Genomic DNA, 71,012 nt, shown 5'->3' with positions numbered 1-71,012 from the left:
AGGAGAATCTCTCTCGGCCCATTTTTCTCATCAGAAACCCTGCTCCATTCTCAAACTGCTTCATCAGCGCAAAGCCATCCGCCGAGGACTGGATGAATGCAGTCTGAAAGAAGGTCCTGCAGATCCAAGCCTGACTGCCAAATGGAAAGCACCCAGTCCCAAGAACGCGTGTGTCCTAATGTGTCTGGAGGCTGGGATGCGGTCGCAGGCATCTGCATCCCAGATGCAGTCTGGATCTGGATCAGTCTGGATCTGGATCAGTCTGGATCTGGAAGCAGTCACATCTCCCCAGCTCTCTGAAGCCCGCAGGAAGCAGGCGGGATGGCAGAGGGTGTGCCCTGTGGCTGCAGCACCTATTCCGACAGATGTCACTGTGGTTGGATTCTCGAGTCACCCTGGTCTCTGAAGTCTGGGAAAGAACGGCGCTGCACAAGGACTCTGCTCTCCTGAATGGTATCTACTCTGAGGACATCAGGGATGGGCCGCAGATGCTCTGAATCCGAGCCCTCCGTGGTCCAGTCCACGCCCATTTGCTGCACTTCTCCCAACACCCAGCCCAACCCCGCCTCCTCCAGCAGTAGGGGTGGATGCCTTGGAACCAAATCTAGAATTTCACGACAATTGGAACCTGGATCTCATTTGAAAGACAAAAAGATATCATAATTCCACATGCTTATGACTTCTTCCTTTCCCCAAATCCAATGTCATGAACACAAAATTGGGGGGAAAAAAAAAATACACAGTCGCCAGAAGGAAAACACTGATTCTTGCCACCTTGTGGTAGTTCAAGTGCAGAAAGACAGCAAGGGAAGGGACTTGGAGCAAAGGTCATCTTTCAGTTCAGTTCAGTCGCTCAGTCGTGTCCAACTCTTTGCGACCCCACGGACTGCAGCACCCCAGGCTTCCCTGTCCATCGCCAACTCCCGGAGTTTACCCAAACTCATGTCCATTGAGTCGGTGATGCCATCCAACCATCTCATCCTCTATCGTCCCCTTCTCCTCTTGCCTTCAATCTTTCCCAGCATCAGGGTCTTTTCAAATGAGTAAGTTCTTAGCATTAGGTGGCCAAAGTATTGGAGTTTCAGCTTCACCATCCGTCCTTCCAATGAATATTCAGGACTGATTTCCTTCAGGATGGACGGGTTGGATCTCCTTAGAGTCCAAGGGACTCTCAAGAGTCTTCTCCAACACCACAGTTCAGAAGCATCATCAGTCATCTTAGAGGGAGGAAAAACGCAGTCTTGCGTTTTCAGAATCTTGCCACCAGGTGGCGTGTGGCGAGCTTTTGAAAAAAGAAAAATCAACGATTTTGCATAAGCGGCATGTATTTTCTTCCAAGTGCAAATAGGAACTTTGCTTTCTAGGAATGTGAGACTAAGCCCAGAAGAAAGGAATTTGAATTCAGGTCCAAGATTATGGAAGCTTTTTTTTTTTTTTTGGCCAGACTTCTGCCTTCTGTTTGCTCTCTGGAACTGTCAGCGCTGAATGGTAATCTGTGGTTATACCTGATCCTTCCTGATCAATAAATGGTTACATTTTTCAGTGATAAGTCACCTGTGTTCTCCATGACCTTGAATGTGGGTAATGGAAACTACTGTCCACTCTTAAGAGATGAAAGGGTACTGCTTTTCATGTGTCCAGAATATTCATGCTTCAAACAGAAAGCTTTGGCCAGAACTGTGACTTGTACCCTGCCATGTAAAAAAAGCATTAAGGTTGCCTTGCATTGTAAGATGTTTAAAAATTTACAGAACAAGAAGGGACACTGGAGTCAGAAGTCCTGAATATCCTTTCAGGTTCTAACTCTTAAAACTGTGCAACTTTGGTCAAGTCACAAGATATAAAAGCCTCAGTTTCAATAGGAATTTGCTTATTCTAGGCACCTAATACGATGGAATGATGATACTCATTTTTGTTTGGTAAACCAGGTGAGAAAATGTTTGTGAATCCCCAAGATCTAAGATGCTCAACTTCACTAGTCATCAGGGAATGCCAATCAGAATCTCAGTAAGATACTGCTTTACACTTATTGAAAGTGAAAGTGAAAGTTGCTCAGTCGTGTCCGACTCTTTGCGACCCCGTGGACCATACAGCCCATGGAATTCTCCAGGCCAGAATACTGGAGTGGGTAGCCGTTCCCTTTTCCAGGGCATCTTCCCAAGCCAGGGATAGAACCCAGGCCTCCTACATTGCAGGTGGACTCTTTACCAGCTGAGCCACAAGGGAAGCCAATCAAAATCACAGTAAGATACTGCTTGACACCTACTGACACCTATTAGGATGGCAATTTTATATATATATATACATATATAAAACAGAAAAATAACAAATGTTGGTGAGGATGGAGAGAAATTTTAATCTTTGGGCATTGCTGGTGGGAGTGTAGAATTGGGTGACTGTTGTGGAAAACACTCTGGCAGTTCCTCAGAAAGCAAGACATAGAATTATCATTTAATTCAGTCATTTCTACTCCTCAAAGAAATTGAAAGCAGGAATTCAAAGAGACACTTGCACATGAATGTTCACCAGCATTATTCACAATCAGCAAAAGATGGAGGCAACCCAAGTGTCCACCAGCAGGTGAATGGATAAACAGAATGTGGTGAATTCCTACAATGGAATATTATTCAGCCATTAAAAAGGAATGGAGTTGGGTTGTGTCATAGCAGAAATGAACTTTGAAAACATTATGTTGGGTGAAACAAGCCAGTCAGGCACAAAAGGACAAATATTGTATGGTTCCATTATATGAGGTGCCCAGAATAAGCAAATCCCTGGAGACAGAAGGTAGATTAGAGGTTACCAGAGGCTGAGGAAGGAGAAACGGGAAATTATCGCTTGATTATTACAGAGTTTCTATTTGAGGGTAACAAAAAAGTTTTGGAAATAGATACTGGTGATGGCTGCATAACATTGAATGTAATTAATGCCACTCAATTTTACACTTAAAATGGTAAAATTTTACATGAAAAATTGTTTATATATATTATATATATATATATATTTACCACAATAAAGAAAGTTTTAAAACAATAATTGGGTGAACTTGGGCCAATTTAGCATTCAAAATCAAGAAAAGAGTTGGGGATGGGAACTGGTTACCCTAAAGCAAGTTTTCTGAGAGAGAAGCTGCCGTTCCCTTTATGACCTAGCCTCAGAAGTCATACACAGTCACTTTTACTGCATTCTTTTCTGAAAAGTTGGTAAATACAGACCACATCCAAGGAGAGGATAAATATCAAAAAATAAACAAAAAACAAAAGGAAAAATATCAAAAATGTTTATGGATAGCTAAAAAAATGTTTGGCTATATTTTAGTACCACCGCACCTATCAACTCAAGAAAGAATTAATTTAAAAACACAAACCGCTTTCTTCCACTTGGTGAGGATCTTTCCTTTCTCAGTGAAGTGCTCCGAGCAGTCCTAGGTCCTGAGACACTCCCAACATCAGTTATGCTTGACTTTAACAACGTTTATGATCGGCGTGAGCCCTTTCTCAGCTAGAGGGAAGTGCAAACAGCATTCCTGGCTCAGATGGCCCCGAGTTGAATGTAAGTGGGAAATAAGTAACCGGGTATTACAATGCAGTGTGATGGGTACCATGATAGAACTGTGCTTCTGGGGGCTACAAAAGCACATAAAAGAGATAACTACACCAGACTGGATAGTAAGAAGACAGAGAAAAATACTTACTGAGTGAGCTCACCTTGGAGTCAGGTTTTAAATGATGAGTAGCTACTGCCAAGTAAAAAAGCAGGGAAAATAGGCTAAGAGATCCCAGACTCTGTCAATGGTATGAAGATGGGGGGCGGCGGGGAACAGATATTTTGGAACTTGCACATGATTCCTTGGAACTGGCATACAATAGGATTCAGAGTGTAAAACATTTGGATAGACAGGGGCTGGTTTTTTATTTGTTTGTTTGTAGATTTTTCACTAAAGCTGGTGGGAAATGAGAAACCACTTTAAGCAAGGGAGACAAATTAAATGTGCACTTAAAGTCACTCCCGGGCAGTCCAGTAGTTAAGCCTCCACACTTCCACTGCAGGGGGCACAGGTTCGATCCCTGGTTAGGGAACTAAGATCTTTTATATGGCGTGGTGTAGCCAAAAAAAAAAGGTGGGGGACACTACTCAATTAGCAATGTAGAAATATATTTGAAGTTACAGGGAAGGAAAATTTGCCACTCAACTTGCCTCTTCAGCATGTAGATTAATTCAAGCTGAAAACAATCAAGGCCCTCAACAACAACAACAAAAAATTAATCAATAGAAAGAAAGAAATGGGAAATTTTAATCAAACCCACCTGAGGATTGTAACCAGGGAGACAGTCTTTCAGAAAGCTCTGAGGACTGTTTCATCCATCGGAGGTCAAAGCACAGTTTTGGAGACAAAGGGCTCTGTGTCAAATGGCACAGTGACGGTTTACACGACCCATAGCTGGAGGTGCAAGGCAAGAGTGTGTCATCACAGCCTCTCACAAGATTCAGGAAGGCTGTTATCTCCTAAGGAGGTCTGATCGATGCAGGGAGGAGGCCCCAACAAGCAGAGAAAATGTTTATGTTTAAAGTTTTCTTACCTTGCCATAAAATATGAACTTTATTTCATCAGCCCAAATGACTCAGGAATAAACTTTGACCTTCCCTCTTAGCTGCTTAAAGAATTTAAATAGAGGGTCTGTTCCTGGACTAAAGTGATCACCAGAGACATCGGCAAAGAATATGGACCAAGCGTGGTGGGGTAAACCCCTAGAGATCAGAGTCCACTCTGGGTCTCACCATCACTACAAGCCCAGCAAACATTTATTTACCAAACATCAGCTTTCCCATCTCCATGTGAATCACCTTCCTCCCTTTTGAAGTCCCAAACCACTACCCCCAACAGCCTCTTTTGACTTTGGTTGTAGATGGTATTTAAGGTGAGAGCTTGGGCCATTTTACTGAGTTACTCAGTTTCCCTGGATCTCTCACATACATACATGTTACTCAGCTTTTGTGTGACCTTCTCCTGTTTGCCTCATGTCCATTTAATTCTTGGACCAGTCAGAGCATCTGGAAGAGTGGAGAAAAGTTTCTTCCTCCCCAACAGGATAAAGTAGAAGGCATTAGAGCTGTGTGGGGGCTGTTGGAGTCCAAGTAAGAAATAAGGGGGACCCACCCACAGAGTGACTGTGATGGCAGAGAGCAGAGGCGATTTGAAAGATTAACAATACAGAAGTGATGTAATTTGGTGACCCGTTGAGTCAGGTGGGGATGGGACAAGAACCAAGACAGCCTGCTGCTAAGTCGCTTCAGTCGTGTCCGACTCTGTGCAACCTCATAGACGGCAGCCCACCAGGCTGCCCCGTCCCTGGGATTCTCCAGGCAAGAACGCTGGAGTGGGTTGCCATTTCCTTCTCCAATGCATGAAAGTGAAAAGTGAAAGTGAAGTCGCTCAGTCGTGTCCGACTCTAGCAACCCCATGGACTGCATGCAGCCTACCAGGCTCCTCCATCCATGGGATTTTCCAGGCAAAAGTACTGGAGTGGGGTGCCATTGCCTTTTAGGATTAGGGACCAAAAGGTAGCCTCATACTAATAAGACAGGAAATAGAGCAGGAAGAGAGGGAAAAAGGAAGAAATTAGTTTGGTTTGGAGTATATCGGGTTTGATTGCTTCTAAGATAAACACTAATTTGAAAAAGTCCCTCATTAGTTTGGGCTCACTGGGCAGAGACTAATTTGGTTTAATAGAAAACTAAATTATGGACTTTATGTGAAAAGTTATGATTGTGTTTTCATCGGTTTTGCTTTATTTTCTTATGATGATGATTTTTTAATTTTGCTTTATTTTGTTTTTATTTCAACTATCTCCAATTTGACCTGCCCTATGGAATCTTCTTTTGTAAACATGTAAGAATTTTAGAATTGTTTGGATTGAAATGGTAATTTCCAAAATGCTCGAAGGTAGTAGAAAACTTCTTTTCCTGCATATTTCTTAAAATGTCTCTTTCTAATTGGTTACACAATGATGCATCCACATAGTAAAGTACTGTGCAGCCATTTTAAATGATTTGTATTTTTAAAAAATATTTAATGAATGAAGAAATAATCATGAAAACACCCTCAAGAAAAAAAGAGCCATTTACAAAATAATAGATGTGATATGATTCTACTTTTCATAAAAATATCTGTGTACCTATACACAGGGAGAACGTGGAATGCAAACCAGTAAAATTATTCAGCCTATCTCTGAGAGTTGGGATTTTGGACTGATTTTTTATTTTATTATTGTGCCTTTATGAATTTGCCAAATTCAAGGTGATAAATATTTACTATACTAGAGTTTAAAAATTAATATAATTTCCCAAATGTTTGGTCTTATAAATTTATTCTATCCTTACAGTGGCAAACCTTAGAACAAAATAAATTCACTTAATCAGCAGAAGTTACCTTTGGATGACAGGAATAAAAATAATACATTTTATTTATAGTCTTTTGCACTTATTTCCCCATAATGAAAAAGTTAATAATTGCAAACAAGTTTTTTAGAGGAAATAGTTCTATTTCCTTTCTGTCTCACAAAAGCTTGTTGTCAGGAAAGAATCTGATGTTGTTCGGTGTGAATTTGACACTTCTGCCCCAGAGATATTTGCGTTCCCATTATGTTCTCTAATCAAGAAGAAATCCAGAGTTTTATAAAGTTTAGATGTCATGTAGCTGTGCTAACCTACCTCCCCACCAGATTTTCAAAAAACCGTTTTATCCTCAAAGGAGATCTTCTCTTCACAAAGTGGCCCTCTGCTTTGAGGGACTAATAGTTCTGTGTCCGTGGCTTTCCCTTTTGTTCACAGTTCCTTTCTATGTTGACTCTTTTGTGTTCAGTCTGCGATTCCTTGGCTGGTAAAGCCTGTTGGCTGCATGGAGCTACTTATAAGAAAAACCAGAGCAGCCTCCAGTGGTTGAAGAGGTGAATTCCTCCCAGATCTTTTTTCTTTCTCCCAACCCCAAACCCTGCTTTTTGCTTTTTTTTAGTCCCAGTTTCTTTACCCTCTCCCAGATTTTCTGAGGCAACCCAACTACAAGTCTCCTGATCTGTGATGCCCTAGGTCACACATGCTTTGTCAGATCATACATTCTGATTCTTGGTTCAGAAAATGTGGTCCCCATGGAAGACCTCCTTCAGTGATTCCTAAATCTGTTTGTGCTTCTTTGTGCCCACTTAAATGAGAGAAGACACACACACACATACACATGAAACATAAATAAAGGAATTAATGAACCGATCAATTCTCTACAGGTTCAATGCCTGGATGGGAGGGGAGTTTGGGGGAGAATAGATACATGTATGGGCCTGGCTCAGTCCCTTTGCTCTCCACCTGAAACTATCCCAACATTGTTTATTGGCTATACTCAATATAAAATGAAAAGTTAATTTTAAAATAAATTAGTTCTGTATGGGGGACGGGCAAGTACCTGCTTACTCAGGGTGGAATAATAATGATGTCTACTTGCTGAGCGCTTACTGTGAACGGATGCTAAGTAAGTGCTTTGCTGAGCTTTATCTCATTCAATCCTTACAACCAGCAAGTTGCAGTATAAATGAGCAAACTGAGACTTAGAAACTTTGAACTTGTCCACATCCCTGAGGCAGAAAGCCAGGATGCACCCTGGGTGTCTGAGGCCAACGGAAGCCCCTGGTCTCCCTTTGTAAATATGCTTTTGGCCCTGGTGGGATGATTGTGGGGGAGTCTGGAAAAGGCTTCTTGTGCCTCACGATTCAACTTGAAAATAACCCCTTCAAAACCTGAGGGCAGAGACCAACTTTGGTCCAGGGAGAATATATGGGGTTAAGGGGACTCGGACAGTTTTAGTCAAAAACATTGCTTTAAAACATTAAGATTAAAAAAAAACAACTTTTAAAACACCTGTTAAGTCTTTGGTTCTTTGTTAATCTATTACATTCAGAGGGGTAAATCGTTATTTCATATATATGTTTGAAATAATGCTGAGTGGCATCTTTAAAAAAAGAACCCCTTCGATTTGCATCTGTGTGTGTATGTGTTTGTCTGTGGGTGGTATCTGTGTGGTATCTGTGAGCCTCACAATAGCTCTATGAGGTCAACAGAGATTGAAGGCGATATTCACCTGCACCTACAGGTCAGGAACTAAGGCTTCACAGGATTAAGTGATTTGCACAGACAGCAGGAAAAGCCCTTCGAATTGGAACCAGTATTCAAACCCTGCATCCCTTTATTTACTCCTGCTCGACTATGCTCTGAAAGGCCCCACTGGACACAGAACATTTCCTTCCGTCATGAGGAACAAGTCCTTGATGCCAGCTGAACCAGAAGGAAGTGACTCAGTGTGAATTGCTGAGCTTTCTAGAGGGCCAAAGGCCAGTCTACTTCCCTCTCACCGATTTTCACACCTTCCTCTTTTTGCTAACCCCCTTTTCCTTCTCTGTTCCCCCCAATTGCCCCAATTGCTTTTAAACCATTTGGGAGAGTTCATATATGGCTGCCTTCCAAGGTCTACACAGAAGCTGTAGCCACCTGGGCACGTTCCCAAGCAGAATATTCTACGTACATAAGTTATACCAGTGTAGGTGTGGGGAGAAGAGAAAAACCGGGTTCATTTTTCTCAACCGCCTAAGGGAAGCGCTGAGGTTTCATGACCTCCTTCAGCTGTTCATCCAACACAGTCTATTGCAAAATGTCTTGTCTTCCTAGAAATAACAGCTGAATTTTCCCTTTGAGTGACAACACAAGAATACCGTTATCCATCTAACAATAGCTAACATTTATTCAAAGCTTGCCACACGCCAGATACTATTTTAATTTATTTACAGACATAAATTCGTTCATCATTATCAACTCATCCCCTCAGTTATTTTGCAATGCTGTGAAACAGCCATGCCCAAGAGGCTGTTGAAGTATGGGGGACAATTTGTTTCTGCCTTTTAATTCTCAGATTTGTCCCTTTTCCTGTATCTCTGTTTAAGTTATTAAGTAGCACCACTCTAGATTTCTGATTTACTTTTTTTAATTCCCTGTGGATTTAGAAATATATACCAATCATATTGGAATTATATCCAGAGAAAGGTAAACTTGTTTTCAGTTCAGTTCAGTTCAGTCGCTCAGTCGTGTCCGACTCTTTGCGACCCCATGAACTGCAGCACGTCAGGCCTCCCTGTCCATCACCAACTCCCAGAGTCCACCCAAACTCACGTCCATAGAGTCAGTGATGCCATCCAGCCATCTCATCCTCTGTCATCCCCTTCTCCTCCTGCCCCCAATCCCTCCCAGCATCAGAGTCTTTTCCAATGAGTCAACTCTTTGCATGAAGTGGCCAAAGTACTGGAGTTTCAGCTTTAGCATCAGTCCCTCCAATGAACACCCAGGGCTGATCTCCTTCAGAATGGACTGGTTGGATCTCCTTACAGTCCAAGGGACTCTCAAGAGTCTTCTCCAACACCACAGTTCAAAAGCATCAATTCTTCGGCGCTCAGCCTTCTTCACAGTCCAACTCTCACATCCATACATGACTACTGGAAAAACCATAGCCTTGACCAGACAGAACTTTGTTGGCAAAGTAATGTCTCTGCTTTTGAATATGCTATCTAGGTTGGTCATAACTTTCCTTCCAAGGAGTAAGCATCTTTTAATTTCATGGCTGCAATCACCATCTGCAGTGATCTTGGAGCCCAAAAATTAAAGTCTGACACTGTTTCCACTGTTTCCCCATCTATTTCCCATGAAGTGATGGGACCAGATGCCATGATCTTAGTTTTCTGAATGTTGAGCTTTAAGCCAACTTTTTCACTCTCCTCTTTCACTTTCATCAAGAGGTACGTAGACAAAAATATACTCAGTATAACTATTTCATTCATTTTAGGCACCACAGCCCTTATTTTTAACTTTTTTTGTAAAAATAATTTCAAATTTATAGAAAACTCACAAGAATAGTATAAAAAAATTTTATGCATGCTTCATCAAGTTTTCACTAATTCTAGCTGGAATTCCCAGTGAATTCACTGAATATAATTTCTCAGGATCACTGGTAAAGACTGTGGCATTATAAGTGTGTAGTCTGTCATACAGTAAACCTCCCAACTTTCCTCCCCTCATGGATAATTAAGATTCAGCTAAATTAATTTCTGTTATCTTTCCTGAACCTGCCATCAGAAGTACAGAAATCATTAAAAATGTCACTGAGATGATCAACGTGATGTACTATAGAATTTAACTTTTAGGCCATTTTAGGTGGAAGAAAATTAATCCTGGCTTAAAACTATACTATTCACTTATTCATTACAAGTATTTATTGCTGGCAACATTTGGTAACAGACACACATGATTAGAAGTCCCTTTTTACCTACTTGTACGGTACTCTTGCCTGGAGAATCCCAGGGACGGGGCAGCCTGATGGGCTGCCGTCTATGGGGTCGCACAGAGTCGGACACGACTGAAGTGACTTAGCAGCAGCAGCAGCATGCTGTAATATGGAAGCACATATTAAGCACATCCTTGACCTCATCAAGGATGGAGGATTCTTCAATAAAGTGAAAGAAAAAAAACCTCTGAATTTCCCTCCAATCTTCCCTCCTGCAGCCAAATTACAGATCATTTAAGATTTTTTTTTTCAGTGATTATACTTCATCTCTGGAATTTGTGTTGCTAAAATGAGTAAAGAAGATTGACAGGTAAGCATTGTACCCTGCACACAAGAGACTTTCAATGTTCAAGCTAATACTGAATTAAACACCAGGCTGATCTAAATTAAATGCTGACTTAAACACCAGGAGGGTTTGACCACTGGTGAGAAAAATGTCAAGATGATCCTCCTCATTGTGTCTCTCAACCACATTCCCCTTCATTCAGCCCAGCACTGGGCATAGCTTTTAAATTTGTATGTATTCATTTATTCATTCAATATTTAGATTGCCAGTCCATTTTCAGAGTGTGGGACTAACAGATACAAACTACTCTACATAAAATAGATAAGCAATAAGGATTTACTATGTAGCACAGGAAATTATACCCAATATCTTATAATAACCTATAATAGAATATAATCTGCAAAAAACATTTTTTTAATTTTAAATTGAAACAGAAAAAAACCCACTGTGTTGTGACAATAAATGATGATTTGAGTACATACTAAAATCATTTTCACCTATCCAGCTGAAAAAACATTAAAATGTTTAATAAAATTATACTGGAAAAGTATAGTGTCATTCCTAATGTTATGATTTACCCAGGGCCATGTATGAATGTTCTCGTCAAAATGTTTAAAGACTACCTGCAGCTTCTGACAGAATTCTAAGTTTATAGAAAATATAGGAATAAAGGAAAAATTCGAATGATACTATGATAAAAGCAAGTCTAGTATGTGGGACATCCTTTAAGACAATTGTGACCCTATGGACCGTAGCCCACCAGGCTCCTCTGTCCATGGGATTTCCCAGGCAAGAATACTGGAATGGGCTGCCACCCACTCCTCCAGGGGATCTTTCTGTCCCAGGGATCAAACCCTCCTCCCCTGCATTGCAGGCAGATTCTTTACTGCTGAGCCAAAGGGAAGTCCAAAGAGCATAATAAACAAAAGGAATCCATGAACCTTAGTTGGGCCACTGGTTAAACAAATACACTATTAAAATTTCTCCTCAGTTGGAGAAAATTGAATACAGACTGTGTATTAAGAAATATTAAAATAGCATCAAACTCACCAGGTCTCATAATAGCACTGTGGTTATATGTGAGAGTGTCCTTACTTTTAGGGGATATATGCTAAAGTATCTGAGTTGAAAGTATTTTGCAGGTCCATACATTAGCGATATAAATGTAAACATATGATTATCCATAAATACTTTATATATTATCTACATAACTATATATAATAGGAACAGGAAATAAAACACATACATATTTATATAAATATATGTTTATAATATATACATACAAAAACAAGTAGAAAAGGTAGAAGTGGCAATATGTTCACAATTGTTCAATTTAAATGGTGGATGAATAGTATTATTTCATTGTAGTTCTCTTTCTTTCTTGTTTTTAATGAGTAAGTTGCCCAAGACCACAACTGATAACAGACAGACTGCTGCTGCTGCTAAGTCACTGGGATTGAAATTAAGACAGCACGCTTCCTTTTTCTTTATTTTTTAACAATACTATTTTATTTAATTTATTTTTTGGCCATGACATGTGGCATGTGGGATATTAGTTCCCCCACCAGGGATCGAACCCATGTCCCCTGAAGTGGAAGTGTGGAGTCTTAACCACTGGACTGCCAGGGAAGTCCCTTATTTTCAAATTTTCTGTAAGTCTGCAGTTTTTTCAGCATAAAATGTTGATGAGAAAAATAAAAAAGGAAACCTTGACCTACCAGAAACTAGAAGGGTGGCACAAAGTAGCTGAAACAGAAGCTCCCATGGGGTACCGAGACGAGATTTGGACCCCACGAGCTGAGTTTTCAGCATCTGAGCAGAGACAAGAGCTGAGAGAGAGGCGTGGTAGAGAGCCAGGAGCGGGGAGTAAACTTCCTACCAATAAACAGAACCCACCACCTCACGTCTGAAGCCAGAGTGATCCCCTGACCCCTGGCTGTTGCCATCAACAGGAGGATCCACACGAGACAAGAGCCCTGAGTTCTCATAACACGTTGGTCCTGGACTCAGATGTGAACTGTCTTCTGAAAACAAAACCCTGAGACAGGGTTTTGACTCAACTGAACTAAGCTACCATTCCACAGTTCGATGAGCTAAAACCCACTGTCCAGGATTTGTAATAATGTCAGGAGAATATTCATTGCAGCACTATTTATGGTAAAAAAGAGATTGAAAACCAACCATATGTCCATCAACAGACCGTTGGTTGAATATCCTGTGGTATCACTACACAGTAAAATGAGGAGGTTATATTTTAAAAGGGAGCCATAATATAACCTAATATTAGAAGAGATATTCCATCACTTCTGCTGTATTCTATGTACTTTGGAGAGATGTACTAAGTACATCTATGTACTAAGTCCAGTCTACACTGAATGGCTCAGGAAGATCTCCTGGAAAAAGGAATGTCAACCCACTCCAGTATTCTTGCCTGGAGAATCCCATGGACAGAAGAGCCTGAAGGGCTACCGTCCATGGGGTTGCAAAGAGTCAGACACGACTGAACAACTAACAGTTACTCTAATAAGCAATAAACTCAGTTTTGGGAAACCAAGAAGTTATTTGGATACTAATTTGGAAGCCAGCAGTCTATAAGGACAAAGAGAAAAAGTTAAAGCCAACAAAGAGAAAGGGCAGATTACAATAAAGGAATGGCAAGAACACTGGAGAAAAAAGACTTTTCATCAGCAAAAATAAATGCTGAAAGACAACAAAGTAATATCTTTAATGTGCTGAAGAAACATAATTGGGAACCTAAATTTCTAAAGTCAAGCAAAATATCATTTACAAATCAAGGCAAATTAGAAATTTTTTGACATTCAAGCACTTAGAAATTTACTACTAACCATCTCTTACAAAAAGAACTACTAAATGAGAAACAACAACAAAAAAAGAATCTAGAAAAGATGAACAGGTAAAGAAGCAAGAGTTGGCAAAAGAATTAAATATGCTGGTAAATCTAGATAAATATTGCATGTGAAAAAAACGAGAATATCAATCATTTTTTGTGTGTTTTCAAAAGCCAGCTGGTATTCCCAGTTAAAGATAGCATATTAAAAACAAGCATTTAATTCTGCTTCTTCCTGAAACCCTGCAAAATTGACGGTTGAAAGATTTCTTTAAAGAAAAAAAAAAAACATAAAACCCACCAGAATGAAAAGAACAGGAACTATTTCAGCAGTGACAAAATATTGGATGCTGAAGAGCAGAAGGCAAGTCTGTTGGGGAATATTGGTGATCAATCTGATTTACACATCAGAGCAACCAAAAGGCCAAGGAACAGCAACTCCATATATCTCTGGAAGATGAATTAAAAGCATAGAATGGATTGGAAGTCTTTTTAAGTTAAACTCCACAGACCTCATATCACTGAAGTCCAGGCAACTGTGCCTTCCCAGAAGAAGTCAAGCTTATTCTTTAAAGTAAAACAGAGGGTCTCTTGACTACGCAGGTATCAGGCACATTTGAGCATGGCGGTAGCATACTAAGAACAGATGATGCCCAGGAAACATCGGATCCAGTTCCCAGCATGAGAGTAAAGGAGATCAGTCCCAGAGGAACAGCCCTTCCCTAGTGTTGAGAGCAGCCTAACCAGATGGGGATCCACCAGAAGTCTCCAGAAGACACTTATAGGACTTCCTGGGGGCACAGTGGTTAAGGATCCACCTGCCAATGCAGGGGGGACAGAGGTTTGATCCCTGGTCCGGGAAGATCCCACATGCTGCAGAGCAGCTAAGCCCCTGAGCCACAGTTACTGAAGCCCAAGTGCCTAGAGCCTGTGTTCTCCAACAAGAGAAGCCTCCGCAATGAGAAGCCCTCACACCACACTGCTCTGCCACATCTAGAGGAAGCCTGCAGGCAGCAACAAAGACCCAGCATGGTCAAAAATAAAATTAAATAAATAAATGATTTTAAAAAGAAGAAAAGACTTATGGAAACAAATAATACTGAGAAAATAACTGATATGCTTACTGACAAGAAATTTAGGCACTTGGAGAAAAGTATGAAGCCAAATTAGTGAGATATCCATTGAAAATTAAGCAACAAAACAAAAAAATAATTATTAACTGAAGGGAAAACAAAGTGATGCAAGAAAAAAAAGCAATCATAGCAGACAACGTGGTTCAACTGTGAATAATAATTATTTAGTTCTAATATCTTAAATACTGATTATTTATATAACAAAATTATGATATAGCTGTATATATAAAAGTGCATAAAGAGGGAGTGTGTGTGTGTGTGTGTGTATATATGTATATATATATATATATAGGGGGAATGAAATAGCAGAGAAATAAACCCTCAACATACATAGTAAGAAATTAATAGATAATGCCTAAAACTGGAAAATCAATAAATAGCAATATAAACATAATGAGAGATACAAAAAATTTAATACTTGAAATTGTTCAGGGTGTTTTCCTTAGGATATGGATGGCGGACAATAAGCAGGAGGTTGCTATTTTTGTATAAGTATTGCAGAGTGTGTTGATTCTTTAAATTATGTGCCTTATGTGATTGATGACTAAAACAAACAAATGTTTTAAAGCTGTATTCAAAGTAGTGGATAATAATAATAAAGAAGATAGGAGAGAAAATGTTTCTAAGGGAAATTAAAATCAAAATCCTTGTGTTATTCAGGGAGGGCATAAAAGTACCAATTAAATTTAGACATTAACTTTCAAATCCACTGAGCTCAATAACGTGGATAATGAACACTAGATAAATTTGCCCAAAGAAAGAAAAGGGGTAAAGAAGAAAGAGAAAGCACAAGAGTTAGAAAACACAAAATAAGATGGTGGAAATCATTTTTTAAATACTATAAATATATAAACAAACAAAAAATTAAAAATAATACAAAACACAATAAATATAAAAAGAGTCATTGATTAAAATACAGTTTAATTTTTAATCTAGCTAAAGACAATTTATGAGTTAAATTCAAACAGAAGAATTATATGTAAAGATACATTATTCCAAAAAAGATAGATTTTTTTTAACTCTTAGAGAAACTGCTTATTGACTAAAACATTTTAAAAATAACAATGAATTTTTAAAACCTTGTGAACTGTGTGTAGCTAATAATACAGACTGATACTATACCCCCATAAAACTGACAGAATTGGAAAAAGAAATTAAGAAACCCACAAACACGTGGCGGAAAATAATAGTAAACGATTTTTTTACTAAAAATTCCCTCCCTCAAAAGCTGGTAAAGGGGCTTCCCTGATGGTCCAGTGGTTAAGACTCTTGCCTTCCAATACAGGGAGCATGGGTTCAATCCCTAGTGGGGGAAGTAAGGTCCCACATGTCTTGGGGTGGGGCCAAAAATTAAAAAAACAAAGCAGCTGGTAAAAACAAGAGAGGAAATTAAGAATTTAGAATATTTAAAAGCTTATATAGAAAGGAAATAAAGAAACCTGTGATCCCAAGCAGAGATTGAATATTCTCTTCAAGCACTAGCGGGACATTCATTTCCAGTAAGGAAGTCTGGACTGATTTCACAGAACTGACACTTTAATTCACACTGATGGTAGAAAACGCAGGAAATGTAGACAGTTTAAAGTGCAAGACAAAAGTTATCTATAGTCTCACTCTGAGTTCAACTCTTTCACTCTTCGGCATATTTCCTTTCAGTCTTTTTCGAAATGTGCTTTCATACATGCTTTTCTTTTTCTGTTTTCTTCTTTTCTTGGTAATAGTGATGTTTACTGTGTATTCCTTTTATATCGTTTTGTTCGCAACTAACTTTTCACTTTCATGCATTGGAGAAGGAAATGGCAACCCACTCCAGTGTTCTTGCCTGGAGAATCCCAGGGACGGGGAAGCCTGATGGGCTTCCGTGTATGGGGTCGCACAGAGTCGGACACGACTGAAGTGACTTAGCAGTAGCAGTAATGATGCCGTAATTTACCGCTCTAGGACCTACCAGTCTCCCCAGAGTTTCTTTTCATCACAAAATCAGGCTAATGGAAAGCACATCCACTCTACGGGATAAATGTGTGGTTCTTAGAAAAAGGGACTATTCATACTGATAAGATGTGTCCACCTCTAGGTAAGTCAGCGAACCGGGCTACAGAACACTTTGGAGGACCGACGGAGAAGGAAGGTTTTAGAGTTGAAGCAAAAACCAGATTCTCAGGACCCCTAAAGGACCTACTTACTAGCCCTCCTCCCCAGTTCAGAGCCAGCAGCAGCCCCGGGGCGGGGGAAACCAGCCGGTTCATCCCTGGTTGACGCCTGGGAGAACCGACACGCAGATCACACGCAGGGACCTGGGGAAGACGGGGTGCCAGATGGGGGCGGAGGAAGATGCCAAAGCATGAAGGGGGCTGGGAGGATGGAGATCTGGAAGGATAAGCCAGCATCATCCGTACGGGGCATCCTCAAAGCCAGCATCCATACGGGGCATCTTTCCTCCATTCCGTTCTTTGCCCCGCCTCCCCTCACCACACCCCCATCGCTAAATGCAGTCATACCTGTCGGTGCTCTGTGGCCTGAATCTGTCCACGAAAGGGGCCGTTTAAACCTGCAGCCGAGCTCGGGGTGGACCAGCCGGGGCCCGACAGGCGTGGCAGTGCGGAGGGCGTGATTGGGGGAAGCCAGGTCCGTCTCGACCTGCATTTCTCTACTTACGGCAAAGGATTACAGGGCGTCGGGTGACCCCCCGGGGGACTAAAGGCCGCCTCCCCCACCCTCCAAAGCCTGCAGAGCCTGCCACCAGGGAGCCACGCCCTCTGAGGGACCAGTGGGGGTGGGGTGCTTGAGAATGCCTTGCTCTGGCTTCCAGCGGGTAATTGCTGTAAGTTCTGCTACATTCTTGGCACAAAATAGGGCTTGATACACTAACTATTGGGCTTCCCAGATGGCCCTAGTGGTAAAGAACCTGCCCGCAAAGCGGGAGACTTGCTCTCTGTCCCTAAGTAGGGAAGATCCCCTGGAGGAAGGCATGGCAACCCACTCCAATCGTCTTGCCTGGAAAATCCCATGGACAGAGGAGCCTGGTGGGTTTCACAGTCCACGGGGTCGCAAAGAGTCAGACACGACTGAAGTGACAGCACGCACGCACGCTATTACCATGATTTTTCCTTATGCTACAGTGTTCTGGGGCCCAGGTTTTGGTTTTAAGCAGTTCTAGGTTTAAAACCATGCCCAGATCCCAATGATTAGTTATTTGGCTGCTTCGGAATGGGTTTACCACCACAGAACCTATTTCCTCAACTAGGAAATGGAATTAATAATATCTACTTTATGGGATTAAATTAGCTAACAGATGGAAAGCATTTATCCCAGTAGCACAGAGTACATAGTTAAACCGTAGCAGTTAGAACTACCGTTTAACGTGTATTTCCTAGTCTTGCCTGTTTTTCCTCCTCTTTGCTCATACTGAACTCTTTCTCCCTCTTTCTATGTAACTTTTTTTAGAAGAAGTATTTCTTTAGAAACCACTTGGAAATCTATTCCTATCTGCCTTTTTTTTTAAATCATCTCTGTTCTTTTCATTGCAGTGTGGTGAATCCTTTCATAACTTCTAATAATGGGAACAGGCATTTAAATAAATGTAGCAAATCACGAACTTACTAGCCCATATACCCCTTGCTAGAAGTCATTATGAGTGCAAAGAAGGAAAAGAACAAATCAAAGTAGATCAAGAAAGGCTTTGTAGAAGTGACACTTCAACCTCATCTTGAAATATAAAATTTTGGAATCAGATAGTCCTGGGATTGAACCCCTGTTCTGGCACTAATTAGCTGTGGGTGAGTTAACTAATCTGGCCAAGTTATCAGTCTCCTCCTGTATTCTATGAAGATAATAACACCCACCTCAAAGGGAAGTGGGATTAAATGAGTTCATAAATGTGGGAATCCAAGGAATTGATGATAATAAGTTATTGATACATGCTTATTCTCTTTCCTTCTGCTCATTACCTGTCGAATCCTCTCCATTACCTTCTTACTAACTCTTTCTTCCATTCTCCCTCCCTCTCCATCTTTAGTTCAGCTGGGTGTCACCTGGAAACATAATAAGCCTTCTAAGAAGTTACCAAGAAAAGTATGAAACCACTTGAGTTGTAGGTTGACCCCATCCTCATGAAGATCTTGATCTATGGACAATTTCTATGTAACAATGGTTATATCTGGCCAAATTGTCTATAGTATGCTTTAAAGCATGTTTTCCCAGCTTTCTGAGAAAAGTGCAATGCAGGGTTGAAAGATTTAGATCTCAGCTAAAGACTGAGATGAAGTGTATCATCTACAACATCTTCTCAACCTACCAACCCTAAAGTCTCCATCACTTCTAATGAGGTTAGTGTATGACATATGCTCTTTAACAGTTTGATTCAGAACCATTTCTTCTTTTTAATGTTTACCTTTTGTCAGCACCATGTGGTATATGGGATCTTAGTTCCCCAACTGAGTGATTGAACCCATACTCCCTGCACTGGACATGCGGAGTCTTAACAACTGGACCACCAGGGAAGTCCCCTATGACCATTCTTTACCAAAGTTTTCCTGAATTGACAAATCTCAATTTCCCAGGAGAGTTTTTGTTTTCAGTGATGAAGATTTCATTTCTTCATGTAAACTTCCATACAAAGAAGGCACAAGGAAAAGGAGGAGGAATTGCATTTGCTTCTCTAGAGCAGACAAGACTGGGTGGAAGGGGAATTACCAGCATCCCCGTGATGGAGCTGACCTGGGGACTGTGTCACTTTCTCCGATTCAGATTTCAAAGCCTGATCTACTCTCCCTCTAGGAATGGAGTCTGTCCTGGTTTCAGCTACAGTAGGTATACCATCTACTCATCCCCAGCCAAGTCCAGCCTGACCTTGTCTTCTTCCTGCCTTCCTCCCACCAGGCAGCTCTCCTGGAGGCTGAGTCCTTTTAAAGCATCACCTGATACCATTCATTACTGCCCCCACCCCACCCCCATCACACAGTGAGCCAGGCGCTGGGGACCACAACACAGTCCTTGCCTTCGAAGTGTTTACAATCAGGGGAGTCAACAAGGTACTTAGGGTAGAAAAGCAAGTGAAAGCTAAGTATCACCAAAAAGCAACATGTGAATTTCTTCAGGAGCAGAGGAAAAGGAAATTCACAAGGAGCTGGGCTGGTGAAAATGGCTTCCTGATAAAAAGCCAGGCTGCTGAACTGGTGGTTCAGTAGTTAAGATTCCACATTCCCAATGCAGAGGGATTGGGTTCCATCCTGGTCCGGGAACTAGATCCCACATGCCGCAACTAAGACCCAGAGCAGCCAGATAAATACCTTTTCAAAAAAAGAAGAAATCCACTGTGCCTTCTCTATTGTGTGTGTGTTGGGGGCTGGGGAAAGCAGATGGATGAAGGGGCTGACACTTGTTCAGAAAGCCCTTGAGGACTTGAACTTCCCAGGCAGGCACCCAGGCTGGGACCTTCAGCTCTGGCAATGCCTAGGGAGTGCCCTGGGCAAATTACTTAGCCTCTGGATGCCTCCATCTCCTCCTCCCTAAAATGGGTACAATAACAATATCCTCTCCTCCCTCAGAGACTTTGATGAAGATAAAAAGAGTTAAGATCTGTGAAACACAGGGTACACCGTGCTTAGTAAATACGAATCGGGGTTAAGGACAAGAGTTATTTGTGCCATAGTGTTCTGGCGCAGGAGACATGTACAAGTGAGTGGGCATCGTCCTGGAGTCTGTGTAATTAATGCTGCCTGGGGAGGAGCGTGTGTGCTCAAGACACCGTCTGGGACGCCTTACATAATGTTAGCTTTAGGCAGAGTGCCTGTCATTGGCGCAGCTCCGAAAATACACATACACACGAGCATGCCCGCGAGGCGGGGCCGCAGGGGGTGCGGGCTGCGTGGCCCACGCCGCCTGTCCGCTCGGGCCCCCGGGCGCGAGACCGGGTCCCTGCGTGTCGCCGACACACGCGCACACACCGACACCAGCCCCGCTTCGACGTGCGTGTCATGGCTTAAAAATAGATGCTAATCCGTCAACCGGTCTGCCAAGCCAGACCGAGGCGGCGGCGGAGTCATGGCCGTGGGGCTGCCTGCGCCTGCGATCCGCCTCCGGGACTGAGACCCGCGCCGCCTCCCGAGGTAGCGGGGCCGCGGCGGGTGGGCGAGGCGCCGGGGATCGGGGCTGGGGGGCGCCGGGCAGGGGACGGGGGGCGCTTAAAAGGGGCCTGGGAGCCCGCCGGTGGGGCCCTGCCGGGGCTCCCTCCCTCCGCGCCTGGCTGTCTGGGTTGGCGAGGGCTGGGCGACAGCCATGAACCTGTTACAACCGCAGCAGAGGGAAGGGGGCAGGGCCGCGGACCGGGGCCCCCAAAAGCTGGCGGATGGGGTTGGAGCGTGTCCAGGGACGGAATGGGGAGAAAGCGAGTGCCACGGAGCTCCCGCTACATCTGGGCTGCTTCCCGCTTTCTTTCCACCATTCAGCATCACACAGGCAGCAGCATTCTGTTCCCAGAAAAGGTTGTTTGGGAGCCAAGTGGTGAGGTCTTTAGGCCTGCGGAGCGAAAGTAGATGATGATAATGGTGATGCTGATGATGAAGATGTCGATCCTGATGGTAATGACAGTAATGGTGGTGGCGATGGTCGTGATGGTGATCGTGCTGATGGAGGTGGCCGTGATTGCTGTAGTGTTCTCTTTCTACACTCCTTCTGATCAGCCATTGGGGAAAAAACTCTCTTCCTAAACAACCCCTCAACACCCTAAGATCCAGCCTCCCCTCGCCAGTTCTCATCCTAAGACCCCTGGTTCTTATGCTTTGTGAGTGTGGAGCTCTCCTGGCCCTGGGGGGACAGGGGGATTGGGGAAAACAGGGCCCCTGATGAGACTGTGGGGGAGGGGTTGGGGGGGATGGGGGGAGGCAAGGCGAAGATGGCCTCTCTCTAGGGACCTTGCCTTGAGTCCTTGGGGCAGAAGACAGGAAAAGGAGTGGGAGGGGAATTCTTCAGAGCAGCCCACCTTTGCTCAGGGCCAGGATCACCATGCAGAGGAGGAGGAGGAGGAGGAGGGGTAGAAGAAGAGATAAGAGGCGCTGAAGGAGGGGGACTGTTGCTACAATCCCCCCTGCCTGCAGCTCCCAGGGCAAGTCTCAAAGCATGGCCCTTCCCAGCTCCACAGCTCAATGCGTGGTCCCCACTGTTCACAGAAAGTCAGGCACGTCTTCTCAGGCCCCTCATTGAGGACCCCCTTGTGCTAAATAGGGTCACTTGATTTCACCAGCAACACAGGCGCTAATCCACACTCTGAGCTCCTGGGCCAGGCAGGAGCTCCCATTTCTTCCCTTTCCTCCCTCCTCCAGCCCTTCACCCTCTGCCTCTCCCCATCCACACACCCACACCCACACACGCACACACACACAAACACACACACAGTACTCCAGCCCTGCCTGGACCCAGAGAGATGAGGTTTAATCAGTGATACCTGTCATGCTATCCAAGGGAGGCTGCTTTGCCTGTGGCGCACAGATAACTGGCGCTTCCATCCATGAACCTGGGTCTTCAGCGAGTGTTTTTCAAAAACTTCAGCTTCCTCTTTACCACTCTTCCCCACGCGCCCCATCCCCCCAGCTGGACTTCCCAGAGCAGCTGAGGGCTGAGGCGGCGGGAGGGCAGGAAGGGGTTAAAGCAGCCCATCTCCACCCCGCCCCCACCCTACCCCTGAGGCCGGAGGGGCTGTGCCACGGCCCCAGCTGCTGCTGCCTTCAGGCCAACTCCTTCTGGATGGATCCAGAATCTCCCCCCAAACTCCCCTCCCAGCTCCCCAGCCTGTCTGCCTGCAGCCCCAGACAGATGAGACCCAGAGGCGGGCTGGCAAGGCTACCAGCACTGGGCCCTGCCACCCAGATGCCAAATGTGTGTGTGTGTGTGTGTTGACTGTGTCTGCGGAGTGGGGGCGGGGTGGTGGAGCAGACGCCCAGCAGCTGGGCCGCTGCCTCGGCCCGTAAACAAGAACATGTGACGCTCCCACCTCCTTGCCTGGAGCCAAAGAGCAGGGCGATAGGAGCTGCTGCAGCTCAAAGGAGACGACCGTCCACAGCGCCCACCCCGCCCAGGGCCAGACTTCACCGTCCTCCTCCAGAACCTTCTCCCCGGGGGCGGGAAGGGACCCAGCCGCTACGAACGCGCTCAGGCGTCATTCACACCCCCCCCCTCCCCGCCTCTGCCGGCAGCTGCCACCTGGACACCCGCCCCGCCTCACCTCGCGCACCTCGGGGGCTGCCAGGCCTCCTGCCGCCTCTAAGATGTGTCCCGGCAACTGGCTCTGGGCTTCGGTGACATTCATGGCCCGCTTCTCCCGGAGCGGCTCGAGGTCTCCAGTCCGCGTGAGAGGCGCTCTGGAGGAGCCGCCCGCCGTCCAGCACCCCTTCCTCAACGTCTTCGAGTTGGAGAGGCTGCTGTACACCGGGAAGACCGCCTGTAACCACGCCGACGAGGTCTGGCCAGGCCTCTACCTCGGAGACCAGTAGGTACCGGGCAGACTGGGGCCACGGCTGTGTGTGTGCGCGTGTGAGCGTGTGTGCAAGAAGAAAGGAGAAGGGAGGCAGAGAGGCGTGGAGTTGTGCTGTTGGTTCCATTTGAGGATGGAAGGGAGGGGGTACACAGGTAGAGTGGAGCCTGGAGGGTCAGGGAGAGTGAACAGGATTACGTACATGCTAAGTCACCTCAGTCGAGTTGGACTTCTTGCGACCCCGTGGACTGTGGATCTCCAGGCTCCTCTGTCCATGGGATTCTCCAGGCAAGAATGCTGGAGTGGGTTGCCATGCCCTCCTCCAGGGGATCTTCCCAGCCCAAGAATCGAACCCACGTCTCTTAGGTAGGACAGGATTACTGATAGACCCAATTCTGGACAGACAGGCTCTGTTCAAGTAATCATGTAATTCATTTAGCACAATGCATGAGCATTTTCATATGCCAGTGCTGTGGGCTGGACATCATAGATGACTTATCTGACCTTCCATCTTTGTGCCCTGAGAAAAAGCTATCACTGGGGCCAGGAACAGTGGGTGGTAAGACGAGGGGTGCCCCAGATGACATTAATGGTAAAGAACCTGCCTGACAGTGCAAAAGATGTAAGAGACATGGGTTCGATCCCTGGGTCGGGAAGATCCCCTGGAGGAGGGCATGGCAGCCCACTTCAGTATTCTTTCCTGGAGAAGCCCATGGACAGAGAAGCCCGGTGGGTTACAGTCCACAGGGTCACAAAGAGTTGGACTGAAGCGACTGCCTTAGCACATAAAACAAAAAGGTGGACCAAGCCAAGCCATAGAGTATGCAGAGGCTCTGCCAGATGGGGGCGACAGAGAGACAGGAGTCAAAGAGAAAGGAGGCCCTACGGGTCTTTTCAGACACCTTTAGAGCCTACAAGGAGTTTTTCACAGGCTTTTTCTCTGTTAATCTTCACGATAGCCTGGTGAGATAGGTACCACTATCCCCAGGTTACACAGGAAGAATTGGAAGCTCAGAGAAGCTGGGACTGGCCCAAGGTCCCACGGGGCGTAAGTAGCAGAGCCCAGGACTTAGAGGTTCAAGTTCAGGGTGCTTTCTGCCCTAGGAGTTGGCACTAGACAGGGCATTCGATATGACCCTGTTGGCATGAGCTGAGGGCTGTGAACCACGGAAACCCCTGCAGGTGACACACGCAGGGTAACCATGGGCTTGGAGTAACTGGCAAAACACAAGAAGATTCTGGGCATCACAGAGAGTCTAAATGGGAAAGGGACTTCCCTGGCTGTGCAGTGTTGAGGACTCCCTGCTTCCACTTTACTGTGCACAGGTTTGATCCCTGGTCGAGGAACTAAGATCCTGCAGGCCGCATGGGACAGCCAGAAAAAAAAAGTTTTACAAAAATAAAGTAATGAGGGAGTGGTGAGAACCATAGCAATTCAAGGTTACCAGGTTAAACGTGAGCTGCTCCAACAAGCCGTCCAGTGTCCAGATCCTCCCTGCCACGTCCAGACCCATCCACTGACCTCCTCTCTCTACCTGAATGCCCTGGTGTGAAGAAAACCCCTCTCTCCCAAGACGCCCCAATCTTTCTCCAGCTAGATTCCACCGTTGGCAGGTACTTCCTTCCACGAAATACAAACCCTGTTGATCTTTCTCACGGATCAAGTATTAATAAAATCCTGTGGCCTCCGAGCATCTTTCAATATGTTATCAGGGCTGCAGTTTGCTCTTCTCTTGCCGAGGCCAAAAATCTCTCCAGGACTCCCCAGCTTTGCTCCAGGACAAGACTCAGAGTCATTGCGCATCTCGGGTCCTCAGGAAGTGAAGGGAAGGCCTGGAGTGATGTTGGCCGGGTGGTGATCAGAGTACCGACCGGGGTGTCTGGTCCCACTGCCCAGCCTCACTCCCTCTAACCTCCGCTCCTCAATGCAGGGAAATAGCCAACAACCACCGGGAGCTGCGTCGCCTGGGCATCACGCACGTCCTCAACGCCTCTCACAGCCGGTGGCGAGGGACGCCCGAAGCCTACGAGGGGCTGGGCATCCGCTACCTGGGTGTCGAGGCCCATGACTCGCCGGCCTTCGACATGAGTGTCCACTTCCAGGCAGCCGCTGACTTCATCCACCGGGCGCTGAGCCAGCCAGGAGGTAGGAAGGGAGGGAAGCGAGGCGGAGGGGTGGACCCACGGACGCTGATTTAGAGCAAAGCCAGGACTCTGGGTGTGGAGAGAGAAAGAGACTTGAATGGTGTGATGAGATGCTCAGAAAAGAAAACTCTTCTCTCAACCATCTTTTCAACGCAGTCCGTAAAGAGAAGGAAATAATCCCAAATGTCGGGAGAGTGGCAAATTGCCCCTGGGCGGGAAGATTATGGGAGATATATGTTTTAATTGTTGCCTTCTTTATACATTTCTAGACTTTCTAACGATTCTTGCTTTGCCTGTCTTGCTTTAGTGATCAGAAAAAAATATATATATATTTAAGATACAAAAATATTTTATTTTTTAAAGTAAAAAGTATTTTGTTTAAAAAATATAAGCTGTATTGGGACTTCCCCAGTGGCTAAGACTGCTGTTCATTGCAGCGAAAAAATAAGAAAATATTTTTTAAAATAGGAAAAAATATATACTGATCACCCACACCCGCCCTCCCCCCAGAATGGATGGGAGCCTGAGGAAGGGCCAGGTTAGACACAAAGGATTTTCCATGGATGCACTCAGCAAGTATCAAGTGGAAACTCTACTTGGTACAAAGCTCAGTTTTGCATTAATCTTGAGTCTCTCCCTTCAAGCTCTTTTTTTAAAGCTCTATGTTATCTTTTAAATATTTATTTGTTTATTTATTTGGCTGTTCTGGGTCTTAACTGTGGCATGCGGGATCTAGTTCCCTGATCAGGTCTTGAACCGGGGCCCCCTGCATTGGGAGCTTGGAGTCTTAGCCACTGGACCACCAGGCAAGTCCCTCTTCGAGCCCATTTTGGGTATATGGATGCTGAACTGCTACAGGTTTTCCGTGTCTTCCCGTCTGTGTGCCCCCATTTGCTGGGATTCAGATTCTTAACATCTCCCCATCTGTGCCTCCGAGCATCTCTGCTTACCTGTCTTCCTCCTCACCTGCCCCCAGCCTCCTCCAGCCCAGCGCACAGTCCCCTAGCTGCCTCTCTCCGTCTGTCTGTGTTCACAGGGAGGATCCTGGTGCACTGCGCCGTGGGAGTGAGCCGCTCGGCCACCCTGGTGCTGGCCTACCTCATGCTGTACCACCGCCTCACCCTTGTGGAGGCCATCAAGAAAGTCAAGGACCACCGAGGCATCATCCCCAACCGGGGCTTCCTGAGGCAGCTCCTGGCCTTGGACCGCAGGCTGCGGCAGGGGCTGGAGGCGTGAGGGGTGGGGGAGGGCGGTCAGGCCGGGCCTGTGGGTCCCTGGATCCCAGCTGGACAGCAGAGGCCCAGGGGGCAGGTGGGGGGGAACTGAGTGAACCCATTCTCTCCTTAGAGGGCTGGGACGTGACCCCAGACCACAGCTGCTATCTGTTGCAAGGGGATGGGGAGGGGTGAGCTGGGCAGGATGACAGCCACCTAGCAGGGAGCAGGCCAGGGAGGGAGGCAGCTAGGGTCCTGGATTCCAGGCAGGGTGGTCCCAGAGATTCAAGGCCCCTTCCCCTCTTTGTGCTCAAGTGTTCCCCTCCCTCTCTGATATGGACCCGCTCTGCCCTGTGCCCCTGCGGGGACAGCAGGGAGGCGGCAGGCACGGCTGTGACGATGTCGAGTTGTGTAGGGCCAGGAGCAGAGAGACAGACGGTGATGAGATGGTGAGAAAAGCTGAGAGAAGCCTACAGACTTGTTACTCCAAACACGGCAGGAAGAGGTGTGGGAGGCTTGGCGCCATGCCAGTGGGTGCTGGTCGTGGCCCAAAAACAGCAGAGGTGCATGACTGCGAGTCTATCACTGATCACTCGCTTACTGGATCCAAGTGTCTCCAGGAAAAATAAAAACGGTGAAAACGACGCGAGCCTCTTGCATCACTGACGGCTTGTCTGAGTCTGCAGCTGTCTTCCTGAGGGCAGTCCCTGGCTCCCTCCTAAGGGTCATGGGCCCCCACCAGCCCTAATGCCTCCAGCGGTGCTTAAGGGGGATCATCCCTGGTGGCTCGGACAGTAAAAAGAATCCTCCTGCAATGCAGGAGACCAGGGTTCGATCCCTGGGTCTGGAAGATCCCCTGGAGAAGGACATGGCAACCCACTCCAGTCTTCTTGCCTGGAGGATTCTATGGACAGAGGAGCCTGACGGGCTACCGTCCATGGGATCGCAAAGACTTGGACACAACTGAGCAACTAACGTTTCCAGGTTTTAAGGGAGTTTGCTCCCAAGTCTGATTCCACATGCCAGCTGTAAGGGATATCTTGTTATTTCCATTTATGTCCACACGGGGACAGCAGAGGACCAAAAAGTCAGAGTTGCAACCTGGATTAGGACTCGGCACACTGGTATCTTCAAAGCTTAAAATATGTCTCTGTTCACAAACTCCAGTGTGTAAGAAATACTGGGGTGGTCCAAAAATCCCGAATGAGCTTTTTGGCAAACGCAATATAGCTTATTTTCAAAAAGGCAGCTTGCTTTCTATATCAAGTCCCCCATTCTCGTGGAAGAGCAGAATATTAATCTTAAATCAATCCCAGCCCTAAATCATGGGTTGGGTTTTTGTGTCGTGCCAAGAAATTGGAGACCAGGGGAGGGGAGGTGATGTGATTGCTTCCTCTTCTAATCTTTCCAGGTTTTCCTCCGAAGAGGGTAACATAATCCCCCTAGTAAATCTAGGCCAAAAATAGAGTCAACCACCAGAGCAAATAGTATGGTCTTTTTTAATATTCCAACTGCCAAACTGCCAGCCACCACAGCCTTCTCTTTTTTTTTTTTTCACCACATCCTTCTTTTTAAAAGGGTGTGTTTCCCAGAAATTCCCTGGCAGTCCAGTGCTTAGGACTCTGCGCTTTCACTGACAGAAGGCACAGGTTCAATCCCTGGTCAGAAAAGTAAGATTCCTGTGGCCAAAACAAACAAACAAAAACGGGCGGTATGTTCCCAGAACATCTGCATGAGTGGAAGAAGAGGATGGGATGTAAAAGGAAGTGAGAAATACAGGAGAAAAATCACTTAATATGACTAAAGCATAGACTCTACCCCAAAGTACAGAAACTCAGAATCTCAAAGCTCAAAGACGCCTTCACAGATGAACGATTTCCACTCTCCACAAGGCATAAATAAATTGCCTTTTCAATAAGTCACTTGATGATAGTTATCAAGCATTTATTTGCTTGGCCATTTTTTGTCTTTTTAACTGAAACAAAGAGATTATTTTGATTTGTTTATTGACCACATTGCAAGGCAGATGGGATTTTAGTTCCCTGACCAGGGGTTGAACCCATGCCCCCTGCATGGAATCTTAACCACTGGCCCACCCAGGAAGTCCCTTGCTTGGCCATTTTTGATGGTCGGGAATCATTACATGTTACTAGCTCTTAGTGTTAGAAAGCTCTCGTTTGACACTTGCATCCCATAATCACATTACAATAGTGGGAAGTGGGAAGATCTGACAGCTAGGACCTTTGGCCCCAGCACACAGCCATGAGGGTGTTGGTGACCCCAGCTCCTCTGCCCATGGGATTTCCCAGGCGAAAATAATGGAGTGGGTTGCCATTTCCAGGGGATCTTCCTGACGGATGGATCCAACCCAGGTTTCTTATGCCTCCTGAATTGGCAGGCAGATTCTTTACTACTAACACCACCTAGGAAGCCATATGTATATATACATATCTCCCATATATATGTATATATATGCATATATATATCCCATATATATGTATATATGTATGTATATGTATATATATAGGTATATATGTGTATATATATGCATATGTATATATATCTCCCATATATATATGTAAATATTATTATTATTATTTAATAACAAAAGCCATATTGTGGCTCTGGCCCAGGCACTCTTCTGTCTTTGCAGATATTAGGTCATTTAATCCTCATTAAAACTCACGTGAAGTGATTTCCTTGTCAATGTGTAGAAACAAGGAAATTGAGGTTAAGTAATTTTCCTAAGGATAAAGAATTTGCCTGCCAGTGCAGGAGACGCGAGAGACATGGGTTTGATCTCTGGGCCGGGAAAATCCCCCTGGAGTAGGAAGTGGCAACCCACTCCAGAATTCTTGCCTAGAAAATCCCGTGGAAGTGGAGCCCAAGGGCTCCAGGCCATGGAGGCCACGGAGATTCAGAGAGGACTGAGCACACGATACACACAGAGAGTAAGCTGAAGAGCTCAGACTCCAGCCCGGGAGCTCTGGCCATCACCCTGGTGTACGGCCCTTCACCTCCACCATTTAAGGGTACATGTGTGTTTTGGGGACCTACAGGGGTCAAGAGACAGAAGGGAAGGGCATAGCCCGGTGACCACACAGAATCCTTTCTCCCCTCCAGGGGGGCTGAGGGGGACACCTGTCACAGATGGGTCTCACTCAAACCTGCCCTAAGTGAAGTCGATCAGTCGTGTCCGACTCTGTGACTGCATGGACTGTGTAGCCTACCAGGCTTCTCCATAAATGGGATTTTCCAGGCAAGAGTACTGGAGTGGGTTGCCATGTCCTTCTCCAGAGGATCTTCCCGACCCAGGGATCGAACCCGGGTCTCCCACATTGCAGGCAGACGCTTTACCCTCTGAGCCCCCAGGGAAGCCACCACCTGCCCAAACCGGCATTAAAAGTCCATGCTCCTGGGACTTCCCTGGTGGTCCAGTGGCTAAGACTCCACTGTCCCCATGCAGGGGGCATGGGTTCAATCACTGGTCAGGGAACCAGATCCCACGTGCTGCAGCTAAGGTTGCCACATGCCGAAACTTAGACCCAGCACAAAGAAAAAATACATTAAAAAAAAAAAAAAAAATCCAGCCTCCTGCATCCAGTTCTCGCACAATGGACCCGTTGGACCCAAGCATAGAACTTGAACAGGAATAAACGCGTTCTTGTTAGACGCAGCCTGTTCCTCTAACCAGCAGAGCCTCCTGCCCCCGGGGAACGGTGACTCAAGCCTAAGTCATCGCCCTCCCAGCCGGCCCCATCCAGTGTCGACTAAAACCCTTGGGGCTGGCCCCAGGGCCCTTGGCGACTCTCGGGAGAAGGAGGAATGTTTGCCTGGTCCTTCACCCTGTGACTAATCCCAGCTGAGAAGCTGCTCAGGGAGCGGCAGTGAAGAGAGAGCTTCTGTTTCTGCGCGTCACGGCAGCAGATGGAGCCAGAAAGCAGACTGGCAGCTGAAAATATCACTGCTGGAGAGAATGTAGCCACACCTCACTGAAAGGCCCCCTACAAACAGATCCCTTGGAAAAAGGAAGCTTCGTGCGCTGTTGGTGGGAATGTAAATTGGTGCTGCATTGGAAACCAGTATGGGAGATTTCTTCAAAAAAAAATAGAACTACTGTATCATCCAGCAATCCTACTCCTCAGTATTTACTGAGGGGAAAAAAATGAAAGCATTAATTCAAAAAGACACCTGCACCCCAATGTTCATAGCAGCATTGTTTACAGTAGCCAAGATATGGAGACAAACTAAATGCCCGTCAACAGATAAATAGATAAAGAAGATGTGGTGTATATACCCAATAGAATGTTGTTGTTGTTTAGTCGCTAAGTCATGTTGGACTCTTTTGTGAACCCATGGACTGTAGCTTGCCAGGCTCCTCTATCCATGGCGTTTCCCAAGCAAGACTACCGGAGTGGCTTGCCATCTCCTTCTCTAGAGGATTTTCCTGGCCCAGGGACCCAACCCAAGTCTCCTGCATTGCAGACAGATTCTTTACTGCTGAGCCACCAGGGAAGCCCAGTTAAAAACTCAGCCATTAAAAACTAATAGAATTTTTCCATTCACAACAACGTGTATGGACTTGTAAGGTATTCTGGTGAGTGAAATAAGTCGGACAGAGACAGACACTGTATGATATCACTTACATGTGAAGTCTAAAAAATAAAGCAAAATAGGGAATATAACAAAGCAGAAACGGACTCACAGATCTAGAGAGCAAATTAGTGATTACCAGTGGGGAGAGGAAAGTGGGAAGGAGCACAGTAGGGCAGGGGCTAAGAGGCACAAACTACTATATATAAAATAATTAAGTTACAAGGATAGTATTGTATAGCACAGGGAATATAGCCAATATTTTATTATAACTATAAATGGAATATAACCTTTAGAAATCGTGAACCCCTATGTTGTACACCTGAAACTTATGTGATATTGTAAATCAACTATACCTCAACTAGAAAGAAAATAGAAAAAAAAAAGAAACATATTTTAAGGAAAAGGAAGCCTGAACAGAAAAAGAGTGGGCTAGATTATGCAGAAAGATAAACCCTATTTATCATAAGTTTCTGTCCTCAGAACTTTTTTTTTTTTTGCAGAAGAAATGAGCAAACAATGGAAAAGTTTAGGGAAAAGCCCTGTTGATTCTCTGAACCCCAGAATCTCTGAATATATTACCTCTGTGGCAAAGGGTATTTTGCACATGAAATTAAAACCAAAACCTTGGGATCCCCCTGGTGGTCCAGGGCTTAAGAACCTGCCTGCCAATGCAGCGGATATGGGTTCGACCCCGGGTCTGGGAAGATCTGACATGCCATGAAGCAACTAAGATTTTGTGCCACAGCTACTGAGCCTGAGCTCTAGACGCCTCCGACTGCAACAAGAGAAGTCAGAGCAACGAGAAGCCCGAGCACGAAAACTAGAGAGTAGCTTTGCTCTCCTTGCTCACCGCAACTAGAGAAAGCCTGTGTGCACCAATGAAGACCCAGCACAGTCTTTAATTACTTTTAAAAACCACGCAGACTCATGGTGGGAAGATTCCACTGAAGTATCCAGTGAGGCCTGATCACATGAGTCCTTAAAAAGCACAGAACCTTTTCAAACTGAGCTGGGAGATTTGTTCTGAGGACCCATTGCTGTCTTTGAAGACAAGGATGGGAGCTGTGGTGTAAGGAATGTGGGCACTTCCAGAAGCTGGAATAGGCAAGAAAATGGATTCTTTCCTAGATCCTCCAGAACAGAAGGTAGCCGGCTGACAGAGCTTGATTTTAGCCCGGTGAGTCTCATGCCAGTTTTCTGACCCACCACACTGTAAGATAATAAATGTGCATTGTTCAAGCCATGAAGTTAGCGGCAATTGGTTACAACAGCAATGGGAAACTGATCAGAGCCCCTTGACATGCCATGAACTCCACTTGGAAATACCAGCACTCATCTCTGACTTGGCTTAAAAATTGAGAACTAGCAGGATTTCCCTGGTGGTCCAGTCGTTGGGACTTTGCCTTCCAGTGCAGGGCGGGTGCAGGTTTGATCCTTGGTCAAGGAGCTAAGACCTCTCATGCCTGGGGGCCAAAAAACCAAAACATAAAACAGAAGCAGTGTTGTAACATTCAATAAAGGGTTCACATTCAAAAAAAAAAAAAAAATCTGTAAGAGAAAAACTAAGAATTGGTGACACACAGAGGGAGAAAGATGTGTTGGGCAAGGGCACTGCATCACTGAGCAAAACCCACCAGCAGAGGGTATTTTGTTTTCCATGCAACTTCTCGATAACCAGGAAATGTTGCACAACATTCGGATTTCCAGTCTCTTAAAATGTGGAACGGCACCGTGGGCCCACGTCTGCACGTGGCGAGTCTGAGCAGGGGCAGTCCCAGTGGGACAAGGACAAGCCTGCCCTCCAGTCATCCCTGCCCATAGCCTTTTTCTCACACTGGATCTGCCTCCCCCCGGAGATTGTTTGCCTCCAACCCTGGGGGTAAATCGACCTTCCATCACTATGTCGTAATGTCTTACCCAGAAATGTAAGAAGCCTGGGAAAGTGCACTGACCCTCATCTTCTCCCAATCTCCACCCCGCCCCGGCCATTCCTTTGGGTTTATTTCTTAAGTAGATGTCTATTTTTTAAATTTTAATTTTATTGGAGCGTAGTTGATATACAGTGTCGTATTACCTTCAGGTGTACAGCAGAGTAAGTCAGGTATACTTATACATGTATTCATTCTTTTTTAGCTTCTTACCTCACATAGAGTATGAGTGTACTCTTTCCAGAGTGCTGAGTCGAGTTCCTTGTGCCGTCCGATAGGTCCTTATTGGGTATCTATTTCCTATCTGGTGGTATGTGTGTGTTTATGCCGAGCTCCTGATTTATTCTTCCCTGCCACACCTTTGGTAACCATACATTTGTTTTTGATATCTGTAAGTCTGTTTCTGCTTTGTAAGTAACTTCATTTGTATATATCTTTTAGGTTTCACATATATGCGATATCATATATTATTTTTCTTTGTCTGACTCATTTCACTCCATATGATAATCTCAAGGTCCATCCACGCTGCAAATGGAATGGTTACACTCTTATTTATTTATTTGGCTGTGCTGGGGCTTAGTTGCATAGCAAGAAGGATCTTTAACTGTGGCGTGAGAACTCTTAATTGTGGTATGTGGGATCTAGTTGCCTCATCAGGGATCACACCCGGGCCCCCTGCACTGGGAGTGTGTAGTCTTGGGAGCCACTGGACCACCAGGGAAGTCCCTCATTCTTTTTTATGACTGAGTAACATTCCAGAGGTCTGTCTAGTCAAGACTATGGTTTTTTCAGTAGTCATGTATGGATTTGAGAGTTGGACTATAAAGAAAGCTGAGCACTGAAGAATTGATGCTTTTGAACTGTGGTGTTGGAGAAGATTCTTGAGAGTCCCTTGGACAGCAAGGAGATCCAACCAGTCCATCCTAAAGGAAATTAGTCCAGAACATTCATTGGAAGGACTGATGCTGAAGCTGAAACTCCAATACTTTGGTCACCTGATTCAAAGAACTGACTCATTGGGAAAGACCTTGATGCTGGGAAAGATTGAAGGCAGGAGGAGAAGGGGACGACAGAGGATGAGATGATTGGATAGCATCACCAACTTGATGGACATGAGTTTGAGTAAACTCTGGGAGATGGTGATGGACAGGGAGGCCTGGTGTGCTGCAGTCCATGGAGTCGTAAAGAGCTGGACACGACTGACCAACTGAACTGAACTGAACATTCCATTGTCTATTTGTACCACATCTTCTTTATCCACTCATCCATCAATGGACATTTAGGTTGCTTCCATGTCTTGGCTATCGTAAACAGTGCTGCAGTGAACACAGGGCTGTGTGGATCTTTGGATTATGGTTTTCTTCGGATATATGCCCAGGAGTGGGATTGCCCCAGCCATTCTTAGAATGCTGTTTGTGGGCAGTGGTTACCAGCCTTCTGAATGGACTGGGATTGTTCCTTAAGGTCTCTGCCAAATTCCACTTCTTCTTCTGGAGCCAGCCTGGGAGAAGGTGGCTGACACCCCCAAATCTCTCTGGAAAGAACCTAGGAATCAGGGAGGGGAATATTTACCCATGCAGGAGCCAGCTTTCGATGGTCATGGACTAAAAGAAAGGACCTCTCGTCTCCCTAGGTAACTTTCCCTATGGCAGTCTGTATTCTTGAGAATTCTGAGAATTGGGGTAGGGAAAAATCAGAGTGGAGAGGCTTGTCCCCTTTCAATCACTGAGGGTCACTCACAAACCGGACCAAAGCTGAGCAAGTCAGAGCCTGAGCTCCTAATCCAGTTGAAGCCAGTGACAGCACAAAAGAGGACAAGAGGGTTAGAAAAAGCATCAGCCTGGGAGGGGAGGCTGCTTGCTCTGAGAATTTCCATGTCTCCTTCTGAGGGGTGGACCTCAAGGCCATCTGTGGTGTGCTGGCCTTCTGGATCATGCCTTCAGAGCTCCTCACTTAGACCCTGGTCCAAGGGTGGGGCAGGGTAGGGGGACCCTCACGTGCCTTAGGAGAAACGAGAGATACATCACAAGATCAGAAAAGGGATGAAGTGAGATGAGGCTAGAGACCCAGGGCAAAGGCTCATTTCATCTTCCTCCACCAATACCTGCCAGATACAAGCCTCCAGCTGCCCAGAAAGATGGAGCTGTGATCCAGCCCAGGGCAGGGAACACAGCTGAGTGATCAGAGCCTCAGAAATACCAGAACTGGAAAGAGACCAGGAGAACATCTCACTTGGGGGCTTTCTGATCATGCCTTACAGACCTCTAGTGCTTGAAACAGTTTTCTGTGGGCCCACTGATGGGATGGGGGAAAATCAGAGAGAAACTCCACAGGATTCAAACAGATCAGTTCTGTTTTTATATCTCTATTGCACGCAGTGTCTGCTTTTAAATATTACTTAACAAACATTCTGGCATACACACACACACACACACACAAATTGAAAACCACCAAGCTTATCCAATCCTTCATTTTATTTTTAATTAAAAAAAATAGGTTAGCTCATTGGGAAAATAATTTGAAAAAGAATAGAGACAGGTATCTGTATAATTGAATCACTTTATTGTATACCTGAAACTAAAGCAACATTGTTAATCAACTACTGATGCTGTTTAGAAGCTAAGTGGTATCCAATTCTTTGAGACCCTGTGGACTGTAACCCACCAGGCTCTTCTGTCCATGGTTTTTCCAGACAAGAATACTGGAGTGGGTTGCCATTTCCTCCTTCAGGGAATCTTCCCAACCCAGGGATCGAACCCGAGTCTCCTGCACTAAGCAGGCGGGTTCTTTACTGATGAGCCACCATACTACAATATAAAATAAAAAGTTAAAAAGTCAGTTAGCAAACATCATGTGCAATCATCTTCGTTTTTGTTTTTAGTTTATTTATTTTGGCCCAGCCATGTGGCATGCAGGATCTTAGTTCCCCAACCAGGGACTGAACCCCTGCCCTTGGCAGTGGAAGCACAGAGGCTTAACCACCGGCCTTGGAAAAGTGTCACTACAAGTCACAGAGAAGGTGCCAACACTGGGTTGGGCACAGGCAGGATAGGTTGCTGGGCCTCCATCCACCCAATTCCATCCTTCATGTCCTCCTGTTACTATAGATCTGCCCAGAGCTTCAGGGCAATTGTCTAGCCTGAGACTCCATTCTTCAGGCTTCTTTGCAAATAGGTGTGACCCGGTGACTAAGCTCTCACCAGTGGAATGGGAACAAAAGTAAAACTTGAATTCCTACAAGGAAAATGCCGTCTTTCCGCTCTTTCGTCCCCTCCCACAGGGTTAGAACACAGGCTACGTGACTGGTCAGTTGGCTTCTCACAGACAAACAAGGAACATATCCTAGCACGGGGCGGAACAGCGAGAGCATGGAACCCGGGTCTCTGCATGGTTTTGTGAAGCAGAATTCACCTCCTCTCTTTGGAGTATTCCTGAGACAGAAATAAACTGGAGGGTCAGAACCCCTGCATTCTCACATCTCTCTGTGACAGTGGCCGTCGTATTTGTCTCTAGCTCAATAACAAATTACCCCTCAAACTCAGTGGCTTAGAACAGCACACACTGAGTGTCTCCCAGTTCCTGTGGGTCAGGAATTCAGGAGCAGCTGAACTGTGTGATTTTGCCTCAGAGTCTCCCAAGAATCTGCAGCCAGGACATGGGCAAAGGCAGAATGTCCGCTCACACAGCTGCTAGAGAGACCTCTGTTCCCTGCCGTGGGACGTCTCCACAGGTGAGTGTTCGTGGGACATGAGTTCTGGCCTTCCCAGTGCAAGTGACCAGAGGGAGACAGACAGACAAAGGCAGGAAGAGAAGAAGCAAGAGAGAAAGAAATTACAGTGAAGTTTTATGACCCAGTCTCCGGAATCAACGACCGTCATCTCTACTTCACTCAGCTTGTTTCTAACAAGTACAAGTCAGTCCAGCCCGATCTCAGGACAATGGGAAGCAGGCTCTCTGTTCTGCTGTTGCCTTGTTTTGCCATTTCATTTTATTTATTGGGCTGCGCCAGGTCTCAGCTGTGGCATGCAGGATCTTCTTAGTTGCCACAGGTGGGATGTAGTTCCCTGACCAGGGATCGAACCCAGGCCCCCTGCATTGGGAGCATGTAGTCTTTGCCACTGCGCCACCAGGAAAGCCTCAGGTTCCCCATTTTTAAGGGAGGAGTATTTTAAAATGAATGGATGGGGACTTCCCTGGTGGTCAGGTGGTTGAGACCTCACTTTCTAATCAGGGGGTGAGGGTTGGATCCCTGATCGGGGAACTGGATTCCAAATGTCTCGTGGTGTGGCCAGAAAAAAAAACAAAAAGTAAAAAAAATAACCTTACCCTGAGGGTTCTGATGAAGAATCCATGAAAAACGTGAAGTACTGAAGCCCGGGCTTGGCAGGCAGCAGGTCCTCTGCCCACGGTGTTTTTCTCTCAGCCTCTGTTTCATTCTCCAATCTCCACTCTCACATGTGGGATGATGGTTCCGCTCTGGCTTAGAAGATTCCTTCGTTCCAGAAATCCTAATTCACAGCAGGGCTGTGAAGGATCCCTGGGAAACCAAGCTAGCCTGTTTCCTCCCAGCCTCCGCTGGCACCTAGAAACTTCATCAGGAATGCTTAGGTGATACCTGGGGACAGTGTGGGCATCATCCCAGAACTGACGATCCTCTAGGAGAGAGGAAGGAAGCTTTGCTTCCAGGGTCACACCAAAGCCTTATTCTCTCTCTCTCTTTTTTCTCTTTGGCTGTGCTGCAAAGCGTGTGGGATCTCAGTTCCCTCACCAGGGATCAAACCTGAGTCCCCTGTACTGGAAGCTTGAAGCCGTAACCACTGGACCCCCAAGGAAGTTCCCTTATTCTCTTTATTGGATTTCCCAGGTGAGTTGGGAGGGGCAGCATGTGGGTGCGTGCAAAGTCACTTCAGTCATGTCTGACTCTTTGCGACCCCATGGACTGTAGCCCACCAAGCACCTCTGTCCATGGGATTCTCCAGGCAAGAATACTGAAGTGGTTGCCATTCCCTTCTCCAGGGGGTCTTCCTGAACCAGGGATCAGACCCAAATCTCTTAAGTCTCCTGCAGTGGCAGCTTCTTTACCACTAGCGTCACCTGGGATGCAGGAGTGAGTGAGTGAAAGTTGCCCAGTTGTGTCTGACTCTTGGCGACCCCATGGGCTATAGAATCCATGGAATTCTCCAGGCAAGAATACTGGAGTGGGTAGCCGTTCCCTTCTCCAGGGGATCTTCCCAACCCAGGGATCGAACCCAGGGACAGGGATAAATTGCTGCTCCTGTACTACAGCTAGAGAGTAGACCCCACTTGTCGCAACGAGAGAAAAGCCTGTGCAGCAACGAAAACCTAACTCAGCCAAAAATAAATAAAAGGGAAAAAAAGTTGCATCAATCATCCTAAAAACATTCTGGTATGGAGACTTCCAGAGGAAGGCTGGATCTTCTAAAAATTAAATGAGGGAAAGGCCTCGTTAGCCTGAATATATAATAAATAACTCTAAACTGCTTCAAAGAATTGAATATTCTTATGAAAGTTGTTCTCTTAAAAAATGAAAAGACTTGGGGAAATATGACAATGTGTCTAATTGTGAAGTATGACATGTTTATTTGGGGTCAATTACCACTTTTTACTGGGCTTCCCCAGTTTAAAAAAAAAAAAAATCTGCCTGCAATGCAGGAGACATGAGAGATTCAGGCTTAATCCCTGGGTTGGGAAGAGTCCCTGGAGAAGGACATGGCAACCCACTGCAGTATTCTTGCCTGGAGAATTCCTTGGACAGAGGAGCCTGGCGGGCTACAGCCCATGGGGTCGCAAAGAATCCGAGACAACTAAAGTGACTTAGCCCGAGTATGAATCTTTTTATAACCAACATGGTTAGCATTCTCTTCCACATTTTAGGGCTGGATATGGAGGCGGGTCAGAGAAGGCAATGGCACCCCACTCCAGTACTCTTTCCTGGAAAATCCCCCGGACGGAGGAGCCTAGTAGGCTTCAGTCCATGGGGTCGCTGAGTCCGACACGACTGAGCGACTTCACTTTCACTTTTCACTTTCATGCATTGGAGAAGGAAATGGCAACCCACTCCAGTGTTCTTGCCTGGAGAATCCCAGGGACGGGGGAACCTGGTGGGCTGCCGTCTATGGGGTCGCATAGAGTTGGACACGACTGATGTGACTTAGCAAAAAAAAAAAAAAAAATGGAGGCGGGTGGAAGAGTCTTAGTAAAAGGTGAAATGATGGGATCAAGGTTTCTGGTCTCATGTTCTTCCAGAGAATTAGCACTCTCTCCAAATGCATTTCTCTAGTGCTAAGAAGGTCATAAAGTGAACGGGCTTCTAGGGTTTGTAAGAGGAGGCTGAAGCGGGACCTTGGAAATGAAGAGTCCCTGACTCCTCAGAAGATTTTCTGGAAGTTCAGTCTTCAGTAGTACCTTTCTTTCTTGCCGTGGAAGATTTAGAAACATAATTCTCCTTCAGACTTCTTCAGACTTGGATGTATAAGCCATCATCTTCTTTACTGTCTCCATTTCATCATCATTAAGTAACCAGACTTCTCTCCTGATTCACAAGAAGCTGGGCATCATTGGTAGAGGTTGGGGGGAAGGTGAGTTATCTAAACTACACTGATACAATGTGAGAAATCAACTTTTTAAAAAATTTATTTATTTACTTTAATTGGAGGCTAATTAGTTTACAATATTGTGGTGGTCTTTGCCATGCATTGACATGAATCAGCCACAGGGGTACATGTGTCCCCCATCCTGAATCCCCACGCACCTCCCTCCCAACCCCATCCCTCTGGGTCGTCCCAGGGCACTGGCTTTAAATGCCCTGCTTCATGCATTGAACTTGCGCTGGTCATCTGTTTTACATATGGTAATATACATGTTTCAATGCTATCCTCTCAAATCATCCCACCCTCGCCTTCTCCCACAGAGTCCGAAAGTCTGTTCATATCTGTGTTTCTTTTGCTGTCTTGTATATAGGCTCATCATTACCATCTTTCTAAATTCCATATATATGCTGTATTGGTGTTTCTCTTTATGACTTACTTCACTCTGTATAATAGGCTCCAGTTTCATTCACCTCATTAGAACTGACTCCAATGCATTTTTTTATAGCTGAGTAATATTCCATTGTGTATATGTACCACAACTTCCTTATCCATTCATCTGCCGATGGACATCTAGGTTGCTTCCATGTCCTGGCTATTGGAAACAGTGCTGCGATGAACATTGGGGTACACGTGTCTCTTTCAGTTCTGGTTTCCTCAGTGTGTATGCCCTGCAGTGGGACTGCTGGGTCTTATGGCAGTTCTACTTACAGTTTTTTAAGAAAATCACACTTTTCTCCATGGTGGCTGTACTAGTTTGCATTGCCACCAACAGTGTAAGAGGGTTCCCTTTTCTCCACACCCTCTCCAGCATTTATTGTTTGTAGACTTTTTGATGGCAGCCATCCTGACCAGTGTGAGATGGTACCTCATTGTGGTACCAACTGTATAAAAATTTTATTTATTTATTTATTTTTGGCTACACCAGGCCTTAGTTGTGGGAATCTTTCCTTGTGACTTGCCAGCTTAGTTGCCCAGTGGTGTGTGGGATCTTAATTCCCCAACCAGAGATTGAACCCACATCCCCTGCATTGGAAGGTGGATTTAAAAAAACAAACAAACAAACAAAAAACAGATTTATTATATTACCACTTTCCCTTATGGCTCAGCTGGTAAAGAATCCACCTGCAGTGCAGGAGACCTGGGTTTTATCCCTGGGTTGGGAAAATCCCCCTGGAGAAAGGAAAGGCTACCCACTTCAGTATTCTGGCCTGGAGAATTCTATGGACTATATATAGTCCATGGGGTCACAAAGAGTCAGACACGATTGAGCAATTTTCACTTTCACTTTATTATATTACAACTCTGTAGGTCAGAAGACTGACACAGGTCTCCCTGGGCTAACATCAGGGTGTCAGATGGGCTGTCTTCCTTTCTGGAGGGTCTAGCAAGAATCTTGTTTTCCTACCTGGGTTCCTTAGCCTAAGGAAGGGAAGAGGTATTCCTTACTTCCAGTCAGTTTCCCGTTCATAGGCTTGCCCTTCACAGGTGCCTAGCAGAATTCCTCAATCCATCAGCTCACCTATCAACACCTTTCCCCTGAACCATTAAATAGAACTATTGGGTAAGTAACAACACAACTGTTTTGTCTTTTCAAATCCTCTGCACTCTGCCAAGATCTCCGGAGAAAGAAATGGCAACCCACTGCAGTATTCTTGCCTGGGAAATCCCATGGACAGAGGACTATAGTTGGCGGGCTACAGTCCATGGGGCCACAAAGGGTCGGAAACAACAGAAAATATGCACTTTCATGTTCGGAGATCGAGACCAATTAGGAAGTTTTTGTAGATGTCCAATTAGGAGATGAAATCAGTTGGATCTGTACATGATGCCCTTCCAGAGTAGCTCAGAAAGAAAAAAAGATTGTTTTCAGACAACTACATAAGTAAGTGCTAACCTATTTTTGCAGACTGCTAAGTGATCTTGGCCTGATCCTTTGCTACTGTAACCATTATGCTATTAAATGGCAGAGGACTAATCTAAACAGTCTTAAGTGTTACAAACTCTCAAGAGTCAGGGAAAGTATTTTCCACCTTCCAATAGGACATTAAGTTGAATAGAAAGATGAGATTGAGTCATTCTTCTTTGTTTCCTTGCTTGCTCACTGTTTATCTTCTTATGCAATGTAAATCCCAGGAGAACAGGCTTGAGAACATTGATTGGTGGCTCTTCAGTGAAACAGTGCTTGTCCCAGAGTAGGCTCATGGTGAATATATTCTGAGTAAATGAAAGATAGAAAGACAGACGAAGTAAGGAAAAAGGAGGCAGAGGAAGAGAGAAATGAGGGGAGAGAGGGGGAAGGAAAGAAAGAAAAAAAAGGAAGGAAGGAAAAAGGGAGGGAGGGAGGAAAAGAAAGGCAGGAAGGCAAGAATGAGAGAAACAGAAAGAAATGACGGAATGTCCAGTAAAAGAAAGCATCACATTGGACAGGGAATTAAGAGATTCAGTCTTTCTTCTAACTACTGTTTATTCAACACCTGTGCAGTGCTAAATGCTGAAGATGCTGCCCTTATGATATTGCCAATGTCGATGTCTGGGTTTGATTCTGCTATTCAGGAGCCTAGAGCCCTGACAAGTCTACCTTAAGCTTAAACTGATGGGGCAGGTGGAGAGGATAAGATGACAACTAAAGCACTTTTCAGATTCACCTGCTTTAAATCTTGGCTTCAGTTCCTCTTTCGCTTTTTATTTTGTTCTTAAAACCTTTATTTTAGTCCCAACCTGGAAATAACTCAAAACATCCAACAACAGATGAAGGCAGAAGTTGTGATGCATTCACATAGTGGAATTCTATTCAGCAACTTTATTACTAACTTACTTAATGATTTGATTGGAGTGCAATTGACTTACAATGTTGTTACTTTCAGATGTACAGCAAAATGATCCAAATACATATGTGTGTATATATTCTTTTTCAGATTTTTTTCCATCATAGGTTATTACAAGAGAGTGAATACAGTTCCTTGTGCTATACAGGTCCTTCTTGTGTACCTAGTTCATGTATAGCAGCATGTTTCTGTTCATCCCAAAATTATAATTTATCCTTCCCTCCCTTTTCCTTTTGGTAACCATAACTGTTTCTGTGAGTCTGTTTTATAAATAAGTTCATTTGTATCAATTTTTTTTTACAATCTGCATATAAGTGATATGGTATGATATTTGTCTTTCCCACTTCACTTGGTAGGACAATCTCGAGCTGCAATGCTCCCTATTTTAGAGCGAGAAACGTGAGAGCCCACCACCTAAGACCACGTCCTTGCCCTCTGGACAGAAATGGGACCACTCCCTCGAACTGGCTTTCTCAAAGAGCCAGAGAAATGCTAAACAGTAACCGATCTGGAGGACGAAAACAAGGTGGCATTAATTGTTCACTTTCCTCCAGGTCCCGAGCGGAGGAGGCTGGCTCGGGACTGCTCGGGCCAGCGCGCCGCCCGATCGTCTCTGGACTGAAGGTGAGGGGGAGGCGCCCAAGCCTCAGAGATGCTCCCCACACTCGGATGGGGCGGATCTGCAAGTAATGCCAGGGGCCGGAGGAAGGCTCCCATTGGCTGAGGGCCGGTGACGGGAGGGGCACGGGGGCAGTATAAGGGAGGGGGTGTGCGTGCTCCGTGTCAGTTTCGGAGTCCTTGGCGTCTCACCTCCGTGCGGTGGCGTCCAGGGCTCGCCTCTGCCTAGGGCTATTTCCTCTCCTCTGCCCACCGGGCGCCCCGCAGCACGCCCCAGCCCCCGGGCCCTTCCTGCCTTTCCTCCGCTAGTCCTTAGAGCCGGGAGACTTTTCTGTCTCTCTTCTCTTCTTTCCCCTTTGTGGCTCCAAAAACCTATCGCGCCGAATCTCCCGGCTCCGGAGGGAGTTCCACTTGTAGGGGAAGGGCGGCCGCCCGCGCAGCGCACCGGCCCCTCCTGCGACCCCACCGGCCGGCGCGCCCACCCCGCCTTCCCGCCCCGCACCTGCCTTCGTTCGCCTGAGGAAGCCAGCCGAGAGTTCATTGATGCACCCATTCCAGTGGTGTAACGGTGAGTCCGGGGCTCTGGAGGGGTTGGGGGAGCGGGGGCGCAAGGGACATGGGGCTGGCTGGAGACGAGGATAGGGAGGCGCCAGGTTTCAGATCGGAGGGCTCCTTCTCCCTCTCGAGCCAAGTTTTACTGCAATGGGACCTACGAGGAGGCGTCCTGGCGCTCAACTCTGCTCTGCACAGCGCGGAATTTGAAAGGGGGGGGGGGGTCGGGGGGAGTGGGGATCCAGGTTTCACTCCGGGGCCTAGAAGGATCTCTCGGGCGGGCGGCGGTCGTGGGAGCCGAGGGGTTCCCGGCCTCTGTGCGGCGGCTTCGCACTCGAACCCGCCTCCCTCCTCGCCTTTGTGCGCTCAAACTCTTGTTCTTTGTTGTGGTCGTCGGCGGAGAATTAAATCCGCGCTCGGGCTCGGATCTCCTAGAGGGAGCTCAAGTTCCTGGTCTGAAACTTTGCAGGCTATTTTAAATATGTATACAGTGCAGCGTGCAGGACGGGGCGCGGGGGCGGCTTCCCCTGCGCCTTTGTTGGCTTCGCACCGGCTGCTCGGGGGCTTTGTGCCCGGGGATGACGCCGGATTAATGAGCGTGCCTTTATTGGATTGATAAAGCCGTGTAGATCTCCTGGCGCCCGGCTACCCTTGAATGCAGGGCTTGCCTGGGCATCTGTGCTCACTGGCCCCAAGGCCAGACCACGGTACCAGCTCCGGTGCCTAGGTAGTGTCCGCGCCTCCAGACCCAATCTCCCCTCCCTCCCCAGCCTGGTTGATGCTAAGTGCATCTCACATTTAGGCTTTTTAGCAGTTTCCGTGACTACAGGTTGGGCTTGGGGCTGACTCCTTGTCCAGGCTACCTGAAGAGACGCCCTTCTAAGCGGGTCAGTTCAAAACTTTGGCTGCTAATACCCTCCAGTGACCCTGGGATCTTGACTGCCTTGTTCTAAAGCTTGGAGAGTTTCTGGAGAAAGGGGGGGAGGGCGGGCAGGGGCCGGGGGCAGGGAGAAAGAAGCAGCTGGCCTTATCTCTGAGTAGGGTAGGCTGGCTAGTTAGTGGGGGGGGGGGGGGGAGGGGGCGCGGAGAAATCCATTCTTGAGAGCAGACTCTTGCCAGATCTCGCATTAATTATTTCAAGAGGCTTTTGTTTTAAGGCAGGGTTTGGGCAGCCTGTGTATGAGGGGCTCCCATCCCCCTCTTCCTCTAGCTGGTAGGATCTAATTTCCTGAAAATGAACCAAGCTGTGTGTGTGATCGGAGGCATAGCTGGAGTGGGGGCGGGGGTGGGGGTGGGGATGGGGGAGGACAGTGAACCCCCGCATCTGGGAAAGATTCCCGTTGGCTGGGAAAGAGAAGCATTTCCCAGATCCCCTGGTCGTTCTTGGCCAGCCCTTCTCTTGACGTCACTCCAGCTCCCAGCCCGCGAGCTGGGGGATGAGACATTCTGATGTCAAGGCTTTCATAGGTCGGGGGAAACAATGGAACAGACTTCAGGAGAAAAACCGAGGTAGCTAGCTGTCAGTGAACACTAGCCCTGCTTCTGGGCCGCCCGCTTTCATAGGTTTTTAGACCCGCAGAGCACTTGCTGCTTCATCTTTCCACTTTTTAAAACATGTGTTTATTTTTTGTTAATTTATAGTTGACTTGGGCTTCCCAGGTGACTTAATTGTAAAGAATCACCCTGCCAATGCAGGAGACACGTGTTTGATCCCTGGATCAGGAAGATTCCCCTGGAGGAGGGCATGGCAACCCACTCCAGTATTCTTGCCTGGAGAGTTCCATGGACAGAGAAGCCTGGCGGGCTGCAGTCCATGGGGTCGCAAAAGAGTTGGACGCGGCTCAGCGACTAAACAACACAGTTGACTTCCTCTGTGGTGTTTCTTTTTACTTCTTAAAGTGATGGAGAAAGGACTGTTCTCCGACTCCAGGGAAGAAGCAATCCCTCCCCGAACACCTTTGTGATAAATATCTGGAGCCTGTCATTCCTGGGGTTAAAAATTCTTTCCTTGTAAATTTAGATAAAAAGCTACAGCACTGTCAGCTTTTAGCCCAGTGTATCTTTTGTCTACTTTTTTGATCAGAATGCAAGCAAATGGACCATCTCCTCTTAGCCATGAAGCTCTTCTCACCCACACCTCTTTATCATAGAAAGTCCCAACTCGCTGACTCAATCCTGGAGCCCCAGGGAAAGCCTCTCGGCAAAATCAGATGATCAAAATAAACTGATACACTGCTGAGGCCAGAGAGCCTTCAGAGTGCATACATGCAAACCCTCTGTGTTATCTATGGTCGTTGCCATGCAAGGGAACCAAATGAGGTTCTTTGGGACCCTATGGATGCCAGGATACAGCAGAGGAAAGGTACATGGTGGAATTTCCCTGGTGATCCAGTGGTCAACAGTTTGACTTCCAATGCACTGAGTGTGAGTTCAGTCCCTGGTCAAGGAACTGAGATCCCACTTGCCTCCCAGCCAAAAAACCAAAACATAAAAGCAATACTGTAACAAATTCAGTAAAGACTTTTTAAAAAAATAAAAAAGGTATATGGAGAGTCAAGGCAGATGGAGGATTAGACTCTCACAGCATCAGCTGTTGATGAGACGGGGCCGGGGGAGACGTACGTGCCTGGTGGGAAAGAAGCCTCTTTGGCACGGAGGACAGAGTTACCTGGAAGACAATCCCAAACACCATTTTTCAGAGTAGACAAAAAGTTGTTCCTGCCTGGCCAGTCCACCATGGTGTCTTCCCAGAAAAATCAATCTCCTTTGGCCCACAGAGATCAAATATTTGAGCGGAGGGTGAAGAGGTGGTGAAAACTTTCTAATCCATGCTGGAGGCTAAGAAGCAGGGGGTTAGCAAAGTTTAGTAGCTAATTAATTTTTTCCCAGCTTTAACCCGAAAGTCTCTCTGGACAAGAACTACTTTTGCTTTTTGTTTCCCCACAATGTCTAGATCAGTGTACAAGTCAAGCCAGCAAGCAGTACTTGTTGGTTGACTGGTCACCCGTCAGCTGAGGGCAGTTTCTGGGCAATTTTCCCAAACTTCAGTCTCCTTACTTTGAAGCGGGAGCTTTTGCCAAGAGGACTAGGTCGCCTTGAGAAAAATCAGGAATTACTTATCTGTTAACCAGTTACTGAAAAAAAGCCAAACGTGAGGGTAAGTGAAGTCACTCAGTCGTGTTCTACTCTTTGCGACCCCCCTGGACTGTAGCCTATTGGGCTCCTCCGTCCATGGGATTCTTCAGGCAAGAATACTGGAGTGGGTTGCCGTTTCAGTCAAAGTACGAAAGTTTGCTATCCTCAGACCTAGGAGTGCTCAGGCTCGTTAGAACTCTCTGTCTCTGATCTCACAATTGTATGTTGTTTAGTCGCTCAGTCGTGTCCGACTCTTTGCAGCCCCATGGACTGCAGCATGCCAGGCTTCCCTGTCCATCACTATCTCCCTGAGTTTGCTCAGATTTTTGTCCGTTAAGTCGATGATGCCATCCAACCATCTCATCAGTCACACATCTACTATGTACCACACACACCTACTATGTACCACACTTTCCACGATGGAAATCTTTGTGTCTGTCTTCTTCCCTAGACTGTAATATCATCTAGTCTTTCCTTCCTTTTTCCTTCAGTGTCTGTCATGGTACTTGTCGTGTAATCAGTGTTTAATGCATGTTTGAGTTAAATGAAGCTGATTCTAGGAACTGTAGGGCAACCTAAGACAGTCAACTGAGAGTGCTGGAGCCAGAACATGTGATACAGGCTGTGAGCCCTGTAGAATTCGAGCCGGGGTCTGGGCTGGAGGGTGAATATCACAAAGACCAGCCTTGGGGGACTTTGGGAAGGGAGAGAGAGTTTCAGGCAGAGAAAGCTGCATGAGCAAAAGTTTGGAGGCAGGTGAAGACAGGGTTGGGCAAGAAATAGAGAGGAGACTGGTTCACCTTGGGTGATGCTGGGGGATACTGAGTTGGGGAGGGAGAGAGAGGACCCAGCGCATTCTTGTTTGGGAGCACTAGAAGCCTGAGTTTGGTAGATCATAGTAGAAAAACAGAGTGGGAGGATATGCCAGACATGTGGGCTAAATTAAAGGAGGGACTAGACATCAATTAATAGGGACTTGGAGTAGAACTGGGCTCCAAGTGTGTTTGGAATAGAGACTTGGCAGGAGAGTTGGCATACAGTCTGAAAGAGGTTTGGAGGGGGCTTGTTATATTGGTCACTAGATTGATCTCAGGGATGAAGAGGGTGGAGATGTGTGAGGTCAGAGATGACTCCGGTCTTTCGAGTCAAGTCTTCTGTGGAGTTGGGGTCGCAGCCTTAATTATGGTATAACATTTCAAAGTATATTAATGGCTCCTAACCACAATGTCAGGAAAGCACAGGAACCCGTATTGAAGGCCTGAGTCCTCCTCCCCCCTCTCCCTACCCGCCCACCCCGCCACGGCTTGTGAGATCTTAGTCCCCACCTCCCCACTCCCCTCACCCCCACCAGGGACAGAACCTGTGCCCTCAGCAGTGAAAGTGCAGAGTGCTAACCACTCAACTGCCAGGAAAGTCCCCGTAGGTCTTTGAAGCCAGGCCTTCTTAGCTGTTTGACTATAGGCGTTATTTAATGATTGAGTCTTTTTTTTCAAACCCTGTGGAGAGGGCGGGGAGAGTACATTTCATGGTGATGTTATTACAAAGGTTCAGTTGGTAGCATGAGATGTGTTTGGCTGGTAGCGTGTGTAAGGGCTTCCCGGGTGGCTCATCGGTAAAGAATCCGCCTGCCAGTGCAGGAAACTCGAGACATTCGATCCCTGAGTCGGGAAGATCCCTGGAGAAGGAAATGGCAACCCAGCATTCTTGCCTGGAGAATCCCATGGACAGAGGAGCTTGGCATGCTACAGTCCGTAGAGTTGCACAGAGTTGGAAACAACTGAGTCAATGAGTGCACACACACACACACACACACACACACACACACGTACGTATAGTGAAGTCTAGCCTTCCTGTCCCAACACTTTCTGAAATCCAAGACTCTGAGGCTTACCTTTCAGATCACTGATATTTTTGCCTGCTAGCAAGAAAAACCACTCACCTGATTTATGGTTAATTCCTTTTTCTTTTTTCCCCCTTATAACCATAATAGACAGTTTTCTAACCCTCAGGACCAATGGTCCCGTGAAGTAGCTCCAGGATTGATTTTTCCAGCCACTTGACAGACAACATCTTTCATTCCTCCTCTTTCCTTGTCTTTTCTGCCACCAGCTTTATATTGAATTTCCCTCTTACCAGCTGTAACTTGGCTTCCACCATTCCAAATGCTTTGGAGAGATGTAACCCAAGAAAGGAAAATCTTGTCTTTATAGCAGATGTTCTTCTTTGTTTTTCTTCAGCCAGAACCTAATCATGTACCTTTTTGGTGGTGGTGTCATTTAGTCTCTGTGACCCCATGGACTATAGCCCACCAGGTGCCTCTGTCCATGGGATTTCCCAGGCAAGGATACTGGAGTGGATTGCCATTTCCCTCTCTTCTCCAGGGGATCTTCCCCACCCAAGGATCGAACCCCCATCTTCTTCTTTGACAAGCAGATTCTTTACCGCTGAGCCACCAGGGAAGCCCAATCACATACCTACCCCAACACCAAACCCTGGCAAAAGCAAGGTGATTGTCACCTTCGGATCAATCAGGGTTTATTCCTGAGTCACGTGAGTGAAGCTTCTAGTGGCCACCTGTGCTTCCCACACTGAAGGGACCTTGTTGAAACATAGATTCTGATTCACTTTGATGGAGGCTGGCTTGAGATTCTGTGTTCTGCAAGCTCTGGGGATGCCACTGCCATTAGCAGACTGCATGGTGAGGCTTTGAGTAGAAAAGGGGAGGGTGGCCAGGAAAAATGAGCAGCGGCTCCCCCTCCCCCACCCCCGCCACATTCTGGAACGCGGGCCCAGACTCAGAGTGAACAATTTCTATTCTGGTCTGGGTGCAGCCTGGCTTCTGGAGCAGGTGGCTTAATAATGACAAATGACCTTTGCAACTTCGCTTTGCAATTTACAAAGCATATTTCTTACACCATAGTCTTCGGTCGCCTCTGCACTTTGCTTGTTTTCCTGTGGCAAAGGGGAGCTTTTCAACAAGGTAATTTCTCAAAGATTGAGTAGCTAGGGAGAGGTGGGATTGGAGCCCAGATGGATGCTTCCTCACCTGAGGCTCTTCGTCTTGCTAGTGCACCCTAGGGGCTTCTACCGGACGGAAGTGAGTTTTCCACTTCCACCCACTGCCCGATTCCTTGATCCCCTAGAAGGAGGTGCAGGTTGAAGTACCATGTGTAGGATCCCGTTTCCTAGATTGATTAAATCATTTACCCAAGATCATGCCACTAGTGTTAGGTCGAGGGTGTAAATGTAAGTCCCTGGAATGTAAATTGGTGCACCCAGTATGGAAAACAGTGTAGAGATTGCTTAAAAAACTCAAAGTAGAACTGCCACATAATCTAGCAGTCCCACTTCTTGGTATTTACCCCCCAAAAAAACCACGCCTTCAAAAAGATGGTTGTACCCCAACGTCATAGCAGCACTATTGACAGTAGCCAGGGCATGGAAGCAGCTGAATGTTCAACACGTGACTGGATAAAGAAGATGTGGTTCACACACACACACAGACACACACAGACATACACACACACACACACACACACACACACAGAGACATACACACAGAGAGACATGCATGCACACATACACACACACACATATACACATACACACACATACACACACAGAGAGACATACACAGACACACACATACATACACACAGACATACACACACAGAGAGACATGCACACACACATACACACATATACACACAGACATGCACACACACACACATATACACATACACACATACACACACACAGAGACATACATACACAGAGACATACACACACAAACACACACATACATACACAGACATACACACACAGAGACATACACTCACAGAGACATACACACACATACACCCACAGACATGCACACACACATACACACACATATACCTTACACACATACACACATAGAGAGACATACACACACATATACACACAGACATACACACACATATACACACAGACATGCACACACAGAGACATGCACACACAGAGACACACACATATACCTTACACACATGCACAGAGAGACATACACACACACATACACATACACAGAGACATACACACACATATACACACAGACATGCACACACAGAGACATGCACACAGAGAGACACACACATATACCTTACACACATGCACAGAGAGACATACACACACACATACACATACACAGAGACATACACACACATATACACACAGACATGCACACACACATACACACACACACACACACACATATACCCACAGACATACACACACACAGACATGCACACATGATATTGGGTTCGTCCAAAAGTTCATTTGGGTTTTTCCATACAATGTTTCAGGAAATACCCAAACGAACTCTTTGGCCAATGCAATATAATCATGGAAAACTACTCAGCCATAAAAAGAGAAGAATGAAATAATGCTCTTTGCAGCAACCTGGATGGACCTAGAGATTATCATACTAAGTGAAGTGAGAAAGACAGAGAAAGACAGATACCATACAATATCACTTATATGTGGAATCTAAAATATGACACAGAGGAACTTGTTTACAAAACAGAAACAGACTCACAGACGCAGAAACAATAGAAAACAAGCTTACAGCTCCCAAAGGAGAAAAGGAATGAGGGAGGGGTAAATTAGGAGTTTGGGATTAACAGATACCAACTGCTGTGTATAAAATAAATAGCAAGGACCTACTGCAAAGCACAGAGAACTGTATTCAATATTCTTTAATAAGCCATCATGGAAAAGAATATGAACAAGAATACATATATGTATATGGATATCTGAATCACTTTGCTGAACATCCGCAGTGAACACCACATTGTAAATCAATTATGCTTCAATTAGAAAAAAGTAAGTCCCTGAGGGAGAGGCTTGCCATGTCTCGCTGCATCCTTGCTCACGCAGAGTGGCATCAGCCTCGGTAGTAAATTTCCCACTAACATAACACTTGCCCTCTCCTGTTCTCTGCAGGGTGTTTCTGTGGCCTGGGACTGGTGAGCACCAACAAGTCCTGCTCAATGCCCCCCATCAGTTTCCAAGACCTTCCCCTCAACATCTACATGGTCATCTTCGGCACGGGCATCTTCGTCTTCATGCTGAGCCTCATCTTCTGCTGCTATTTTATCAGGTGGGTGGCTCGCTGTCTGACCTGGGTCCCAGGGAGGGGGAGGTCCAGGAGGTGGCGGCCGTAGGTAGGGTGAACCAAGCGAGCCTCCTGTTGCAGAGTCACCAGCCTCCAGCCGGGGCTTCTTGCTTTGAGGACAAGACTTAACCTGCCGTTTGCTGGGCCCCTGAGGCCTGCTGTTTCTATTTGCATCAGCCTATCCAGTTGTCCAGCACATACAAGGTCAGCATGGATCAGCCTGCATCCCGCCTGCTGGCCAGTTCCTCTCATGTTGCCTAGAATGACCAAGTAATATCATCAGTGGTCCCTCGCCATCTCTCTCCACCCACTCACACCCTCTGGGTGGCCAGGGCTAAGGGAGTATCATTCCACCAGTGGCATGACCCTCTGCCCTCCTGGGAAATCCTGTTATCATCCTTCCAGATGCTAATATTAGCAAGCTGGTGTCTGCAGAGCTGCCTGTTTGTACTGCCTCTTACGTTTGAGGGAATAAAAACTGAAAACCGTTACGTCTTATCGCGTAGGGGTCCAGGGAAGGATTGGAGCTTAGCAGGGCGAGCCAAGCTCCAGGAACTGTTGTCTTTGCTTCTAGACAAGGGAATTGGTGGCTATCTTCTATCAAAAATGTAGAGCATGCCTGGTATTCAGGGTGGAAAATACAGTAGTGTTTCTGAACTAGGGCACCCTATGGGTATTAACAATTCCTCATTGTGTGGGTCTGTCCTGTGCATTGGGGAACATTGCACAGCCCTGACCAGTAGAATGTCATGGAGCCATTGTGATAAAACCAAGCCACACGCCCACACACAAGCATATGATTACCCAACACCTGGGTAGACGGACGTCAGCTGGGGTGTCTAGTATCTGATCAGATCACCTAAACAGATTAAATTAAGACGAAGGCCAAAGGAGTTCCCATTCCCCACAGAGATATCCCGGTGGGTTTGAATGGCTCGCCTGGCGGGAGGCTGGAGGTCTATCAGAAGCTTGTTTAGCAGATGCTTGTTCAGATTCCTCAGGCCGAGGAGCCCCTTCTTAAGAAGGGGAAGTGCCCTGGGGCCCTGCTCTCCTTTGCTTCTCATCCACTGCCTCAGCCCTCCTTCTTTTCTCCAGACTTTAAAAAGTCCCCGGGACTGGAATTTTCCACTTACAAGGCTTTTTTGCAGAGAAGGTAGTGGTTTATTTTCCCCTCTTGTACCACTGAGTCTGAAATTTGCATCTCATTAGTAAAGTGAGGGTGTGGGTAGATTTCCGGTATCTCAACACCCTCTTCCACACCCGCCCGCCCCTTTCCCCCAGCTGAAGTTTTCTTCCTCAAACTTTTCGTCTTCCTGACCAATAACCACCTCGCTCTCCGCATATGAAGCAATGTATGCAACTCCCCGGAGACAGAAGGTGGAGGCATACCCAAGATTTATGTGCGATGCTGGCAGGAGGCTGTAAAAGCAGGCTGTGTCTGGCCCCTACACACACACACACACGCATGCATGCACATCCCTGCCAGGCTGCAGAGGTGGTCAAGAGAGGAAATTCTACAAAATCACTCTGAGCCGGTAGGTGGGAGACCCAGCTTCATTTCCCAGTTCTGCCACTAACAGGTGTGATCTTGGGGTTTAAGCTCCTCTTTGCCCAGGACTTCCTTGTGTGCTAGGCACCGTGCTGACCACCTTATGAAATGTTCATCTGCCTTAGTCCTCAGAACTGCCCTCCAGTTTCAGTATTAGTCTGCTTCGTAAATGAGGAAACTCATGCTCAGGCGGTTAAAGATGAAGTCCTGTATCCGGAAAAATGGTGAGATGGGCTTGTCCGATGACAGTTAGCAAGGGTCTTTCGGATTCCGGATGTTGGCCTTCCCAGATTCTTATTCCTTGAACGGGATCATCTGGGGCTCCCGTGGCCACCCGCAAGCAGCCAGACGCAGTGGTGTTGCAGAACGGGCTGGGAGCTCTGGGTACGACGGGTTTATTTTTTTTTTTTTGCTTGGCTGGAGTTGGTGACCACATGATACCAGAAGCTTTCCCCCCGCCGTGGGGCTGCTTGGCGCCACCTGTTTTCCTTCTGCAGTCATCTGCCCCTTCGCCACCCCGCCCTCTGTCCTGCAGCCCAAAACCGGTGTGACCCTGGCGTCTCATGGTTCCTCAGCCTTGCTGGTATGTGGCAGCCTGGGAGCGCCTATATATAGAAAGACACACAAGCACAGAAGCCACTTCCTCTGCCTGCGTCTCAGTTTCCTCCTCAGCCAAAATAGGCCTGTGACTCCCCGCTCCTGACCTGCTGAGCTCATCGGCCCAACTCCCCCTCACTCCGTCTTCCCTGACCCCCTGCCACCCCCCGCCCCACCCTGCCGCCAGGAGCAGGAGCTGATCTCTGCCCTACACAGGATGGAAGGGGCCCCGTGAAATACAAATCGGGCAGGAAAGAAACAACTCTTTGCAGGACTTACCCGCATTGTTTGTTGCAAAAGGGGAAAAGCCAGGAAGCGCCCACTGGCAGTGGCTTGAAATGGGCTCATTGAATTCAGGGTATTTTTAGCTGCTTTGCTCACCCCAGCAGCTGAGAAGGCCACCTGTCCCGAGTTGTTGGCACTCCATCCCCGCTGGGATGGCCCAGGATCTCTGCTTTTTTGCTCTCGTTTTCCTTGCAACCCTTTTGGCCCCGTTTCATCCCAACCTCTACCTTCCTGATATGGAAATCTACAGGCAGAGTGAATCTAGAGCGTGACTCTGAAGCCTTCACTGTTCCAATTGATGGTCCTGGGCTCTCAGAGTCAGCTTCTGGAGAATCCTTGGGTAAGACCATTAAATGGAGCCATCCAGACAGAAGGGCCCCCAGGCGTCCTATGCCAGAGCAAGCAGAAAGGCACTGCGTGTACTGCCTAATTGTAGCCATGCTGCAGGCGAAGTAGGCGAGGCTCTGGAGATGTGACATCCCCTCTTTCTGAGCCAGGAAGCCGGCAGGCTTCTCGCCACTTCCTTATTTACTCTGTATATACCTGCTAAAAGAGCAGCAGTCTGTCCCTCAGAAGGCAGCTCTGGGCGGCCTGGCAACGAGAGCACGCTTCTTCTTCCCCAGATGAACCCAGTATCAGGCAGGTGGCCCTTGATCATTTAAGTGCATCCTTCCCCGCCCCTCTCATTTAGAAGTGGGGACACAGATGCAGGTGTGTACAGGAACGTGTGCAGGTAGGGGTGGAACAGTGGGAGCGCTGGTTAGACCCTCAGCCTGTCCCTCCAAGGACCAGAAACCCCACTCCGATGAGAGAGGAGTCGAGGGTCGGGGGGCAGACAGCGGCGGTGCTGCCTGGTGCCCAGCCTCGAGGCCGAGGGACACAGGCCCCACCCGTCCCCTGACCTCCTGTTAGGAGCTGTGGAGGTGGAGGCCGCCGATCTTATCTGCCCCCAGGCTGTGCACCAGGCTTTCTGCATCCTCCTTTGCTCTGGTTCCAGCATCTTTGCGTTGCTCTTGGAGCATCTTACCTTGTGCATGCCCTTCAAATAAGGCTAGTGATTGAAGATTTTCTTCCTCTAACTCAGACCAGCTTTTTTTTTTTTCATGCCAGCTATTACAGGCTTTGCGGGTCATATGATATCTGTCTGAACCACCCAGCCCTTCTGTACAGAAGCAGTCATAAAGTATAAGTGTGGCTGTGCTCCAGTAAAATTTTATGGCAAGCACTGAAAGTTGATTTTCATATAATTTCCACATGGCATGAAATATTCTTTCAATTCCTGCTTTCAACCATTTATGAGAGTAAGCACAGTTCTGTAACCAACAAGGACCTACTGTACAGCACACAGAAGTCTGCTCAGTGTAACCTGGCAGCCTGGATGGGAGGGGAGTTTGGGGGAGAATGGGTCCATGGATATGTATGGCCGAGTCCCTTCGCAGTCCACCTGAAACCATCACAACAATTGTTTGTTAATCTGCTATACCCCATGACAAAATAAAAAGTTTAGTTAAAAAAAAAAGAATAAGTACAGAGCTTCCCTGGTGGCTCAGTGGTAAAGAGCCCACCTGCCGTGGAGCAGACACGGGTTTGGTCCCCGAACCGGAAAGTTCCCACGTGCCGTGGAGCAGCTAAGCCCGTGCACCGCAACTTCTGAGCCTGTGCTCTAGAGCCTGAGAGCTGCAACTGCTGAGTCCACATGCTGCAGTTGCTGAAGCCCGTGCACCCCAGAGCCCCTGCTCCACAACAGGAGAAGCCTGAGCATCAAAGCGAAGAGTAGCCCCCACGTTCCCGCAACTAGATAAAAGCCGTCGAGCAGCAACAGAGCACAGCCAAAAATTAAATAAATTAAATTATATATATATAGGAAAGTACAGTTCTTCCCTTCTGGGCCTTATGAAACAAATGGTTAGCTGGCTTTGACCCTCAGGAAACCATGATTGGCCACCCCGGTCATAACCTGGTGGTTCTCTGATGTCTTCTTCCAATAACACAAATCTTTGGTAGAAATGATTCCTGGGAGAGAAAACTCTATCTGGTCCCCAGGTACAGGAGACCATAGAGCTCCCTGCACAGTTCAGAAGGTTTCTCTCACTGAAAATAAAACAGCAAAAAAAAAAAAAGTTATCAGTGCATCATCTCGGTCTCGGCCATTGGCACAGTGAGCCATTCAGAAAGTTGGTGGCTTGTTGATTGAAAGGGTGTTTTCCAAAACCCCATCCTATGCCCAGGAGCATGGTGTGTGCCACCTGATTGTGAGGCTGGCCACAGTTTGTGTTAAAGAGCTCGGGCTCTGTCATCAGGTCGACTGGTTAGAATCCAGCTCTGCTGCCAGGCAGCTCTGAAGTTTGGGCAAGTTACTTAGCTTCTTTGGACTCCGTGTTCCTTGTCTGCCAAGAAGCACGTCTCTCCCTCTGGAAGGTGTTTGAAATTGATGAGTGCGGATATGGATCTAGATCGGTAGAGATCGACGCCTAGGAAATCCCCCATCACAGTTATGCTCCTGCCATTAGTAACAGCATGTTCTGGCCATTGTGTTCTGGCCATTGAGAGTCCGGCTGTATGCAGGCCACCAGCTTGAAACAAAAAGAGGAAAACAAAGAAGGGATTGCCTGTGTTGCCTGGTGCTGTGAAGGGGGAAGAGTGTGCTCTGCCTCCAGAATACTTGTGTTCTCCGGGTGGAAAATTCCCCAGGCTCAACAGATGTTCTCCTGCTGCCCGGGCTTGGAGGAAATAGCCCTCTTAAGAATGTCTACCTGGAAGTTCAGTGGTGAGGGCTCCTCGCTTTTGCCGCTGAAGGGGGCAGGTTCGTCCCTGGTCAGGAACTAAGATCCTGCAAACCACGTGGTATGACGAAAAAACAAAAACAAAACTAACTTTTGCACACTCAGCAAGCAGATGGTTGATCTGTCTAGTTGGGGAGCCCAAAGGAAGTGACCTTCCAGGAAGGAAGGTGAATGAACTTTTAGGGTGCTCTGCCAGAACCCCCACCCCCAGTTGAGGGTAGGTGACAGTGAGTTTTGAGGCAGTTGAACCTGAGTCTGAGTCCTTAACCCCACACTGGTGACCTGCAGAGACTTCTATGCATATTTCGTGTCTACGGGACGCACCTCCCCACCCCCAGAAGGAAGTCCCAAGCCACCGGCCTGTCTCTCCTGCTCTGAATGGCTGTTTGTGCAAAGGCATAATGACTTCTTCTCTCTCCTCTTTCTTGCTCCCCCCAGCAAACTCCGGAACCAGGCACAGAGCGAACGATATGGATATAAAGAGGTAAATAAAGTCCTCATTTTGTCCTAAGACCTCTCCCCGCTCCACCACTACTAACCCAGCTAGAGATGGCCGGGGGAGGTGGAGGGAATAGGGCAGGGGCAAGATGAAGCTGGCCTGTTCTCCCCTCGTGCCTAGGGAGAGCGGGGGTCTCCCTGGGTGGAGCTGGGGGCTCCCTTCCTCGGCTGATACCACCTGGCTCCGTGTTTGGTTCCTTCTGACCCCAGGTCTCCCCTCTTTTTTCCCAGGTGGTGCTTAAAGGAGATGCCAAGAAGTTGCAGTTATATGGGGTGAGTGCCCTGGGGCAGCAGGCGGGGCGCCCAGCGGGTAAGGCAAACCTTCTCCAGGTCTGAAGACCTTTTTAGGAAGCTTCTTAGTCCCTGCCTTCTCGTCTCCTTGGGCCAAATAGAAGACACATCCCAGGAGGTGATCAGTATGCAGGATCTGTTATGTCTGGGACTGGGGCTGGCAGAAAACAAAGGGGGTCACCAAAGGGTTTGGGTACATGGTGACCTGTGACCCCAGGAAACCTGCTAGACGTAGTCTTACTGGGAGGGCAGTATGACCACCCCGGGCCAGACTGCACTACCTTTCCCTGCTCGGTGTCCCCATCTGGGTCCGGAAGGGGTCCCCTCTGTGTGTGCTCTGTCCTGGCGACTGTGGGTCTGACATGCAGGTCCAACCCTCTAGTTCTCCCCTGTTCCCCTCCATTCTCCCCCCCACCCACCCATCACACCCACTTTCTGGGACCCCTCAACTCCCAACTCCTTCAGGACTAGACCATTACTTCTTCCTTTCCCACCTGTGCCTTTGCGGTCACCTAACTCCTGTCCCAAGACTTCCGTCCATAACCACATGCACTCGTGCAGAGAGCGTGTGTGTGGTTGTCCGGGTGTGGGAAGAATCATGGATCTCATCATGCATAAGACTAACCTGGACATGGCCTCATTTCGTCTGTCTCTTTGGGGTCCATAGTCACGATGTCCCCAAGTTCTGATGTTTCTTAAGCTTTCCTCCAGAAGAGGAAATTCAGCTGGGATTGAGGGGTTAATATACTAGGATGCAAGGCTGGCTTTAAAGAATGGAAACCATATACCAGAGCCCCATCCTTACCTCTAGTTATGGCTAAATGCCCCCTGGTTGAAAGTCCTAGGCTAGAAAGACTATTACAAAAAAGGATGAAATAATGCTATTTACAGTAACACGGGTGAACCTAGAGATTATCATGCTAAGTGAAGTCAGAGAGATAAATACCATGTGATAACACTTACATGTGGAATGTAAAATATGATACAAATGAACTTATCTACGAAAGAAAAACAGACTCACAGACACGGAGGGCAGATTTGTTGTTGCCAAGGGAAAGGAGGGTAGAGAGGGGCGGATTGAGAGTTTGGGATTAGCAGATGCAAACTGTTATATGTAGGCTGGATAGACAACGAAGTCGTATTGTATAGCACCGGGAATATATATAGCACACATATATATATATTATATACTGAATATATATAGCTATATTCAGTATGCTAAAATAAACCATAATGAAAAAGAATATGAAAAATAACATATATAACTGAGTCACTCTGCTGCACAACAGAAATTAACACGTTAACAATTAAATGCTTTTTATCTGTATTATCTGGCATGGGAGCCACTAGCCACACTGTGGTTGTTGAGCACTTAAAATGTGGCTGCCGTGACCGAGGAACTAACCATTTAATTTCATCTACTTGGATCAGTCCGCCATGGAGCATGGCTGCCATGTGTCAGGGTTAGTCCTCTCTTGGGTGGAGATGGGGTAATGTGACTGAGGATTCAGGGGGAGGCTCCTCCCCGTCTCCTCTCACATGGCTCTCTCTTCCCACAGCAGACCTGTGCCGTCTGTCTGGAAGACTTCAGGGGCAAGGACGAGCTAGGTGTCCTCCCGTGCCAACACGCCTTTCACCGCAAGTAAGTGTCCATCGTGGGGCTGTGTCCAGATGCCTTGGAGCGAAGAAAGCAGGGAGCATCTTCTAGAGGGGGGCTTCCCAGGCGATACAGTGGTAAAGAACCTGCCTGCCGAGAAGGAGACTCGGGCTCGATCCCTGGGTCGGGAAGATCCCCTGGAGAAGGACGTGGCAACCCACTCCAGTTTTCTTGCTTGGAGAATCCCATGGTTGGAGGACCCTGGCGGGTTACAGTTGGTGGGGTTGCAGAGTCGGACATGACTTGGAGATGGAACAATAACAACAGTCTTCTAGAGGCTCCAGTCCCTGCCCTTCCCACATACCCCTTGCTGATGCCCTGCATCCTGTCTGCACACCAGGCAAGCCGGAAGGGTTAGACCAGGGCAGGGATGGAGAGGTTCTTGTCTTGGGAAGCAGTGGGGCTCTATGAAGGGGCAGCCGGAGCACGCTGGTATCTTTTTAGGGAGTAACAGGTCGGCTTTTGCCCGCAGGTGTCTGGTGAAGTGGCTGGAGGTGCGCTGTGTCTGCCCCATGTGTAACAAGCCCATCGCTGGCCCCTCCGAGGCCTCCCAGAGCATCGGGATCCTATTGGATGAGCTGGTGTGAGCGCTGCCTCCGTACCAGGCTTGAAGGAGACCTCTAGCTTCGTGGGTGCCTGGTCCTTCCTCGCATCCACGGTGAACAAGACTGGCGGGTGGTGAGGGTCCCAGTCACCTGGAAGGGAGGGGATGCCAGGCTGGTCTTCCACTGTAGGGTGAGACCAGACTCACCCACTTCTGCCTCCCGAAGCCTTCCTCCCTGTTACCCCGTGCTGATGGCCTTGCCTTGCCGGGACTGGACTCTGCCTGCATTGTCCCTGCTCTGGGAACAGAAATCCAATCCTGTTTAGCCAAGAACTTGGAGTTCACCCTGCCTTGAGGGTTTCCCCGAGGAGGACGAGCTGCCCTGATCTCGAAGAAGGGGTGTGATGAGCTGTGCCCCGCCTGTGATCCCCCCCACCTCCTTGCCACCACTTCCCGAGGAAGGTTAGAAGGCAAGGGGGGAAAGACGGAGGAACCAGGAGCCTCCAGTGGAAGCCGAGGAGGCTCTATAGGAAATCGGGAAGTGCGTGGACATGCAGAAGAGTCAATGTTTACACGGGACCTGCAGAAACAAAGGCTGGCCAGCCGGCCTGCTGACTACGGTGTGGGGGTCGGGGGGGTGGCTGGGGGGCAGCCCCAGCCCTCTCCTAGCATCTGAGGTGCTTAATCCATTCACTGTTCCTCGGTTGATCTCAGAGCTTCCTATTCCATGTTGGGGTTTGAGCGCCCCTCCCCTCCCCTCCCAGAGGAAGGGCCTTTTCTACACCCAGGTGGATTCCCCAGGGTTTTTTTTTTTCTTTTTTCTTTTCTAAAGGAGCAAAAAGGGGCCTGGGGATGAGGGGCTGTCTGAAGGTTAAGGTCGCGACGGACACCCTCTTTTCCTTTGTAAATAGTATTTTTATACTTCATCCTCAGCATCTCAGGCTTTATACATGGAATCCCCCAAATGGAAGGACTGGGGGTTTTCTCTGTTCCTCCCCCCAACTGGGTGAGGGTGGGGAAAAGGTATGTATTTAAAGAAAATTAAATTTAATAACAAGTTTCTCTAACCTCCTGCCTGTGGTTGTGGCCTGTGTCTGTTGGCCTTTTGGTGCCAGCAGAGGGAACAGAATCCTCCAGCAGCGTCCTCCCACTTCCCCTGTTCCCAGAGCGGACACACACACAGAGGTTCCTAATCCTTGCCAAGGAGAATTGGTATCAGGTTAGTATCTGTCTGGGCTTCCCAGGTGGCTCTGTGGTAAAGAATCTGCTGCCAATGCGGGAGAGACAGGTTTGATCCCTGGGGCAGGAAGATCCCCTGGAGGAGGAAATGGCAACCCACTCCAGTATTCATGCCTAGGAAACCCCATGGACAAAGGAGCCTGGTGGGTTACAGGCCATGGGGTCCCAAAGAGTTGAAAATGATTAAGCAACTGAACAAGCATGTAGTATCTATCTTTTTAGCATAGGTTAGGACTAACATCAATGTGCTTGAAAACCTGACTAAGCCAGGCTCACTCAAGTGATCACTAGAATTTTTTTTTTTTTTTAAAGCCGGTGTATGGCACCAGAGCATTCCAGCTACCAAGACTTGTCATTCATAGAATTGTCCTTGTAACTCACTGAACTCTTTAAAAAAAAAAAGCCTCTATGCTACCATAAAGGCTTGATTTCTTTTGCTGCTAAGACTGGCTCAGACAGTAAAGCGTTTGCCTACAATGCGGGAGACCTGGGTTCGATCCCTGGGTCGGGAAGATCCTCTGGAGAAGGAAATGGCAACCCACTCCAGTACCCTTGCCTGGAAAACCCCATGGATAGAAGAGCCTGGTAGGCTACAGTCCGTGGGGTCGCAGAGTCGGACACGACTGAGTAACCTCACCTTCACCTTAGCTGAGAATCACTGACCCATCCCAGCCTGCGCCACATCTAGAAATACTACGTTGTTAACTTTAACAAATTTCATTTATTTTTGGCTGTGCTGGGTCTTTGTTGCTGCATGTGGGCTTTCTCCAGCTGTGGCAAACTGGGGCCTGCTCTTCATTGCCGTGCGTGACCTTCATTAGTTGCCTGAGCCATGTGGGATCTTAGTTCTCCAACCAGGGATGGACTGCAAGGCCTCGGCATTGGAAGGGTGCAATTTTAACTACTGGACCTCTCCTTTGCCACTTCTTCCTTCACACTCTGGGTAACGCCTCTACCCGCTGCTCATTGCTACCACACTCTACAGGGTTGGATCTCTTCTTCATTGAGAGCATCACTTCCTCTAGTTCCGCCCACTTGCTGTAGTACTGTGAATACAATGTATTTCCTGAGCAAAACAAGAGTCCTCCCCCTCACTCTTGCCTCAGCCTCCCATTGGACGCATGAAGAGAAGGAGGTGGGAAACAGGTGGTCTCGAGGTGGGGGGAGGAGGGGCGGTCTCGACCTCTCCCGCTCCTCTCTCCCCACCCCCACTTCATCTCAAGGAAAGCTCCTCAGGGTTGAAGTAAAACCAGTGCCAACACGGGAGTGTCTGTGTTGCCGATTTGCATAGCATTGTCCTGAAGTCAAAACAATGCTAGGAATGGTAAGGTATGCCCTTCATGGGTTCCATGCAGCTTGGTAGGATGGTGCTGCAGCAGAGATGGGAACGCCGGCTAGTTTTTAGCTGATCAGATGGGATGTGGTCAGTAGCTGATCACCAGCTAAAATAGTCACAGGTCCCAACTCCATAGTCATGTGTGGTCTTGTTAGTTCAGCATTTCTAGATCTACTCCCTAGGCCAGGCACTGTGTCAGGTGTTGCTGGAAGACAGAACAGCCTTGGCCTTGGGGAAGGGCGTAAGTGCACTGTAATTTGGGTCAGGAGCTTGTCTGATAGATCCTTAGCTTAGACCCTGGTGTGGAAGTGACTGCAGAGGTGCCTGCAAGGTGGGGCTTGCCAATAACGTGGAGAAAAGAATACAAGGGTTAACCACCTGTAGGTGCGGGAGACCACACAATCCATGTGAAGTTGGGGTGAGGGAAGGCTGGGGATGAGGAAGGTCTCTATGGCGCTAGAAATCTGGAACTCGATAGCCCAAGAATCCTGCTGCTGCTAAGTCGCTTCAGTCGTGTCCGACTCTGTGCGACCCCAGAGACGGCAGCCCACCCGTCCCTGTGATTCTCCAGGCAAGAACACTGGAGTGGGTTGCCATTTCCTTCTCCAATGCATGAAAGTGAAAAGTCAAAGTGAAGTCGCACAGTCGTGTCCGACTCTTAGCGACCCCATGGACTGCAGCCTACCAGGCTCCTCCGTCCATGGGATTTTCCAGGCAGGAGTACTGGAGTGGGGTGCCATTGCCTTCTCCACAGAATCCTTAAGTTTCTTTAAAAATCTGGGCATGGGGGCTTCCCTGGCAGTCCAGTGGTTAAGACTCCTCCCTTCCAACCTGGGATGCGTGGGTTCAATCCCTGGTCGAGAAACTAAGATCTCACGTGCCCTGTGGCATAGCCAAAAAAAAGAACCTGGACATCAGTTGGCAGCAAAGTCAATGGTTTTCTAATCTGAGCACAAAATATTCATGGGCAATTACTGTGCTGAGTAGTTCCCATTACTGAAAATTTGCACCCTAAATGTGTTTCAAGGAGTTAAAATAAAGGAAGGAAGCTGAGTGATAATCATACATACCAGGATTATGACTTCAGTGAGGGTATCTATGGTGAGCAAATACCATCCATCAGTCAAAAGATAAGGAGCACTTACCCACCAAGTTCTTTCACAAAATACATTTTGCTTTTCTTTCAACGTATATCCCTCTGAGTTTGGGATCAGGAAAGGAATGTTGAAAGCACATAATTTCGTACTCATAATTACAGATACAAGCATCAAAACCAAGGCACAGACTTGAATCCTGCATATCTAAGCATCGTTGATGTTCATGCTCCGCATAGCTTTGGTAGCAGATTGCTTGCTATGAAGATATCAAAAGGAGCAGGTGCTTTTAGCTCCTGGGCTGATGCAGTTGTGGAGGACAGGAAGTCCAGGTCACTGTCAAATGGTTTGTGGATGTTTTGAAATTCTGCAATGGATTGTTTCTTTTAAAGAAATCTTATGGATCCACCATTGACAAAATGCATAATTAAACTCAGAGCAGAATTTGAAAAGCACTGACTTGGATGGGATGCCCTTGCATGGGATAACTGATGTTGATGAACTGTGCCCTCCCATACCCCCTCTCTCCCATCAGTTCCTCCATCCGCACTGGCCCTTTCCCCCTTCTCACTGGGTCCTTTGATGCCTGCTCGATTGTGCCATGTTTCCCCTATAAACCTAACGCAACCCCTGCCTTTTACTCTGCCACTCTATTCTGTCTCTCTGGGCATCAGAATAACACCTGGAGTGCCCTTGACCATATCCCTCACAGGTGAAGCTTCTTTTAAAGCCATACACATGGTTTCAGAGGGACAGATGTGACCGAATTGGGGGCGAAAAGGACAAACGGATGACTAGTCATGCAAGCCTGTACAACAAAGCCATTCATGGGAAAAGAAGCAAGCTGTGTACCGTGCCCCAGGCCAACAATGGCATTCGATTCCCACTGATCCGATTTTATAAAGCATCATAGGCTTCCTCCTTGATAAACTGGCAGACTCTAGACAGGGAGGATGCCACCGATGTCACTTCGTGCTTTGTCGTAGCCCTCGATCCTGTCTCCATATGACAGTCTCAGCTACAAACCAGAGCCTGTGCTCGGCAGACAAAGGGGAAACCAACAGCACCCGGAGGCCCAGGATGATGGCTTCTGACCGTTCATCACCACCTATCAGCTCCCCACTGGTGCGGCAGCCCAGCACATTTTCCATTTTGTCTTTTTGTCCATGCCTCTCAGCTTGTGGGATCTTAGTTCCCAGACCAGGGATCCAACCTGAGCCCTTGGCTGTGAAAGTGCAGAGTCCTAACCACTGGACCCCAAGGGAATCCCCAGCACATTTTTCTTATCCATCCTCTCTTCTTTCTCTTTCCTTTCTTTCTCCCTCTTCCACTGTTTGAGGCTTCCCTGGTGGCTCTGACGGTAAAGAATCTGCCTGCAATGTGGGAGGCAGATTCAATTCTTGGATCAGGAAGATCCCTTGGAGAAGGGAATGGCAACCCACTCCAGTATTCTTGCCTGGGAAATCCCACTGACAGAAGAGCCTGGCGGGCTGCCATCCATGAGGTCACAGAGTCGGACACAGCTGAGCGACTAACACTTTCCTCCCTTTAACCTCTTTTTCTCCATCCCAGCCTGTTCTCTGGTATGACACAGAGTCCCAAAGCCATTGCAGAACCCTCATGATGGGCCATCATTGTCATCAGTGATTCAAAAGATATACCAGTTCTGAGGGGTTGATAGCCAAATGGTTGTATGAGCAACCCCAGGGACCAGCTCTGAGTTTCTATGTATTTAATATTACATGTGTTCATTAAGTCTCAAGAAGGCGGCTGATAGCCTCAAAGATCCATGGTGATGCTGATAAATTAAGGACATGATGCAGTGTGAGAGAAGCCAAGAAACCCAAACCCCAAAGAAGGAAAAACCAGGCTTTCTTCAGTGGGAGACCTGGATCTGGAAACATAGTGGCTGTCAAGTTGGGCATGTTAGAAAAAAAAAAAAAAATCCATACAAATCCAAAATGTAATAGTGAAGCTATACACAGTCCGGGACTCATCCTCCCAGCCTTCTTCAGTATTGAGCAAATCTCTCTGGGATTACTTTGCTCATATTTTATGTCTGCGCAAAACCAAAAAAGCTATAAAAAGGACCATGAGAAAAAAGCTGGAGTATTTTAAGTGTGGATGGATAAAGACCAAGGGGCAAGAACTTAGTGGTGACATTCAATATTATGTTGCAAGTATGCATCTCTATCATGGACTCTGACCTTCCAGAAATGTATTGTTTTCTTTAAGTTATCTTTGACCCTGAGCCACCAATTTTTTTTCCATCTGCAGAGCTTGCCTTCCTCCCCAGATTATTCATGAATCAGTCTCACACAAATCAACCCCCTCCCTCCATCCTTCTGAAAAGATGATTCAGCCACAGAGATGTCCATTCTCCGGTCCCCAGAGACCCTGCCTCCATCACTGTCCGTGTCCAGTTTGTTATGTGTGAAGCTTGTTGGGATGTTGAGAGCGCCGTTTGTCCAAGTCCCACATAGCGGCCTTCATGGGCACCATCTCTGGAAGTTACCTGGGAACGAAGAGGCAGGTGCCCAGTAACCTTGGAACCAGCCACTTTGATCCTCTCCAGGCTGAAGAGTCAGTTGTAGAGTGAGTCACCTGCATTCCACAACAAACATTTTGCTATTTCTGTTTTATCCCATATCTATCCGTCTAGCCTTTGTTCATATGCTATTCAATTGCATTTCAAAGCAAGCTTCAAATACCAGTACACTTTAACAAAAAAAAATTTTTTTGACCACAGCCTGTGGCATGTGGGATCTTAGTTCCCCAACCAGGGATCGAACTCTTGTACCCTGCATTGAAAACACAGAGTCTTAACCACCAGACCACCAGGAAGTCCTTAGATAGCAGTATACTTATATTAAGTTGTATAGCCAACTTTTTTTTAAAACAAGTGAACTGAGTATAATCAGAAATCTGCCTCGCATATGAAGAAGATAAGCATTTTCTGAAAACTTGTGGATACATGGTGATGAATGACTCTGACTCAGGTTGGTTTGAGAAATAACTTAGATATGAAATCATTTTATATTGAAAATGTGATCGTGGCCATAAAGCACCTTCACTGCCTCAGGTAACATCTCACCTTGCTAAATTATACACTGGGTGTCCAGGCAAAAAGAGGATGAGAGAGACAGAACTATGCATCCAAAGTGTGAGACATCCTTCTCTTCCTGCACATATTAACCTTACTTGCACAGTTACCCATGGAATATTCTCATTTTGGACTTTTTCCACACCCTAAATTTAGCAAGCTAGAATTATCTTTAAGGCGCCACTTGAAGCAACTCTTTTGAAAGGAAGAAGCTAGGGGGTTGGGGGCTGCGGAATTCTGCATTTCCTTGTGGTTAAGATGCCTCGGTCTCAATTTAATTCTTCGGCCAAGACTCAGACTCCTCCTTTATTGTATGCTGAGGGTAGAGCAAAAACAGTCTCGCAGTAAATTCATTACAGGTTTGTAAGATTAAAAACGTATACATTCAGATTAAGAAACAGGCCATGCATTCCAGGCTTTGTGTGTTCTGGCCACGGTGCACACTGAATTGAATAATTGCCTTAACTGTGCCAGGCGGATTTCATTATTTAAAAGGAATTCTCTGTCTGAGTTTTTAATGCCTAAGAAAGTCTTTAAAAGGAGATCTAAGGACTTTTTCATTCATATACTTTGAAACACAAAAATCTTCATATAAAATCTTTTGTTTGTTTTTTTTTTTAAGTACGACATGCCTATAGAATAAAATAAATTAGAAGAAATGTCTTTAAAGCCTGGCTGACAGTGCAGGAAGCTAGCGCAGATCAAGAAAGAGCCGTTTTGAATGAACGCGTTTTGCTCATAGTGATTTGTTTTAAAAGGGGTAAGGGCTCAGGGGTTGAGAAACAAACGGTTGCCTGGCAAGAGTCAGCGATGAACTGGGTCTGTGTTTTAGGAAACCAGGGGTCCTCTCCCTTCTGCTCCTCATTATGAGGTTAATTTGTTGAGTGGAATAAACAGAGCCAGCACCGGAATCCCAAGAATGGGTTTTAAACCCAACTCTGCCTCTAATTAGCTGGGAGGCACTGGCCTTATTTCTTACTCTCTTTAAAGCCTTGCTTTTCTCCTCTGTAAAATGGAGATCGTGGGAAATGCCTGGGAGTGTGGTTAGGAAGAGTACATAAAAGAACGCATAATAAGGCTCAAAGTCACTTTCAAATATAAGCTCTTTATGTTTCTAAAGTCAACTCTCCAGATAAGGGGACTAAGAGACAGAGGTCTCAGAAATAAGAAAGTCTTGTGGGTTTCTCCGAGTTGTCCTAATGAATACAGCATCCTTTACGGAGCAGAGACTGTGTGGCAGATGTTGCATTAATTTTTTTAAAAACCGGTGTATATTGCTTTACAATGTCATGTTAGTTTCTGCTGTACAGTGAAGTGGATCAGCTCTTTGTATACATATATCCCCTCCCTCTTGGACCTCCCCGCCTACTGCCTGCCCCATGCCGCCCCTCTAGGTCATCACAGAGCACTGAGCTGAGCTCCCAGTACTAAACAGCAGGTTCCCACTAGCTAGCTATTTACTCATGGTAGTGTGTATATGTCAACCCTAATCCCCCAGTTCATCCCACCATCCCCTTCCTCACTGTGTCCATATGTCCATTCTCTACATGTGTGTTTCTATTCTTGCCCTGCAAATAGGTTCATGTGTACCATTTTTCTAGATTCCACATATATGCATTGATATACGATACTTGTTTTTCTTTTTCTGCACTTATTTTGTATAAAGAAGATTTGCTTTACTTCACTGGACATAGCTGAGACCTATTGAATATGCCACTTATAGAGAAGTCATATGGATCATTGTACTTAGAGTCACATGTTGAAAAGTACGTATTTCAAAATTTTCCTCTTTATTCAACTGCCAGTGCATATTAAGTGCCTCCCATTTCCAGCCACTGTACCCGGCGCCAACCCACAAAACCAGTATGGTCCCTACTCCTAAGACACTTATAGTCTAACGGGAAAGACAGAGACAAAGCAAACCGAACAGACACACACAGCAACCACGACAAAGTGTGCAGTGCCTCCTAAATTAATGGGCCCGGGTGTGGAGGTGAGTCCAGGAAAGGCCCCTCTGAGACCAGAAGAATGACAAGACGTAGAGAAAGACCAGACAGAAGAGGATCTGTAAGGACTTTGAGGCTAAACAGGGCTTGAGTTATTAGAGAGCAAATCCAGTGTGGTTAGAGCTTCGTGAGAAGTCGGGGAAGACAGTATAAAATGAGGCTGAAGGGACTCAGGGGTCAGATCACGTCAGGGCCCGGGTGAGGAGTTTTAATTTATGATACTGGGATTTAAGCGCAGAAGTGACTGACTTGAGGTAGTGGTTCAATGGAGACGCTGAATGAGAACGAACGCCAGTGGCCAGATGGGAGGGAGGGAACAGCCAGGATGACCGTCAGGTTTCGGCCTAAAGGACTTGGTGGGTGGAGGGTTGCTTGCTCAAAAGGAGCAAGATGATGGAAAGAAAAGCTTTGGAGAGGAGGATTCAAATTTTAATTTAGAAATATTAAGTTTAGGAAATTCCCTGATGGTTCAGTGATTAGGACTGTCCACTGTAGAGGTCACAGGTTCTAGCCCTGGTCGGGGAATTAAGGTCTCCCAGGCCTCCCGGCCGAAAAAACCAAAACATAAAAAACAGGAGCAGTGCTGTAACAAACTCAATAAAGACTCTAAAAGTGGTTCACATTTGAAAAAAAAAAAGATTCCATGCTTCCACTCTCGGGGGCATGGGCTGGCTCTCTGGTCAGGAAGCTAAGATCCTTCAGGCTTTGCAGCACAGACAAGAAAGAAAGAAATATGTTTTTTTTTTTTTTAATATTAAATTTACCCACAAGACCTACAAAAGGAGACAGAAGGAGGTAGAGATTTGAGTGTGTGATTCTGAAGGTCAGTGGTGGGTATGGACATCCACAGTGGGGTTTGGACACCCTAACCCTAAACCACAGTGTTGAAGGTTGTGGTCAGTATGAGATCACCTCGGGAGAGAGGGTCAGCGATGGGAAAAAAAAAAGACACCTGCTCAATTCTGAGAAACTAGAGACTGTCAAGATCAGGAAAAGGCAGATGATCCCGGAAAGGAGTGACAGAGAGACAGGAGGAAGACCAGGAGGGGTGGGCTCCCCATAAGCAAGAGAAGATGGTGCTAAGGAGAGGAAGGTCAAGAGCCGGGTGTATCTTAGAAATCAGGTAAGAGGGATGTGAAAGTGTCCACTGAATCTGGCTGTGAAGGGGACGCTGACGGCCTGAACAAGAGCAGTTTTGCTGGATTTAGGGGGGTGCAGGCTTGGTTGAGCATCTTGAAAAGTGAATGAGAAGCAAGAAAGAAGCTATTGTTAAAAAACAGAAAAGAAATAAGTGGATCTAAATGTATATTAAATTGGTCACATAGCCATAAAGAAAAGGAAATTTATTTCAAGTGACTGGCATCTTGATGGCAGCTGATTGATCAGGGTGCTGGTGGCTGAAGGTTGTGATGGCTGTGGCAATTTCTTAAAATAAGACATTAGTGAAGTGGGCCGCATCGATTGACTTCCTTTCATGAATCATTTCTCTCTAGCAGGCACAGCTGTTTGATAGCAATCCATCCACAGTAGCACCTCTTTAACTCTGGAATCAGTCCTCTCAAACTCTGTCCAACTGAGTTTATCTCGTGTTCTAAATCCTTCGTTGTCATTTCAACAGTCTTCACGGCATCTTCACCAGGAGTAGCTTCTATCTCAAGAAACCATTTTCTTTGCTCATCCGTAAGGAAGCAACTCCTCAACCATTAAAGTTTTTTTTTTCATGAGGTTGCAGCAATTCAATCCCATCTTCAGGCTTTACTTCTAATTCTTTGAGAATCACCAAAAGGGGATGAGGAGACAGAAAGTGAAAAAACGCTGTTAGAAAACCGGGACCGATGGGCTTGCTTGATGCAAGTTTGCCACAAACCTTCAGTTTGTAAAAAAAGGCACTATCTTCAAAGTGAAATTATAAATAAAATTAGAAAATTACCATTTTGTAACCCCTAATAAAGCAGAGATCGTCTATGGCTGCTAATGCCACCAAGGGAGAGGCTGATAAGGAAGTTTATGTCAGATATTTCTCTCTTATCAATAATAGTGGGAAGTGACGTGCCTCCTGCGATACAGTCAGGACACAGCCCTGCCCCCCAAGGCTGCTCCTGGCCATGGTCCTGCCTCTAGATCTAACTAGCTCTTCACAGGAAATGG

The 71,012-nt window shown here is 46.7% G+C and overlaps 2 protein-coding genes across 4 annotated transcripts; both read left to right on the top strand.

Annotated features, from left to right (window-relative positions):
* The first annotated feature begins 20,470 nt into the window (after positions 1–20,470).
* On the top strand, positions 20,471–27,109 carry DUSP26 (dual specificity phosphatase 26). 2 transcript variants are annotated; one of them, XM_070781381.1, is made up of 5 exons: positions 20,474–20,746; positions 21,086–21,217; positions 22,829–23,121; positions 25,038–25,252; positions 26,288–27,109. In XM_070781381.1, exons 2-5 carry the CDS (start codon positions 21,173–21,175, stop codon positions 26,485–26,487), a joined length of 753 nt encoding a protein of 250 aa, XP_070637482.1. In that variant the 5' UTR covers positions 20,474–20,746; positions 21,086–21,172; the 3' UTR covers positions 26,488–27,109. The 2 variants fall into 2 exon arrangements, with proteins under 2 accessions (XP_019809114.2, XP_070637482.1); XM_019953555.2 differs by lacking the exon at positions 21,086–21,217 and having other exon boundaries at positions 20,471–20,746.
* Positions 27,110–43,199: 16,090 nt separating this feature from the next.
* Positions 43,200–61,153, top strand: RNF122 (ring finger protein 122). 2 transcript variants are annotated; one of them, XM_019953526.2, is made up of 6 exons: positions 43,200–43,611; positions 51,711–51,867; positions 57,535–57,580; positions 57,826–57,867; positions 59,448–59,527; positions 60,015–61,153. In XM_019953526.2, the coding sequence occupies exons 1-6, from the start codon at positions 43,587–43,589 to the stop codon at positions 60,127–60,129; spliced, it is 465 nt and encodes a 154-aa protein (XP_019809085.1). In that variant the 5' UTR covers positions 43,200–43,586; the 3' UTR covers positions 60,130–61,153. The 2 variants fall into 2 exon arrangements, with proteins under 2 accessions (XP_019809085.1, XP_019809084.1); XM_019953525.2 differs by having other exon boundaries at positions 43,201–43,611; positions 59,445–59,527.
* The last annotated feature ends 9,859 nt before the right edge of the window (positions 61,154–71,012 follow it).

The sequence above is a fragment of the Bos indicus genome, chromosome 27 (assembly GCF_029378745.1).
Source record: "Bos indicus isolate NIAB-ARS_2022 breed Sahiwal x Tharparkar chromosome 27, NIAB-ARS_B.indTharparkar_mat_pri_1.0, whole genome shotgun sequence".
NCBI classification, from domain to species: domain Eukaryota; kingdom Metazoa; phylum Chordata; class Mammalia; order Artiodactyla; family Bovidae; genus Bos; species Bos indicus.
This window is presented reverse-complemented; position numbering and strand designations above follow the sequence as displayed.

What these genes read in the sequence shown, in the direction of transcription:
- DUSP26 (XM_019953555.2), top strand. Translation starts at nt 20,630, where the DNA reads ATGCTAATCCGTCAACCGGTCTGCCAAGCCAGACCGAGGCGGCGGCGG. An exon ending in GACCCGCGCCGCCTCCCGAG is followed by an intron (nt 20,747 to 22,828) that starts GTAGCGGGGCCG and finishes CTCTGCCGGCAG; the next exon opens with CTGCCACCTGGACACCCGCC. An exon ending in GGCCTCTACCTCGGAGACCA is followed by an intron (nt 23,122 to 25,037) that starts GTAGGTACCGGG and finishes TCCTCAATGCAG; the next exon opens with GGAAATAGCCAACAACCACC.
- RNF122 (XM_019953525.2), top strand. Translation starts at nt 43,587, where the DNA reads ATGCACCCATTCCAGTGGTGTAACG. An exon ending in CCCATTCCAGTGGTGTAACG is followed by an intron (nt 43,612 to 51,710) that starts GTGAGTCCGGGG and finishes TGTTCTCTGCAG; the next exon opens with GGTGTTTCTGTGGCCTGGGA. An exon ending in TTCTGCTGCTATTTTATCAG is followed by an intron (nt 51,868 to 57,534) that starts GTGGGTGGCTCG and finishes TGCTCCCCCCAG; the next exon opens with CAAACTCCGGAACCAGGCAC.